At 37.9% G+C, this 72089-nt stretch overlaps 3 protein-coding genes across 5 annotated transcripts in view; 1 reads left to right on the forward strand and 2 right to left on the reverse strand.

The window, feature by feature from the left end:
- LOC107582883 (nuclear receptor subfamily 1 group D member 1-like) overlaps positions 1 to 4720 on the forward strand; it is a 7998-nt gene extending 3278 nt beyond the window's left edge. Inside the window, exons 2-9 of one of the 2 annotated variants that reach the window (XM_016268905.1) lie at positions 47 to 358; positions 444 to 532; positions 724 to 868; positions 1438 to 2007; positions 2433 to 2563; positions 2652 to 2837; positions 2949 to 3159; positions 3728 to 4720. In XM_016268905.1, the coding sequence (XP_016124391.1) occupies positions 47 to 358; positions 444 to 532; positions 724 to 868; positions 1438 to 2007; positions 2433 to 2563; positions 2652 to 2837; positions 2949 to 3159; positions 3728 to 3924 (1841 nt within the window). In that variant the 3' untranslated portion in view covers positions 3925 to 4720. Of the gene's footprint in view, positions 1 to 46; positions 359 to 443; positions 533 to 723; positions 869 to 1437; positions 2008 to 2380; positions 2564 to 2651; positions 2838 to 2948; positions 3160 to 3727 lie in introns of both variants that reach the window. The other variant, XM_016268906.1, reaches the window with a different exon arrangement.
- On the reverse strand, positions 4055 to 7953 carry LOC107582930 (ZW10 interactor-like). The gene is made up of 7 exons (XM_016268954.1): positions 7895 to 7953; positions 6355 to 6451; positions 5972 to 6095; positions 5724 to 5881; positions 5422 to 5478; positions 4201 to 4213; positions 4055 to 4101 (listed from the first exon to the last, which is right to left on the reverse strand). The coding sequence occupies exons 1-7, from the start codon at positions 7915 to 7917 to the stop codon at positions 4055 to 4057; spliced, it is 519 nt and encodes a 172-aa protein (XP_016124440.1). The 5' UTR covers positions 7918 to 7953.
- A 6422-nt stretch (positions 7954 to 14375) lies between these two features.
- LOC107582884 (insulin-like growth factor 2 mRNA-binding protein 1) lies at positions 14376 to 59420 on the reverse strand. Of its 2 annotated transcripts, none has more exons than XM_016268907.1 (15): positions 58795 to 59420; positions 57501 to 57561; positions 26460 to 26508; positions 24989 to 25040; positions 24746 to 24809; positions 23846 to 24136; positions 23542 to 23676; positions 22715 to 22837; positions 22479 to 22614; positions 22225 to 22347; positions 21193 to 21309; positions 19017 to 19091; positions 17083 to 17214; positions 16207 to 16320; positions 14376 to 16043 (listed from the first exon to the last, which is right to left on the reverse strand). In XM_016268907.1, exons 1-15 carry the CDS (start codon positions 58967 to 58969, stop codon positions 15897 to 15899), a joined length of 1794 nt encoding a protein of 597 aa, XP_016124393.1. In that variant the 5' UTR covers positions 58970 to 59420; the 3' UTR covers positions 14376 to 15896. The 2 variants fall into 2 exon arrangements, with proteins under 2 accessions (XP_016124393.1, XP_016124394.1); XM_016268908.1 differs by lacking the exon at positions 58795 to 59420 and adding an exon at positions 58052 to 58174.
- Between the last annotated feature and the right edge of the window lie 12669 nt (positions 59421 to 72089).

Consider the following 72089-nt stretch of genomic DNA (forward strand, 5'->3'; position numbering starts at 1 on the left):
GCAATGAGGACTATCTAGTAAATGTGGCTTTCTTTTCTGTCACTAGGTGGGGTAATATCGTACATCGGCTCGTGTGGAGGCTCTCCCAACCGCACCAGCCCTGTGTTCATGTACAGTGAGAATTCCAACAGCAGCCTACAGTCCCTTACACAACCATGCTTTGGCTCTTCGTTCCCACCATCCCCCAATGGATCCCATGATTTCTCACGTATGTACACCAGTAGCAACAGCAGCAGCAGCTCGAGTTCAGGATCAGGAGAGGACGGAAACTCATCATGCTCTGGTGGATCCCCAAGAGGCCGCGAAGATGGTGGAAGTGCACGCAATTCACCCAACAAATCAGTTGCCACCCTTACTAGTAAGCAATAAAAAACATATTTTACCTGAATAATGTATAGTATGGTATCCAGGAGAAGGATTATAACATCTGGCTTTCCACCCAGAGCTGAATGGAATGGTGTTGCTGTGCAAAGTGTGTGGCGACGTGGCATCCGGTTTTCACTATGGTGTCCATGCCTGTGAGGGATGCAAGGTAAGACAACAGCATTGATTTACATACACATGCACCATTAAAATAGTGTTGATTGCATTAAATTTTTTTTTATCTTTTAAGAAGTTTATTTAATTTAGTAATTGTAAATATTTCATTTTTTTATAAAGAAGCATTAATTGGAAAAAAGAAAAGAAAAGAAATAACATTTACGTTATCTGCTTTGTCTGTAGGGTTTCTTTCGACGCAGCATCCAGCAGAATATCCAGTACAAAAAGTGCCTGAAGAATGAAACCTGTACCGTTATGAGGATCAACCGGAACCGGTGCCAGCAGTGCCGTTTCAAAAAGTGTCTTTCTGTGGGAATGTCCCGTGACGGTAAATATCTATACAGCCAAACTTAGAGAAATACAGAGAAACAGTTACAGAAAAATGTAGGGATGCGCCAATATTAGAATTCTGAATGCTACAGATAAGCCGATATCTTTCAAAATGTTATAACCAATAAATACAGATATTAAAATTAATACAATTTATTTACTTTATTTATACTATTTAAACACATGATTGTACAGTATAACAATTTATATTAACTCTGATATTTGCTAAATATTACACTTAAAAGTAATATTACTAATATTAGTATTAATATTAAACAATATTAAAAGTAAAATATGTTTTTACATTATTAGTGTTTGTTTGTAAGATTAACTTTGAAGCAAAAGATTATGGCTAAAGTAATGTAAAAATGGGATAAAATGAGCACACACACACAACTACATATCCAATATCAGCTGATACCGATAGATTAAAAATAAAAATTTCACCCGATATCTGATATGGAACCATTATATCCTACATCCCTTGAAACTTTTCTAAACAGAGCATTGACATACAACATAAATATGATGAATCTGTGACATTTTCTGTCCTTTCTTAACCCCTAGCTGTTCGTTTCGGCCGTATTCCAAAACGCGAGAAACAGCGTATGCTGGCCGAGATGCAGAACGCCATGAACAACATGGTGAACAACCAGCTTCAGAATGAATTCCAGCTGGCGAGCATCACATCCAACACCCCCTGCTCTTCCTCTTCCTCATCTCCGTGCCCGGGGCTTACCGTGGGACCGCAAGCCCAGCCCCCCGCAGTGCCCATAGCACCGTCCCCTTCCCCTCCGACCCCAACCTCCCCATCGGTGCAGCCTGCTCAGAGTCCCCCATCTCTGACTTCTTCTCCACCACCGTGCTCCAGTCCAGGTGTAGACAAAACCATTGCTGCCATAACCAGAGCACACCGTGAGACCTTCGTCTACGCCCATGATAAGTTAGGTCCAGCACTGCTGCCCCAAAACGATGAGCTGGATAACCGAAGCAGCAACCGCTGCATGGCTGGATACCACCTCAGTGGCCACAACACCATCTACCACCATGATAATAATGTCGCTCATCACTGTAACAACTTCGAGGTGCCACCAGACAGTGGCCTCCATTTTCAAGCCTCCCAAGCAGCTGGGCAACATCACCATCTCCGTGCCCGGGGCTTACCGTGGGACCGCAAGCCCAGCCCCCCGCAGTGCCCATAGCACTGTCCCCTTCCCCTCCGACCCCATCCTCCCCATCGGTGCAGCCTGCTCAGAGTCCCCCATCTCTGACTTCTTCTCCACCACCGTGCTCCAGTCCAGGTGTAGACAAAACCATTGCTGCCATAACCAGAGCACACCGTGAGACCTTCGTCTACGCCCATGATAAGTTAGGTCCAGCACTGCTGCCCCAAAACGATGAGCTGGACAACCGAAGCAGCAACCGCTGCATGGCTGGATACCACCTCAGTGGCCACAACACCATCTACCACCATGATAATAATGTCACTCATCACTGTAACAACTTCGAGGTGCCACCAGACAGTGGCCTCCATTTTCAAGCCTCCCAAGCAGCTGGGCAACATCAGCAGCACAATAACAACAGCCAGCGACCTCCAAACAGTAACCTCTTTGGCGTCCACCACAGTCAGGAGATGAACAGCAGTTCCCAGGGGCAGAACTGTCCGTGGAAAAAACGCAAGGAGATTCTGCTGGTAAGACCTTTGATATTTAAATCAATGACTCTAAAGGTGATTACCAAGTAAATAAGACTTGGAAGTGACGACGATTCCTTTTTTCCAGGCTTGCCCAATGAACATGCATCCCTACTCAGACCCCAACAAAACACCACAGGAAATCTGGGAAGACTTCTCTCTTAGCTTCACCCCAGCAGTGCGAGAGGTGGTGGAGTTCGCCAAACACATCCCAGGGTTTAGCACGCTACCCCAGAACGACCAGGTCACTTTGCTGAAGGCCGGAACGTTTGAGGTAAGCTGATGGTGTTTTATATAAAACATCTGATTTGTGTCAAGACCACGATGCCAGTTTCGCCTTGATGGTTTTACTAAGTGTGTATTTGTTTTTGATTATCTCCTGCAGGTCCTCATGGTGCGCTTCTCCTCTCTGTTTAACGTAAAAGAGAGGACCGTAACGTTCATCTCAGGCACCACTTACAGCCTGGAGGCCCTGAAAAGCATGGGCATGGGCAATCTGCTGGGAACCATGTTCGACTTCAGTGAAAAACTCAACGCATTAGAGCTCTCAGCGGAAGAACTGGGACTCTTCACTGCAGTCGTGCTGGTGTCTGCAGGTAGGTTGCATACTAGTGTTAAAGGGAAAGTTCACTCAAAAATGAAAACTGTGATCATTTACTCGCCCTCATGTTGTTCCAAACCCATAAGACTTTGGTTGATGTTCGAAACACAAATTCAGATATTTTTAATGAAACCTCAGAGGTTTCTCTTCCTCCATTGAAAGTCTATGTAACCAAAACTGGGAAGATCCAAAAAAGTAATTGTAAAACTAATCCATATGAATTGAGCAGTTTAATCCAAGTCTTTTGAAACAATATGATCGCTTTATATGATGATTTATGACCTTTTGGTTACCTGGAACTTCAATGGATGGACAGAAATCTCTCGGGTTTCATAAAAATGTCTTAATTTGTAAAGATCAACCAAAGCCTTATGGGTTTGAAACAACATGAGGGTTGATAAATGACAGAATTTTCATTTTTGAGTGAACTATACCTTTAAAGGGATAAATCAAATCATGTCATTCCAAACCTTCAAAAATATCTTTCTTCTGTGGAACACAAAAGTACCATAGTTTGATCTACAAATGAATTCAATCTGTCATTGTTTGTTTCTGTTGCACAGACCGTTTTGGCATTGAAAACGTGAATTCAGTGGAGATGCTTCAGGAAAGTTTAATCCGGGCTCTCCGAACCCTCGTCAGCAAGAACGCCCCTAATGACGCCTCCCGATTCACCAAGCTGCTGCTCAAACTTCCTGACCTGCGCACGCTGAATAACATGCACTCAGAGAAGCTGCTCTCTTTCCGAATTGACGCCTGAGGTTGCAAGAAGCTGGTGAAAGTGGGTCACTGAAAGACAGAACGGGCACAAACATTAAAACTCTTTTCCAAGAGAACCCTCCAGAAAGCAAACTCATGCCTTTGGCACTTAAAAGCACTTGACGACACATTTAAAGGGACGCTTTGGTGTCTAATGGTCGGTCAGTAGCCTTTATGGCTTGATAACCATATAGGGCAGATTAAAGAGCCAATTTCAGTACTTACCTGAAATGGGTGGTAAGATTAAGCTAATAATAAAGCAGACAAAAACACTCACATTTGGACTGCATCTACATGGGGAACAAGTGCAAAATGCCTCTTGCAAGGAGTCACAGCCAGGCCACTTCCAGAGAGGGGATGACAGCACAAAACCGTCAAGCGTCTCCTCGTACCCAGTCCTGCCTGGGTTCCTGCTATACCCACACTCAGAGAAAATTATGATCATTGTAACTATAATGCAAGCTATGCGTGGTATGAACATTCACATCCCTGTGACTTTGTAAAATATGTGTAAATATGATATACATACTTTAAATGTTTTAAAATGTATAATATATATATTTTTTTGTAATGTTCAAATGATCAACACAGATGATAAATCTATTCAAGCACAGATATATAAGTAGAGTGTATGCATATTATAGAATATCAAGACATGTATTTCAGTTGTTTTCTTCATAAAGGCATTTTATGAAACAAGAATGTAGTGTTTTATCTTTTTCAAGTAGATATCTGGAAAAAATATCTCTATGTAATGTTTTTAACTTGCATCTTGAATAAATGTTGGTTTATCTGTGTACTGAACACGTTTATTACATAAAGTACTATATATAGTATACTAGGTATACTAAGAAGTTGCTCAATGTCAAGAGAGCACTAGGTTAAGGTGGGTCCTCTAGTGGGAGCTGATGTGTGTATGTGTGTAATTATGCCAATTATTTTCCATAAGCTCTGCCATTAAACAGGACTGAGAATTTAACTAGTACTTCATGTTCAAAATTTTGGGATCAGTTCAATTTGAGAATACTTTATTCAGCGCAAAATAAAAGAAATAGAAAAGAATGTTTTTTATATTGCCTAAAACATCCAAAGTAGTTTGACCAATAACATCCAGGTATTGTTCATAATCGACCAATCGTGGTGCATCACACGTGAGAAGGTGAGAACGATCAAAGCGATGCAAATACGTGCACGTTCGTTCGTTCGTTCATTCGACTTGAAGCTGCGCACTGATCATTGTATGACACCAAAGTACCACGAGAGCGATTTGAAAGCATAAGGAGCCATCTGCTCTGCTCTCTATAGCTCGTGAAATAATGCCATACAACAATCGATCTGCACAGAACAAACAGCCAAAACCTGGATATTTTAGGCAATATAGAAATCCTGGCAAGGGTGTGTCCCGTAAAAATGGCCCATATGGTCACCCTATCCCACAGCCATTTTTGGTGAAGAAAAGTGGAAATTATTGGAAGTCTAAAGTGAGTGGATGGCTTACCTCAGCCCTCTGATTTCGTTTAGCTGTGATTCTCTCCTTCTCTTTGCACTCCTCTTTCTGAACAAGAATGAGATTTCATGTACAATACAACAGTAAGAATATGCAAGAGTGAAGCTCCATGTTTAGCTATCATTGTTTCAGTTCATGAGTTTAAAGCCACACAGCAACAACCTGCAATAAAACTGCTTTTTATCAGATTAATCAAATGCATAAATCTTATGTGCTAGACTAATCAGATAAAAAGCCATTCCTGAATTGAATGATAAAAGAAAGGCAGACAGAAAAAAGAAAAGTCTGACTACCTTTAGCTGCAGAATGGACAGTAGAGTCTCCAGTGTCTTCCGTTTACCCTGAAGCTCTTCCATGCGAACCCGGAGAGTGTTGATCAGCCCCTCCACCTCCTGAACTCTCTCTTGATATTCAGCTTTTAATGCCTTCCATGCAGAACGAGCTTCACTACCTGTGTGCCAACACACCCGATACAAAGCACCATTTCACAAATGTAGCAATGAACAGTCATATACAATAATCCATGATGTGTGAGTGTTACCTGGGTTTTGGGGACATGGCTCATTCAGCAGCTGATTCGCTGACTCTAGACCTGCCAGCAGCTGGATCATGTCATCCACCACACACAGCTGTCTGAATATATGCTTCTGTTTTCGCCTGCAGTCCTACGCAAACCATCACAGAACATAAAACTTCAATATTTCATTAATGTATATATATGTTTAATGTAAATAACTTTATACCACAGTACTACAGTTATTGTTACTACAATAAAACCATGGCAATTGGGTATTAGCCAATCCAATTAAAAAATAAATAAAATAATTTGAAGGAAATCCCAATTTATTGTTAAATAATGTTGAATTTTTTAAAAAGTTAGTTATGGCATAAACTACAGTTACACATAGCAGAAAACAAACTTACCATCAGATATGGAGCCATAATTTCTCCCTCTCCTGTTTCCTGCACTTCGGTGGTGTTGCATGATTTCAGGAAGGAAGGGTCAGTCCTTTCCAGAAGCCTGAAATATTATTTAGTGTTTATTAAAACTTATTTGTTCATATTTTATGCCCTTAAAAGCAAGGACCATAGAAAAAACAAACATCAGCCTGAGAATATTTGAGGCTTTCAATCTCTTGGGTAATTTTGTTTAATCCTCTGATTAAAGATTAAGGCCCGGGTTCACAGACAGGGCTTAAACTAAACCAGGATTAAGTCTTAGTTCAACTAGGGAATTTAAGTAGCTTTTATAAACGTGATTTAGAAAAAAACATTACTGGTGTGCATCTTGAGACGAAACAATAACACTGACAAATTGTATGATATGTCAGTGCAACTGGCTTTCAGTTAAAACAGCTCAAACATGCATTTTAGTCCAGGACTAGCTTAAAGGATTAGTTCACCCAAAAATAAAAAAAAATTCTGTCATTAATTACTCACCCTCGTGTCATTCCAAACCCGTAAGACCATCGTTCATCTTCAGAACACAATTTAAGATATTTTTGATGAAATCTGAGGGCTCTCTGACCCTCCCATAGACAGCAAGGTAACTACCACGTTCTTGTAGCTTCGTAACTTTACAGTTGAACCACTGATGTCACACGGACTACTTTATTGATCATCTTGGTAAATTTTCTGGACCTTGAACGTGGTAGTTACCTTGCTGTCTATGGGAGGGTCAGAGAGCCCTCAGATTTCATCAAAAATATCTTAAATTGTATTTCGAAGATGAACGAAGGTCTTACGGGTTTGGAACAACACGAGGGTGAGTAATTAATGACAGAATATTCATTTTTGGGTGAACTAACCCTTTAAGCCTTGTCTTGGAAACCGGGGGTAAATGTCTTAAATTATTTCATTAAAATGTTCTCGTGAAAGTTCATCGGTGCAGTATTTCAAATAGCGTGGGAGCATGTTGAATGTAAGTTACGCGGTCACAAATATAAAGAAGACAGTCATACAGATTTATGAGAACGGGTGTTTGGGTCTAACACCAAACACTAAATGGTTAAAAATGATTTAAAGATGCTTTAGAGGGTTAATGTAATCACTGTGGTGGCTCACACCGAGTGGCTGCCTTTTTATTGTAATAACAATAACTGTATTGATTAGGGATGCACGATATATCGGCCACCATATCGGTATCGGCCGATAAATGCTCATTTTTTCTGTTATCGGTATCGGCCCAATAAATTATCGGTTATCGGCCAAAATTTTCATATCGGTGCATCCCTAGTATTGATGATATTTTAGCGAAAACTACAGTTACAGCGGTGACTTAAGGTAACGTTAGACACACTTTTAGTTTTAGCGTTTAGCTGTCACCATCCAAATAACGACTTGCCAGAGAACTAATTTGATTCTAATAGCGACAGGGCATTTTAAACATATAAAGCACTATAAAATAATTCAAATATTTTATTAATTCCACATATGTCTTTATGGTTTGATAGACAATACTCACGCCTCAGTTCTCTCCGTCGCCATTTGTGTTTTGAAACTTACCGCCGAACGCTGATTGGTCAGAACAGAAGATGTCCACCAATCATTGATCTATAAATGAAACCTTTAGATGTTCATAAATAGGACATATATTTACAGCCAAATAACAACACATAGGTGTATTTAAAATATATTCACAACACTGCATAAATACTTTTTTATTTGTACATAGTAGGCTACTTAACCTAATTCATATTTTCTATTATCAATAGGCTAACAATGAGTTACCTCTTAATATGAGTTACCTCTTTTATATTTGTCTATTTAAACATAGACTTATACAGGAAATACAACTTTTATGCGTACATCAAAAGCGTTCTCATTTAGTATAAAGAATATTTAGTATAAAAAATAAAGTTAAGCAGTTGTATGTCCGCCGTTTAATACGACTAATCAATAAATATAATTAATAAAATACATAGATGCAAAAAAAAATTCAAAGATGAAGCAACAGTCAACTACTAGTTTGCGACAAACAAATAAACATCACATAAATACAATACAAAATGGAGTAATACTTTTTTTTATAATTCCCGGTGATTTCTGTAATAACTCTTTAAATATTTTTTATTAATCCGCTTCCACGATTAAACCGGAGGGGAGCAAAATTTCGTTTCTTCCTGGAAAAGCACTCAGGTCTCACTTAGCCTAATTGCACAACTTTCAGAAGACTTTTTTTTTCCCCTGAAGAAAATCATAATTTTCTAACGTCAACGCTTTCTCGTTTTTTCTAATTATATGAGGAGACCTGCCATAGCTATAATAGGCTTTTCAGCTACATTTATACAGTATAACAATTGACACACAAAACAATTTATACTTCAACTTTAGATATTCCAAATGCAATCAAAATGTATCCTGTTATCAATTAATTACATTTACATGAATTAATGTATTCATTTATAATATCATTTAAAATTATATTACTTTGTGACCTATAAAAATCTCATTATCTTGAGAACATAGGTCTACCCTTTTCTTTTAAATCTGCCTTCGCTGTAATTCTACGGTGTTAAAATCTTTAAGAGGTGTTTGAAACCAAAATACAAAACTATTTTTACAAAGTATAGTTGTGTAACTGCACTTTTGACTCGAAACCTTATATTTACTGAGATACAAATTAGTGACAACAAATCTTGGTCTAATTAGTTTACATGAATCTCGTAATCATATCAAAAACCATGCCAATAATTGCATTAAAATTACATTGAATATCTAATGATTAAATTCACTGAAGAACACAAGCGGTCAAGATTAAAAATGGTGCACTGTAATATAAAGCATTTTAAATTAGGATGAAAATCTAAGCTAAATGTGCCCAAGCAGAGACAAAAACACACAAATACAGTCCAGACACAAGACTTACACCGGTTTACTCATCTTTTATTGTCACATTCATATCTATGCTCTGTATTCTTTACAAGGAGTTCAAAACAATTGTGGATGAGAATCAAAGAAAATCAGGCAGGCAGAGGCTGAAAGTCCTGATAATGTCTGCGGCACCTGCTGTAAGAAGGGTGAAGGGGTAAAGGTGGTCTCCTTCCTCTCTCATCCTCCTAAAATGTGCCCCATTTAATTCAACAGACCTTCACTCTCCTGTTGCATCATTACAGGTGAAATGAAAGCATAAAAACGAAAACGATTTCAGCATCGTGTTGCTCTGTGCGGCCTGAAAAGATACTATTATGTTGCGGTTCACAGAGAAAGAGAGCAGATTCTATTGCAAACATAAGAGATACAATCCTATGTCATATTTAAAAAGCCATCAGAAATATAAATCAAACAGAAAGACGAAGAATTTGTAAGTTCTAAATAAAGTCAGTTTAATAATATTGAAGAAAAAAAAAAGAGATTGGATAGTGAATCTGACATGTTTATTTCCCCTCCCACATTTCCATTTCCAAATTCATCCTGAACAATTTCAAAAACAACTGAAGAAAAATCATCTTTGGAAGTAAAAGACTCCTATGCACTACAGAATATGGAGATGCTGCTACCCAGTTGCTTTATTATTATTGATTCATTAAGCTTAACATTTTCAAAATTAACTTTTTGTGTCCTTTTTAGTATTTATGATCTGTTCTATATCAGTTTGTCTTTATTCTAAGAGGTAGATCAACAAACAAACAAAAAAAAAACAAAAAAAAAAAAAGTAAAACATGGTTACAGGAGTCGATCCTTTTGATTCAGGCCGTGAAGTCATAAAATGGGACTACAGGTGGAGGACAGAATATTAGTAGAAGCTCCGGGCAGAATGTGCCATTTTGTTGCCGATTTAAATCGTTTCACCAAAAAAAAAAAATGGGGAGGGTTGTACTTCGGGTCAAGGCTGCATGGCATGGAGGTAGTGTGGTGCCATCGGACACAGAGGAAATAGCGCAACAGGCACAATTGTGGGTTTCGTCTACAGAGGTATCGTTAGTCACTCTACAAATGCTGGCCTAGTTACGCTTGTGCCATTAGTTTCATAATAGTCAGGTCTTATGGTGCGTCCAAGTCCTCCTGGGAAGTTTTTGCACTCTAAAACAATGCTGGATTTGACCCAAAGTTGAGTTGAAACAACCCAGCATTTTTTTTTTTTAGAGTGTGGGAAGTTATAATTACGATGTCAGGTGTGTTCAAGTCACTGATGGGTGCAACATTTTTTAACTTCTATAAATGATGTATAAAGAATGCACATCAGATGTGTTTTTTCTTTATGTTTTTATTCAATTTAAGAAGGTGCTGTAATCGTAATTGTACAATACTACTATATTTTGTACATGCGATCCATTGCGCCTGCAATATTTTGTCACCGACACGCCCCCAACTTGAAAACTCGGGGCTTAAATGACAATTTGCTGGAAAAAGTACACACCCTCAAGCCATCCAAGATGTAGAAGAGTTTGTTTCTTCATCGGAACAGATTTGGAAAAATTCAGCATTACGTCATTGCTCACCAATGGATACTCTGCAGTGAATGGGTGCCGTCAGAATGAGAAATCACTATAACAAGTAATCCACAAAGTAAAGCAATATTATGGATAGAAGACTTGCATTTCACAACAGTTTGAAGTTAAAAACGTCTTGATGGATTTAATCTTACAGACACACAGCTTCTCACGTCACAAGACTGTAACTGATGGACTGGAGTCGTGTGGATTACTATGATGTTTTTATCAACTATTTGGACTCTCATTCTGACGGCACCCATTCACTGCAGAGGATCCATTGGTGAGCAAGTGATGCTAAACGTCTCCAAATCTGTTCTGATGAAGAAACAACCTCATCTACATCTTGGATGGCCTAAAGGGTGTCTAAATCTTCAGCAAATCTTTGGGTGAACTATTCCAATAAAGAGTTTCCCACAACTTTGCGGTGGCGTTCCGACTTGACTTGAATGCACCATAAGTCACAACGTCGGGCGAATTTTACCTTAATTGTGCACTAACAGAATTTCACAGGTTCTTCGACGTTCCTCCTCCCGTGCAAACAATCACCCCACACATCCGTTTCCTGTCCTGCCACCTTGCCCCGCAAAGAGTCCCAGCTCTAAGCTGGAGTAGTATTCTATCCAGAAACGAAGAGCTAAAAATAAATTAAAACTCAAAAGTGAAATGTAACATGCACTTTCGCTCTCATCTGCTTGATAAAAACAATCTTATGGCTAAGTCTTGAGGTAGCGTTCCTAGTTATGTGAGGTTTGATTCGTCATTTGTAGCACCCAAATGTCTTCCTTAAGGAGAGGCCAGAAACTAGCATGGTGAGATACAACAGTGGCATGCAACGTCAATATGATGATCACACCCAACTAAGCTGCGCTTCAACCTGTGGTCTATGTGTAAATCTATGCACTGCAATGCAACTTTTCCCAGTGGACACTTAACAGTCCGTGAGACAAACGACAGCCATTCGTTTGACTCGTCACAGAATTGCATAAGTTAACAACATACTATCTCTTTTCGAAGCTCAAGTATGCTAAACGGTTCTACGGTTTGTTCAAGCCCTCGCCACCGACAACATGTGGAGGACTTTGAGACAAAAAGGAGAGAAGAAAACACTTCCAAGTGCCAAACAGGAGGCCGACTCGCGGTACACAGGGAACCGTGTATCTATATGAGCACTGCATCCGTTCCTGACTGCGAACAGTCTTAATTAGTTCCTTTTTTCCCTGGAGTACAACAACAAAACACAAAGTGAACCCCAGTTTGGCACAGGTATTACATGAAGAATGAATCATTCGTTAGTATTTCAAATTCATAAGTTAACAACATACTATCTCTTTTCGAAGCTCAAGTATGCTAAACGGTTCTACGGTTTGTTCAAGCCCTCGCCACCGACAACATGTGGAGGACTTTGAGACAAAAAGGAGAGAAGAAAACACTTCCAAGTGCCAAACAGGAGGCCGACTCGCGGTACACAGGGAACCGAGCACTGCATCCGTTCCTGACTGCGAACAGTCTTAATTAGTTCCTTTTTTCCTGGAGTACAACAACAAAACACAAAGTGAACCCCAGTTTGGCACAGGTATTACATGAAGAATGAATCATTCGTTAGTATTTCAAATGAACTAGTAGCAGTGTAAGAGGTGTCTGTGCATAAAGAACTCCGATCGAGGAGAAACCTAGCTAAAATCCAAACCATAAACTTGTGGGGGGGAAAAAACGAACGAGGAAAAATACATCTTAAAGAAATTCTACATCAAACGACTGAACTGAACAGAGAAAACGGTCACAAACGAGGCCAGCGTGAGAGGGCGCTCAACTCCAGAAATGAAACCACACGTCAGTCTCTTTTGAATCGGATAATAACGCAAAACTAAAATGAGCGAATGAAGGCAGCGAGTGGTGTGAAGGGATGAAAGTTAAGAACATGTGGGGGAAAAGAGGAAGGGGACAAATGTGGCTTTTAAAATCTTTAAAAAAAAAATGTCCACCTGTTCAATGAAACGGTCCAGGGCATCTCCCTCTCATCGCTTCCACCTTTCACCCAAAGAATAATAATAAGAGACAAAATAACAAAAAATGCAATTACAATAATATATCTATTTCTGTTTTTCTATGTTAGTTCTTGGAGATCTGCTATGATGTTAATATTTCTCGCTCACATATTTTTTTGTCTTTTATTGATGAAACAGTTCGCAACCAGATGTCATGTCCAAATAAAGCTTGCTGTCAAAAAGAAAAAGAAAAAGGTTAAAAAAAAAATAAATAAAAAAAAAAGGCTGCTGCAGTCTGAACAGAGCAGAAGTGTGTGAGTGTGTCTCGGTGTCTGACAGAAATCTATGGGCTGGAACAGGACAGACACTTCTTTCCGGCCTGAAGAGCAGTATGTATTGTGTCTCCATGGAGAGGAGTCATTGACAAGTTCAGTCCTCAAGCAGAAAACAGAAGACTGCCATCTAGTGTGAAAAAGGGAAGCTTAAAAAAATAAAAAAAACACAAAAAAAATTAAAGACCTTGACCGGTTAAAGCACATGAACATGCTAGCAAACCCTTCGTCTGAATGTGATCTGGCAGTGTCCATCCATCTTTAACGGTTAAAAGTCTTTCCATCCTTTATCCAATTAGTATTTTATTCTAAAAAAATACAAAGTTTTTTTTTATCCGATTGTTCTGTTAAATTATTTACAGGTTTCAATTTGAGAGATGTGAAAGTTTTTATCTGAATTTACTTGGCTTCCGTTTCCCAAAGGTACCTTTTATGTTCTCAGTCAGTTTAAAAAAATGAGTATGACTGAGGCCATAGTGTTTTTCTATGTTCCTGCCTTTTTAAAACACCCAAACCACTTCCCCAACAAAAAGATTTAACACTTCAACTCAATTAGAAAACACATTCGCGCACACTTGCACAGGACAATGGGGAAGGACGAGACTCGATCCAAAAATCAGGAGAGAGATGTTGAATGGCTCACATTCAGTGTCTTGGGGCCGAAGATTGTCATCATGCTTTCGTTTTTCAAGCATGGCGAGTAAGTCAAGCCCTTTCAAGTAAGTCATCCAATGATTTCAAAATCCATCAATGCAGAATGATCAAGATCACACCACAGGTGCACAAATAATGGCACAAGTTAGAAAAAGAAGCCATTTATAGATTTCTACGGTCAGCTTGTATGACAAACAAACGCATATGTATCAAACTTAAAATCCTGTGGTATGGCAATGTTCATTATGCACCAGTAAAAGATGGTATGGCCCGTCCTACGTCCCATTGAATAGTGATTTCAAGTGCGACTCTCCTAGGACCCCCAGGCTGGCCTAAGGCCTACGGGTGAGAGACACCACCTAAACAATTAATAATTTTTCCTGGGAGTCCTTCTGAGCTCAGGTGAGGGGAAAAACCCTCAATTACACTCACGCATACACTCATACCCAAAAAGAAGAAGAAAAAAAAAAGGAACATATTTCTTTCTTAAAAAAATAAAATATTCAAGACTATCAGCTTTTATATAAAAACACCAGCAAGCAAGCAAAAACAAAAAAAGAAGAAAAGAAACAAGAAATTAGGAATACTGAGGTAACAATACCCTGAGGTAGTTTTTTTTTCTTAATTTCATTTGATCTAATCTGTTCTAGGATCAGTGAGAAAGGCCAGGACTCTGGCAACCTCAACGGCAAATGTCGAACATAGTGGGGGAGAGAGAGCACAGAAACCATTTTGCGGTCACCTGCTCTTGACCTTTGACCTAAAGGCAGACTTGTACCCAAACCTGGCCTTCCAGCCAACTGTCCTCACTTGATTCTGTCTCTGCATATTTTTACAGCATATTTATTCTCAGGAAAAACACAGAACAATGTGTCTGAAGGCCAGGTTTTACGATTGCTTTTTTTTAAAATGTGAATATGTTAATCACACATTCCTAAAAGAGAAAACGTTTTTAAAAAGATGCTCTAGGTCTCGTTTTCTGAAATTGCGGTACATTCATTTTCCATTCTCTGCCTGCTCCAATGCAATGAGGGGCCAGGTTAACTCACATATCATATATATATAATATATATAAAATATGCCGTTTGGGTGTGAGCGGCGCTACAGCGATCATCGCCGGCGTGGTTTAGGATGGAATTGATGGGTTTCCGCACATCAAAGCTGAGCCACTGCAATACAACTGCAGAGGTCACCTTTAGCCCACACGCTTACTGAACTCTCGCCGCACGTCCCGCCGGCCAAACGGCACGCAGCCTAAAAGGGAAGCCCCGGAAAAACACTGCAACCCTCTTAAGCCAGGTACTCGATTGTCGATGGTTAAACGTGCAGCATCTCAACACAAAGTCATGAAGATTATATTTACAACCTCATTTTTGTTTTTTTTTCATCTCGTGACCCCCACAGTTTAGCGTGGGGGACTTCAAGAGCAGTGTTAACAACTTTGGCCCCTCCCCTCGTCTCTGATAGGTAGGGAGAAGTCACTTGATTAGTGACACCGCCCTCCAAAAATTGTGATGGATTCTCTGCTCTCTCTTTCCCATCTCTACCTCACTGCATTTCATTAATAATACCTCTGAATAAACATTTCTATACATATATCTCTATCTTAAAAAAAAAAAAAAAAAAAATTTTTTTTTGAAGTGACTGCTGATGGCTGAGGGTCCCATGTAGCTCGAATCCTTTAGGAATACACACTTTTGAGGGACCTTCACTACACCCTATTCCCAATAAGCAGCTATATAAAAAAACCTCTCACCAGAGGGCGCTCCGTTTTGACAGACTTCCTCGCCATCCTCAGTCACTCCACCTGGCCTAGCATCTGGTCTCTGTTTTCTAGTTATCTCTCTTTAAAAAAAAAATTTTTTTTTTTTTAAATCACTTTTTTTTTTCCCTTGTTCATTTTCACTAAACTTGCTTCCTCGCCCTCTCACAGGCAGTTTTTTTTGTCTTTTTTAATACCCTCTCATTTTGCTGCTTATTTCTGTGCGTCACTCTCTCTCTCAGTCAGTCCACTCATTTGTCCTCCCATTTGTCTGTCCGTCCGACTGGGCCCCGGCCTCTCACTTCTTCCTGGGTTCTTGTGCCAGTCCCTGAGGGGTCCCCGGCTCAGACACGGCCTGCGGATGGGGCCCCTGCGAACCTCCTGTACCTCCTTTCTGCTGCTGCTTGACTTGTGTCAAAATTTCCCTGATCTTCCTCTGTGCCAGCTAGAGAGGAGACAAAAAAAATTGTCTAAAATAAGCATTGTTTGCTCTGCCAGTTTATTGTAATGTTTTAGCCAAATGAAATGTCAACCAAACTCTTTAGGTGTCCACTCCTAACTAAGCGAAGGACATTTGTGCAGGGAATACAGAAAGATGAGCAACAGACCTGACTTGCGTAAAAGTGGCCGATGATTTTGACGATGACCTGGTCGTGTTCATCAGGGGTTTGCTCTCGGGGAACCACTACTTCAGCAGCGGTGAGGTTCTGCAGTTCATTCACCTATGATGGGTCGTTTAAGCACACATCAATTAAATCAACACATCAACATAGACTTGATTAGCACATTCCATTAATTTGTTTTATTAATGAAGTTATTATATATATATATATATATATATATATACACACACACAATATATATATACACATATATACACACACACACACACACAGTATATATATATATATATATATAGTGACAGTGAAGACATTTATAATGTTAAAAAATAACTTTCCTATTCCATTCTAAGAGTCTTTTATCAAATGTACATGACTTTTAATTTTACAAATCTTCTACAAACTTTTGAACAATAATAGTACAGTAGTAGATAATTAGATCAAATAAAATACTTTTTAATATTTTATTTTGATGGTTATTTTACGTCAAGTAACAATTTTTTCATGGTTTTAGTTTAGTAATCAGCCATAAAAACATTTTAACAGATGACTAGAAAAGATAACTTAACACTTATAGAGCTTGTTAAATAAAGTGGACTATTTGCAGCTTCCAATATTAGGGAAAAACAAATAACATAATAAAATGTGCATTAATATATCAATTGGACTGGCATAGTATATCAAATAAATAAAAATAATTTATTTGATATACTATGCCAGTCCAATTGATATATTGTGCACACCTAGTAAGTAACTGTCTCTGTAATAATCTCTTCAACATTTGAACATGAAGTAACTTCAAAAACACTCTTCCTCTAAGTCATCGAACATTTTTCAGCCATATGTTAATGATGTACGACTTACGGTTTTCCCGCCTTTTCCGATGACCCTTCCTGCTGCTGCAGCTGCTACTTTGATGTGCGTCTCCAACTTCACTTCTTCTTTGGGGCCAAAGAAGTTCTCCTCCTTCAGCTTACCATATATTCTGCCTTGAGCCTAAAGCACACAGGGCTTCTTAAATGACTTGGGTCTTCCTGACAGCACATTCCGCTCAAATATTTTCTGAAATTAGTTCGCTAAACAACCGCAGTAAAGATAGTTTGCGGTTTGATATTCAGATTTCTTTTGGCTATAAATATGCAGCGCGCTGTCATAGACATGCAAATAATACCGAATATCGTTCTCCATGATTTGTGAATTCAGGTGACGCTGTCCTTCAGGCCGAAATCAGGGTTTTTTTTCATAGTGACTCTTAATTTTATAATGCCTATAGCTCCAAAAGTTGGACTCTTAGAGGAATGAAACCGGTGTCATCTTCACCAGCTTGATCTGTGAATTTTTTCACAGCAAAGCTCTTGTCCGTAAACCCCTTGGTAAATCTGCTAATAAGGAATGTGAAAGAAAGGCATTCTTCATGTTTAACGTCTATTACCAATAAACACGCAGACTGCTGGAATACAAAAACATTGTTTTAGGTCGAGCTCGATTTGTGAAAACTTTCACAATCGCATTTTATCGCGTGGCAGTGTTTATCTTTGCTCTGCGCCCCGTTTTTTCTAGTCAACTTAACTATAACTGAACTATTCTGATCTGAATAATTTCACAGAGCAGTTGGTCAGTTAACTCTTCCCTGATTCATTTACATCACTATTTTGATTTGTGAAAACGTTCACAGTGCAGTTATGGTCAGACAACGGTTCAGTCAGTAACATCACCATTCTGATCTGTGAAAAATTTCACAGTTTTCACAGATCAGAATAGTGATGTACATGACTCAGGGAAGGGTCAGCTGACCCGTAGTGAACCCACAGTTTTCACAGATCAGAATAGTGATGTACATGACTCATGGAAGGGTCATCTGACCCGTAGTGAACCGAAAGTTTTCACAAATCAGAATAGTGATGTACATGACTCATGGAAGGGTCATCTGACCCGTACTGAACTGTGACAGTTTTCACAGATCAGAATATTGATGTACATGACTCAGGGAAGGGTCAGCTGACCCATACTGAACTGTGACAGTGCCTGAACCGATATTTTAGTGAATTTCACAGTTCACTACGGGTCAGCTGACCCTTCCCTGAGTCATGTACATCACTATTCTGATCTGTGAAAACTGTGAAATTTTTCACAGATCAGAATGGTGATGTTACTGACTGAACCGTTGTCTGACCATAACTGCACTGTGAACGTTTTCACAAATCAAAATAGTGATGTAAATGAATCAGGGAAGAGTTAACTGACCAACTGCTCTGTGAAATTATTCAGATCAGAATAGTTCAGTTATAGTTAAGTTGACTAGAAAAAACGGGGCGCAGAGCAAAGATAAACACTGCCACGCGATAAAATGCGATTGTGAAAGTTTTCACAAATCGAGCTCGACCTAAAACAATGTTTTTGTATTCCAGCAGTCTGCGTGTTTATTGGTAATAGACGTTAAACATAAAGAACGCCTTTCTTTCACATTCCTTACTAGCAGATTTACCAAGGGGTTTACGGACAAGAGCTTTGCTGTGAAAAAATTCACAGATCAAGCTGGTGAAGATGACACCGGTTTCATTCCTCTAAGTGTCCAACTTTTGGAGCTATAGGCATTATAAAATTAAGAGTCACTATGAAAAAAACCCTGATTTCGGCCTGAAGGACAGCGTCACCTGAATTCACAAATCATGGAGAACGATATTCGGTATTATTTGCATGTCTATGACAGCGCGCTGCATATTTATAGCCAAAAGAAATCTGAATATCAAACCGCAAACTATCTTTACTGCGGTCGCAAACCATGCATTCAAGCAAACCTTGAACTGGGCCTCAGGTGGTCCTGTAACAATGACCATTCGCATTTTTGAGTCTGGAGCCTCTGCTGGTGCAATCTGAGGAAAAAAAGCATTTGAGAGTTGAAGTCATCTTGACAATGAACTTCAGAAAAAGAGAACATGAACTTCAATATTTTACTAGGGTTGGGTACCGAAACCCGGTACCAATATGGCACCAGTACCTATGTAACCGGTATGTACTAGAACCGAATCAGAATAAAATTCGGAATCTCAATTCGGGGCCATGCCTGAGCGATCAATTGAAATATTTGTCTTCTGGTTCTCCGAAACCGACGTAAGAAGCATCATCACTGGCACCGCACCTGAAAAATAATTTCCCGAATTGCACGTGAACTCAAGTTGGAAAGCTCTAATAATACAAATCCAACACATCTTTGTAGTAATGAGAGTGTCCATGTTGTTTTCACATTCCGACTTAAAAGCACAACTCGGGGAAATGAGAGCATCCGAGGAGCGCGTGAATGCAGCAATTACACTTGCTCTGATGGCAGCAGCTAGCCTTCCGTTAACTAAGCTAAACATGCTTAAATTAAAATGCCTAAAGCTAAACCTCCCTTGTTTTCACATTTCTAAACCTGTTGTCCAACAAAAGAGAAAATTATAACCTTTTTACTCCACAACACCAGTCAAATGCTTCCTTTTGTGATCTGATGAGGCTTCTTGTCACAGAATGAGGCAGAAAATATGCTACTTTAAAAAGAATACATCGATTAGCAATAAATTAGGGTGACCATACGTCCTCTTTTCCCCGGACATGTCCTCTTTTTTTGGACCTACAAAAATGCGTCCGGCTGGGATTTCTTAATTGCCCAAAGTGTCCGGGATTCGGCTGTTTTCTTAATCTCACACCCTGAATCTCTGACTATTGCCGCCTGTTCCCGCGATTTTCGTGTCCACTCCTTTAAACATTCTAATATTGTGTATAATTTTGGCGCATCAGGGAGCCGCTCTCAGGATGCGGTGTATTTAAATATTATTGAATGAGCGTTTGCGCCGTTTACTTTCACTTTCGATTTCGCGATCACACGCACTCTATGTAAAGGGAGCAAGCACATCTTACAAGATCAGATATTTGTCAATGAGCTCAGAATCTGTTGAGCAGCAAATACTCCAGCATGGTCTTGTCAGTCATCTCTCCTTATTCTCCACTTGTGATCAGTCAAATCTGACTCCTGCAGCTCTTGTTGGAATCAGGGTTGCCAAGTCCGCTTTTTTTCCACAGAATTGGGCTACTTTTAAACTGTTGCCATGGGTTGCAGGTTTGAAATATTGCATAAATTACATTTGACTGAAATGCTTGTATTGAAAAATTTTGCATTCTACCTATGATAAAACTTTCATGGTCTTCTACATTAACTGTTCCCTTCTGGTGGAATGACCTGCCCAGCTCAATCCAAGCAGCTGAGTCCTTAATATTTTCAAGAAACGGCTGAAAACACATCTCTTTCATCTTCATTTGATCCTCTAACTCTAGCACTCCCTATTCTAATGCTACTTCTAATTTTATCTTGACCCGCTAACATTTGCACTCTCTATTCTATTTCTATTCTAATGGCCAATCATTTTTTGGGGGAATTTTTATTTATTTTTTTAATAAGTATCAGTTCAGGCACCGGAACCGTTTTAAAAGTATCGATTTGGCACCGGCATCGGAAAAAAACGATACCCAACCCTATATTTTACATGACATATCAACACAATATTTGATTTGAGATTACCTGTGTGATCATTTTAACAATAATACCACACAAAGGTGAAAATGTTCCATGGTTTAACTCACCTTCATGTTGTTCTAAACCTGTAAGATTTAATTTCATCCATGGAACATATAAGGAGAAATTTAACACAATCAATGATTTCTGAAGGATCATGTGACACTGAAGACTGGAGTAATGATGCTGAAAATTCAGCTTTGCATTACAAATAAATTACAATTTTTCGAAGAATAAAAGAAAAGAAAAGAAAAATTTGTTCACAAATCGAAAACATTGCAACAGGTTTGGAAAGACTTGAAGATAAGGAAATAATAAAACAATTTTCATTTTTGGGTGAACTATCCCTTTTAAAAGCAAATACTATTTTTTGAAAGCATAGGAAACCAAAAAGATTACCCACAATGCATTTTTATGAAGATTACCTTAATAGAAGCTCCCGCAAAACGGCTTAGCTGCTTGATATGCTGTCCTTTCTTGCCAATAAGGGCTCCTACTGCTTGAGCTGGGATGTACACGTGGACGGTCTCCTGTTCAGAGGCCTGGGTTACGGACAAAAAAAAATGAATAACTGCTTAGACCGTCACACCCCAACATATGGTGAACGCCACTGTAAGGTCAAAAATTATCAAAGATTTCTGCTTTCCTGTCCCAAACCTATCTTCAGTAACAAAAGGGCCATTTGGAATTCCTGAAGGCACAGAGGTGCTGATAGTGATCAATGCCTGTAGGCCAACATGTGTATACACCGGGGGTCTGCTAATTGTCACACCTTTTGCCCAGTGGGTGAAGTTATAATCTGCTGATTGGTCAGTTTGAATGTCTCACATTTGGTTTTTAGTCACATGGTCAAGGAAGGGATAAAAGAGGACTGTAACTGTTGCTCTGTCTCTTTCCTTGGCTGGCTCTCTTCTTGGGTCTCTGCCCTCTCTCCCTCTTTTTCTTCCTCTCTCTATCTCTTTCGCTCAGGTAATATTTTACATGTTGGGTACAATTAACTATGCTTTACCATCCTTCATCTATTTTGTAACCAATTCAAGTGTAACCATAACAAAATATTGTTATTAAACCATTTCAATTATTAATTATGTGCTAACTAGTCTTGATTCAAGGTTCATCTTAAAGTGTTACCTATTGCAATACAATAGTCACACAATAGCAACGCTCTCCCACATATGTAGCTATTCTAACTGCGCTTATTTCCGTCGTTGGTATAAGTGGCAGTGGGTGGTAATAGACTAGAAATGTACAGTTTTATACCATCGTGCTGATAACGTTTCTTTAGTCATTCGGCAATCCTACAGCCTGAACCACCGTAGGAAAACCATCCTTACACCACAAAAGAGAATTGCGTTAACCGACCATAATAAGGTAATGATGCCACAGAGGCCTAGTTTATGTGACATCAATATCTATGATTTTTTTCAAATAATGAATAGTGACAAAATTGGTCGTACCCCAATAGGGCCATAGGGGGACCCAGGCACAGAGTTTCCGAGGGAAGGAGGTGGCATGGCAGAGGATGGCGGGAAGAGGCCGATTGCTCCCAGGTTTAGTCCAGGGATCAGGTGGGTCTGTTGCTGGATGAAGGCGGAATAGATTTTCAGATTAGGATTCAAATTCATGTTTATTGGCCAAATAAGCTACACTTACAATAAAGTCTTCTCTATTTTTGTGTTCCTACACATTTTTCTCTCTTATACAAACTCACATTCATGGCAGCGATGTCATTGTCATATGCCTCCCGCACTTTCTTCATGATTTCCTGTTCTGCCAGGCAGCACGCTTCGATCGAGCCCTTCACCGTAATTGTCCTCTCTGGGTTATAAAGGGTCAGATCCTGCAGTCTGCGTGAAGAGACATTCAGAAAAAAAATTATGTTAAGAGCACTCAGTAGAAAATTAGGCCACTGGTTTAGTTTTGTGTTTGTGTCCTTTCTTTGCTTACGGTGAAATTGTGATCTTGGTATCAGTGTCTTGCTCCACTTTCTTCAGGTTGCGTCCCTCTTTGCCAATCAAACGGCCAACAAAGTTGTTGTGAGCAAGAACCTTCAGAGGCACCTCATCAGCACTACCAGAAATGAACAGTATCTGTTAATACTGATCTGAGAACAGACATGACCCAACAATGACCTTTCAATGAACTGTAGGTTCAGAAACAAAATCGAAAGTTTGGGGTTTAACACTTTAAAAGTTTAACACTGTAAAGCTGCTTCGACACAATCTGTATTGTATGAAGCGCTACATAAATAAAGGTGACTTGACATTGTGATATAATATTACAAATAAAAATAACTGTCTTCTACTTTAATGTATTTTAAAATGTACTTTATTCCTGTGATGTCAACGCTGAATTTTCAGCATCATTACTCCAGTCTTCAGTGTCACATGATCCTTCAGAAATCATTCTAATATGCTGATTTGCTGCTCAAGAACAATTTCTTATTACTATCAATGCTGAAAACAGCTCTGATGCTTAATATTTCTGTGGAAATTGGATTTGTTTTAAACAAATATAAAGTTCAAAATAAGAGCACTCATTTGAAATAGAAATCTTTTGTAACAATGTAAAAAGTATTTTTGATTATTAATGAATAAAAGTACTAATTTATTTATTTATTTAAAAAAAACGTACTGACCCCACACTTATGAATAGTATTCTAAATATGCATTTATATACAGTGGACATTATTACTTTACTACTTATATATTTAAAGAAAAAAAGTAATGGTGTAAGGGATGACTGTTCTTGTTGTGATTGTCCTAGATACTAACGTTTTGGTGTCCTTGGCCTCCTGGATCATGATTTCCAAGATCATGCGGCAGGCAGCTGAACAGCCCTCTGGGGTAGAATGGATACTTATGGGCTTTTCAGCGGCACCTGCATTCTCTTTACGATGCACATCGATCCTGAGAGATGAGAGGGCAGTATCGTAAAGGTTATGCAATGAACAGTGTAAAATATAAAAAGGCACAAGAAAAAAAAAATCATACAGGTTTGATGTGACATGAGGGTGAACTATTCTATTCTAACTATTTTAAATTAAATTCGTTTCTTTTCAATTCCTCAATCACTCACTTGCTCTGAGTTTGCTTGGTGATGTTACGGATGGTGGCGCCCTCCTTGCCGATAATGGCACCCACGTATTGCGTGGGCACCAGCAGCCTGAGAGGGACGTCGGGATGGTGATGTTTGTTGGGGATTCGAGAACCAGGCGACGTCTGGCGGGAGTTTCCTCGCGGACCATATCCGGGACGACGGCCGTTGTCTGGGCCTCGTTGAGAGTCGACATCAGAGTTTTCGTCAGGGATGTATGAAACACGCAGGGCGTTGTTCTCAAACTGGTAACCGTTGAGCTTCTGGATTGCCCTGGAAAAACCATGAATGATATGCATGAATAAGGGTTTATGACAGTATCTTGGGAGAAAATGTCACTGTGGTGTGGATGAATGCTGACTGCTGTACAAAATGTACTAAATGGTTATTAAATAACATTACAAATGAATCCGATGAAGAATCCAGACTCACAGATCTCATTTTTAGCCAACCTGAATAAAGCTTGCAAAGCAGCTGAATCACCAGTAGGTGTCAGCCGCAAACAAGGAAAAACCATAATGAGAACACACATGCTTTGTGGTGACTGTTTAATCTGATTATGATATTACAGAAAGACAAGTGATTTTAAAGTTGAAATATGTCATTCTTATGTTACCATTTTTATCGCATCTTAATATGCACAGACAGCCTTTTGTAGTTTTTTTTTTTAAACTAAAAATTGTATACACAGTGGTTACACCGTTAAAAACATTCAGAATAAAGACCAACCCAGCACAGCGGCATGTGTGAGTTCGAGGAGAGGATCTGTTTGGCCGAACAACGGCAGACAAGGGAAATCTATTTGACAAAAGTCAGTATTTTTGCAATTCCATTTGGACACTTCAGCTTTTAAATGAAGGTTTCAGGGGAAAGTTCACTTACTGTCTAGCCTGCTCCCGTGTCTCATATGTGACGTTCACAACTGCAGTCTCACTCTCTGTATTCACTAGGGAAAAAATAAGAACAGAGAAAGAGAGTGTAAATAACTATAATTTTTGCATCTCTATTGATGCTGTAAAAGCACTTGCATTTCCAGGTATTCCGTATGATTTTTTAAAATATATTTTAGACACAAGTAATACAAATTGTTGTATTATTCCATTAGTATTACTCAAAACTATTTACCTTGTTCACAGTTCTCAACAGTTCCATACTGGACAAGCAGACCATCAAGAACCTACAATGGATAAAAGACAATGAAATGAATTTACTTAAAATTGTAGCAACCAACAATGCACCTGCTGACTGAATCGGTTTCACACAAGAGTTATAGAATTAAAGGTCATGAGCGTATAGTTCATTTAATGAAGTTACCCAGGTTGCTCTCTTCAAAAATGACAAGTTTAAACAATTTTTAAAAAATTCATTTTATTCTGTATTACAGAAATATCCTAACTCAGAATCCTATCTTATCTGTTTAGTAACCATGCTAATTTCACTTAAGAATTCTGAACTTTCAAATCTCGTGTCAAGAATTAAGATAGGAAGTTTCTGTAATGTTAAAAAAAATGTCACAAACTCAGATTAAAACTTGTCCCAAACCAGGTGTGTATTTTGTGTATGATAGTAGGCTTAATTTCTCCATACAAAACTTAACATCTGTCAAACTGAACTACATTAAAACCTGGTTGGCATCAGACTGGTTTTTGCCACCAAGGGGTCACCTCCTAGTGGCTGACGCTGGCGCAAGTGGCTGGCAGAAGTGGGGCCTGCTGGAGAAGTGCCAAGAGAGACCCCGCCCCGCAAGAACAACAGTCAGCCAGTACAACAACCGTCGGAGAAAACATGTACTGTGCCACGCCCGCGCACACACACACACACACACACATACACACACACACACACACAGACGCTGTATGGTGATGGTGTAATCTCATAATCACACACAGATCACCTAACCTGAATGACATGGATAAAACTTGGAGTTTACATCAGCACAGGGCACTGCCCTTGCCAGAACATGTAGGGAAAGCTCAAACTTTGTTATTCTGAGTCAGATTAAACAGACGCATTGCTGAAAAATATTTAAAATAAAATAAAAATATATATTTTACTTTTTTTTTTGTGTGGCTTTTTAAAAAAAAATTTTTACATTTTAAAATAGCCTTTTAATGAATACTTAATTCGTTTTTAATGAATAAATACTGATTTTCAAAAGTAATTTTGTTGATGTTAAAATACTTGTATAAATATTTAAAGAGATCTATTACATGTAGCTTAATTTTCTAGAAGAAGAGCAAAACTGTAGTACCTTAGTGGCACTATTAAAACATGCATTTTTGTTTTTCGTTGGGATTATCTGTTTGTCCAACCAATGTAACATTTTTGCAATTTCCCTTTGGTGACTAACATTAACAACATAAACATTTACATCCGGAATGTTTTCTACGTCATACTTAAAATAATGTCTATGAATCGAGAAGAATCATCAAGTACACAATAATTTATTCTAGGATTATGCTTTAATCTGTCTGAAAAAAACGGAAAACATCCTTAAGAGCAACCCTGGCACTTTGGCAGAATTCTTGGGTGATGAGCATCGTGTTGATTGAGAAAAACTGAAGTTTGAAGTCGAAGAAGTCACACCCAGACTCACCTCCCACTGTAGGTGTGGCGGAATGTTTCTGATCTGGAGTTTTCTGGTCCTGTAGAGCGAGAAAGAAAAAAACAGAAAAATTAGATTTAGAGAAGGCTTCCTCACCAACTTTGCTTCATGAAACAAGAGCAGTCAATATATCCCAATACAAAACTAATGAGAGTAGCGGTTACAGCCGCAGACATCTTCAACAAAAACTGCTCTCAAGTTTACACCCACAATCACATAAAACCTAAGTATACTAACGACACCTAACATCATCCAAATGCTGATTTACACTGACAGCTAGCGTTCAGAAAGGTCCTGGTCTTGTCTATATCTAAATGATGTGGAAAGAGATGCATGGAAAGGTGAAAGTCAAAGTCAGAACAGGGATAAATCCACCTGAATGGTAACTTCCATCATAAATGATACTTAATTTTAGCTCTGATATGAAAATGTTCATCCTTTCACATGCCATAAGAATGAACAGATATAAATTAAGTTCTTGAGGAAAATTTTAACACTGTAATTATGAGCTGAATTTTTTTTTTTAAACAACTACTTTTGTCTGCTGATCAACAGCTTTATGGACAGCATGCAAAAATATTTTTAAGTCTTGTTTAAAACATGTTTTAATTAATGTAATATTTGCATTCATCTTGTTTTCATATGAATTTGGAAAAAACCTTTAATGCAATTTTCAAGAAAAGTTTCAGTTTGGTGTAAAAAAAATTACATTTTCCATAACCTTGAATGTGAGTGTAAAACAGGAATCTCAGCACACACTGAAACATCTTAATCATCATTTCCAAAATGTTTTGCAAGTCGTCCCCCCCCCCCCAAAGTAAATTTTTCTTTCCTTTTTTTTGGAGAGTTGCACCGCATACCTCGTAACAAAAACCAATTATTAAACTAAACTAAAAACTACAAAAATATTACAAAAAAATAAATTAGGTGAACTGTAATTGAGAAATTAAAATGTGCTCATTACAAAAGAATGGTATTCAAGTCACTGCATTTAACACATTCATGATTTATTTTTAATGACACTTAAAAAACCTGATAAAATATATATCTTGAATGCGATGCAAGTCACTCAAGATAAAAGTATAATTGTACATGCATATAAATGCAAACATAAACAGTAGATCTGGATCAGTCCAGAACTTTGACATGGTGTAACACTACGTGGATAAACCTTAACAAGAATGTGTTGATTGTAGAATATAATTCTAATATGACGAATTTATGTTCATAAATTAACACCATGTATTATTTCAAAATCGAAGACAGGACCTGTGAGGTTAGACAAAACATCTCAAAATGATCTAGAAGAAGGTATTATTTAAAGGTAGATTAAACACTATATTATCACTACTATTATTATTATTATTATATATTAAACAAGATGCCTGGGCGCTCATGGAAGCGAGGCGGGAGAGAGAGAGAGAGAAGAGACTGAATGGGCATATTGAAACTAGACACTGATGTAGTTTAATGCCAGCTGCCCCGGAAGCATCCAAACTCATCGCCCGAGAAAGAGAGAGCGAGAAAAACAAAGAAATGCAAGTAACTACAGCAATGTCCAAGCAATGCAAGGCTTGGAGAAAAAAAAAAAAGAAGGAAAATGAGTGAATCAACTATAAAGTCCAATAGAGAACTGCAGCATGGCATTGCTCCATCACCATAACAATGACACAATTATAAGGAGACCTGATAACCTACACAAAGCTGTAGCACTCTGGAACCTCTAGAGAGCGTAGTAGCAAACGTTTGAAGCAATGCATGTGTTTAGGATCAAGGAGGAAAATGGATGCCAAAGGTCATGTGGGAGGGGCAACTCTTTTCTGGCAACTGAGAGTAGAAACCCTAAAGAACTCTGAACTCCGGAAGGTTGACGCCCACTGGTTGACAAGCAGAGAAAATGGCGCCGTTTGCCCGCTTTCAACTTCCCTTCATGCAAATGGCGGGCAAAACAGCCAATCAGGGAACAAAGAATCCTGCAAGGGTGTTTCACACCACAGAGACCAGCAATGCGAGCATGTCTAAGCCAAATGAAACCAATTGAAATCATGCATTGTCCAATCTTGAAAATGGCCGTGCAGATTTGGAGGCCTTAAAGCACTTATTATGTACTTTCTTTTTCATTTGCTTCCAAGATCAGGAGAAATGCAACACGACTTCATGCGTGTTTTAAGTAAATTAAGACCAGGAAAGCACCAAAAGGTACTTCAAATGTTAACAAAAGGCAAAGGCCACACAAACACGATGGGTGAGACCACCAATCTGTTCGATCAATCACCTCGTTCCCAATCCCATCCCCCAACCTGACGCTTCCACATCCCACCCACATTCACCCTCAACAGAGTTTTTCAGCCCCACCCCCACTGATAAAAAACAACCCTTCTTGTTTGCCACCTTTGAACCCGTTTAAACCCATCGTGTCAAGTCCCACCAAGTCTCTGACCACTTTGATTGGTCAACAACGGCGTGGAAATGAAAGATTCAGATGAAAGAGGTGAGGAGGACTGACTCCGTTTTTTGGTCTCATTTTTCATTGTTTAGAGATGAAAACAGGCTTAAAATTTAGCATTACTCAATTTACCTGTTGTGCAGCAGGCCTTAAATCCAGCCATGCAGCAGTGGATGATGGGACACCAACCACAGAACCAAATCTGTTAACATGCTCACATTCTCCAGAAAGAATTGCATGGGATTTCTCTGTGTTTTATGGCGTGGCAAATAAAATCTATATTTAGATTTGGCTTTAGTTAAAATGGGAATCTCAACACACGCTGAAACATAGCAAGTTCAATCACACAGCACTAAAAGACAATAAAAATGCTCATAAAAAGACCAAATAACAAGAACAGAAAAAAGGAGATTCACCCCTTACAAGGGTTAAAGGTGAGGACTCTATAGGCAAGCGAATAGCATAAGGGGGAGGGTGTGTGTATGTTAGGGTGAGGGTTGGTATGTGGTATTGTCCTATAGGAGCTGTATGGGTCAGCCACGCATTATTGAAGTTTACTCCTATCTTGAACTTGTGAATGTAAAAAATAAATAAATAAAAAAAATATGACTATATGCCCTGAGATAGGATGTACCAAAGACTATAGCAAGAGTTTGCGATGTGCTTTTAATAAAATAATAATATAATCATAAAATAATCCATAAAGCTCACTCTTTTAGTAAAGAGAAACATACTAGCTTGAACATCAGCAAAACCCTGTTCTGCACACACAGCATCACATGAGCCCCCCCAAAAAAACCTTGAAGGGAAAGAGCTATATGTCTTGACACAGTTAAGCACATTCAGTTCCTCCACGCACCACGCAGACGTACTTAAACACAAACACGTTTACTTTGCTATCTAAATGAGGGCATGCCATAAACTACCAATCAAACCATTGGGGTCAGTAAGAATTTTTTTGTAAATTAGTACTTTTATTCTGCAAGGATGCACTAAATCACAGTTTCCACAAAAATAAGAAAGAGCATAAATGTTACCAACATTGATAATAATAAGAAATGTTTCTTGAGCAGCCAATTAGCACATTAGAATGGTTTCTGAAGGATCATGCACTGTAATTTTAACTGTAAAATATTGTAAAAATGCTACAGAAAAAAAAAACTTGTTAATAGGTTATACTACATATACAGGGAAAAAACTGTAAAAGATCTAACTGGACATTTCATGTTTACAGTAAAATACTGTTAAATGTACAGCTTTTAGAAGTAAAAAAGGCTAATCAAATTATAATTTACAGTGAAAGAATGTAAACTGATATTCCCAGAATTCCCTGTGTGACACTTCACATTTGAAAGTATTTTGTTTAAATAATTTTGTTTCTTAATAGTTTTTTTGATCAGTTATGCACATTTGGGTTTTATGTTACAGCTTCTGATTAATGTACGTTTATTGTAAATTACAGTTTTATACTGTAAATGTTTATTTTTTTTACAGAATTATTCTGGCAACCACAGCTGATTTTTTTTACAGTGTGTGACACTGAAGACTTGAGTAATGACTTCTGAAAACTCAGCTTTGCTAACAAAGAAACTACATTTTAAAATAATATTTTAAAAGAAAAGTTATTTCAAATTGTAATAATGTTTCACAATATTAATGTTATACTGTGCTTTTAGAAAATAAATGCAGCACAAGAGACTTTTTCCCCCAAAAACATACACACTTTTGAATGATTATATGCAAATCAGCATTTATTTTAATATTTATTATATTTTAATGTATTTTAGATATTTTAATTTGTTAATATTATAGCTATGTAATGTTTAAAATGTTTTATATACACACTATAATTTCTATTTAATAAATATTATTCAATACTATGAATTAAAATGAGTTATGCTGTCTTTTTTTTAAACTAGTTATAGAGACAGCTATAGCCAAGTAAATCCACACACACACACACACACACACACACACACACACACAAAGCAGGTGCACCACCAGTACCTTTGCTAAATATCAGCAAGACCTCCAGCATAACCAGATGCATGGCTTGGAGAATCAGCAGAGCTCTTTTAATCAGATATAGACATATTCCATATCTTAAATTCACAAACATACTCTAAAACACTGGCATATCAAAAACACAAACTCTCACACACATGTACATTGTCTGCTGCCTATATCCCTTACATGCTAGTTTTCTAGTTTGTCTTATATGATCAATCATAAAAATATAAGTATTAATAAAAACTAAAGCATAACAGAATTGACAGTGCGGTATCTAAAACTTCTTTAAAAGGATTATGAAAATGATCAAGCAATAAGCAAAACTGCTACTCCCATGCTCATACAAGACACACTCGCAATCTAAACATTTAAACAAACAACCCCACAGTGCAGAGAACAAATGTGTCACACACACACACACACACACAGACAGACTCCTACACCATCAGCATACACAGGTGCATGCCAGTGTAAGACTGTATGAAACGCGCTAAAACCCACCAAACCACTTCTGATGAGCACAGGCCTGTCAAAATAGAAGAAAAGACACAAAACTGGAAGACAAATGCGTGTTGTCGAGGATAATAAACGTGCTTCCCAAAACATTGCTCTCCATTTAGTCTCAACGGATACATTGTATTAAAAAAGTGAACTGTGTCTATTCTACAAGCTTTTCCATGCAATCATCTTAAAAGCTTTAGACAATGGGAATCCTTTTCTGTCAACTGTGTATTATGTGGGATTTTTATTTTATTTTAATACATTGTATTAAAAAAGTGAACTGTGTCTATTCTACAAGCTTTACCATGCAATCATCTTAAAAGCTTTAGACAATGGGAATCCTTTTCTGTCAACTGTGTATTATGTGGGATTTTTATTTTATTTTTTTACAGAGTAACACTTGTTGGAGAAAAGAGCCAGGAGAAATACAGGGAGCTACAATATTTTGACCAACAGTTGTCAATGGAGATAAAATCAAAAGGTTAATGTGATTTGTAGTTTACATTACCGTACATTTAGGTCAGTGTCTCCATTTCAAAGGGCAAGCAGTGGCATTTAATTATGGGACTTAAAACTACAGAACGTAGTGATTTAACACTAATTAACCATTCGAGGTCCACCGTGCGACAGGTCCAACAGGAAACAGAGTACACAGGAAGTCAAAAATCACCCTTTAGAAGTCACAACCCTCATCGAGCAACTTCCTGTCTTGCTTTCAGCCGTTTCCACCTCAGCCAATGAGAGGTGAAGCTGATTTAAAAACGGCGGAAGGGCAGATAAACAGAAAGAGAGAGAATATGCCAGCAAGAAAAGAGCATTCACTTGTATTCCTTAACCCCTCCTCCATAACTTACACATTCATGCATCTCACACTCATATATTCACTGCTTTACGTTTTTATTTCTAGTATGGGCTGGAATGTAACTCTTTGCAAAGCAGCTGATTATGGATACCTAAATTACAAGACTACAAAATATAAATTTAAATCTAAGTCGCCAATGTTTTTGGAGCTACATAACGAGTTTAGGGTAAGATGTACACATAATATACAGTGCTAATCAATAAATCAACCTAATTTTCTTCATAATTTTTCCACATATTCAAGTAGCAAATATTCAACTTGTACTTGCCCATAATTCAATTGCATTTGGGCTTTAGAGGGATCTGAAATTAAATTGCATCCCGGATTCTTTCTAAAACATTTAGGAGAGGCTACAAATCCTTCAAATGAAGCACGCGGAACTCATCATGCAGGTAATGGAGTCAGTTCAACCAGTGTTGCAATTTTTTCAAGAATTTATTTCAAAAATTCTCCAAAAAGACCTTTGTTAAATAAAAAGCAAAAATCAAAAGGACTTGTGAAACCTACAATTTGGGCTAAAAAGACTATTGGTTTGAACACTACTACTACGAAGTAAAAAAGAAGAAAAAAAAGTGTTTTTTAAAAAATACATATATGAAGAGTTTGGTTCCAAAACACTATAAATCCATTTTGATTAATTTGAGTAAAAATGTGTTTTCTTTACCAAGAAAGTGGCAAGATGAGAACCCCTATTTTCTGTTTCAAACTTTCACATAGCATCTTTAGGTTATAATAACATTAACAATTCAAATCCAGATTTAGATTTTCAAAGATTTATTATAAAATTATATGATTTTTCCCCCAAAATGCAATAAATCCATTGAATCAATATGAAAGTTATTTTTCATAAAGGGACGCTTTAAGGAAAATGTATAGCCTATGTAAGCAATAAGCCTAAATAAAAATAACAATTTGTTTTCATAAAAAAAAAAAAAAAAGCGAAATATATCTGGCTTAAATAATTAAGCTAACAGATTTAAAACAGAAGTGTGGTGCAGCGCACCATAAACAAGTTTTTTTATGTTTCAGCTGTTCGATCGCACCGGCGCCTCGCCTCGCGTGCATACACCCCACATATTCTAGCAATTCAAACTTACATCGCAGTCTGTTCATTATCAAAATAAAATACAGTCAACCAAACATATGAAAGGTTACACTGGTCAGTTTAAATAGACCGTAGTATACCGGTCCACTCTGCTGTTATGCCAAGGACGTTTTTGCTCATGTGAAGAGGATGATCTTTTCCGTCTATATCGCATATGCGTGTAAAGTACAAGCCTAGTTTACATTATAAATAATAGTTTAACATTCAAATACATTACGAATATGGAAACATTTCGATTTGTGCCGAATGAGACATGAGCAATAAGCTCCAAATACATCTAGTCAAAGATAGACTAGCTCCGCCTCGTCATGATCTAATGCACTGTAAATGCCAAATTTTTAAAAACAAATAGGCCTACCGCAATGCAAAAACTCAAAATCTGACATTTTCCGGAACAGGATCCAGCAGGATCAAATTAAGTACTGGTCATAATACTCACATGATAATGTTTGATGTGAGCAACAGTGTGTTTTGCTGCAGCAGCGCCGATGGAAGCAGTTCACTGACTGCGCAACACAGCCACACGCGCCACAGTTACGTTTGGGATCATTTTATTTTTAATGCCATAATGTCTGTTGAAAACATTGCAATTGTGTTTTAAAACACAACAACGAGCACCACGAAACCATTTAAAGAGGCGTGTTCAGCGGTCTCCGTGACGGGATAGGAAACAGTCAACAAAGTAAAATGCTCTCAAACGGGCTCTCTTCATTTTATCAAATGATCATAATCACATCTATTCATTTTACAATCCTGCTACTAGCATTTTATTCAGACTAAATCCCCTTTAAATCAGGTGAGAAAGTTTTTTTGAGTAACTTTTGCACATCCTGTCATCCGGCATAGACGCATTTTGCAGTATTAAGGTTAACGATTAATCGATTAATTGATCGTCAATTTAAGCGACGATCGATCATGGAAATGATTGAAAATTGACATCCCTAATTACAACAACAAAAGAAAATTTCATCATGAACATACATGAACAACAATATCACATTAAACCACAGAAATTCCAAAAGTGCATTCATCTCTGCCATGTTACATTCATTTAGTTGACTAGTGCTATATGCTTTATTAACAAAAACATAAATGGCATTAATAAAAACACTAACACTGACAAGCTACGCAATATCGCGTTCATAATCGAATGTGATTCATCTAATGAACGTGATATAGCAGTGATCTACGGCTCTGTGTATCAAATGGAGATTTACTATTAATCACAGAATCGGCTTTACTGACGAGATGCGCATGAATCACATGCGATTTATCGTGCAACCCTTGTTTGTTGTTTGTTTGTTGTAGATGAGGAAAACTAGGATGCCGGGTGTATTCAAAGTGCCGCCATTACTGTCTAGAGTACGTGGAATGGTGCGCTGTGATTGGTTGAGTGGATATATCGCATTCTGCAGAGAAGGGAGACTGGCGTTTGTTGCGGTTTGGAAAAAAAGGGAGAAAACATGACCAAATAACTCGGCGAATATCGCATTTTGCCAACAAATTAAAAAATGACTTTTCAATACCGACCAGGTACAATACTGATTTTGGCGGAAACTAATTTTTTTTTTAAATGTCGTTTATCGCGTTTTGGAACCAAACTCTTCATTTTCAAATACAAATGCATGATAAAGGAACATACAAAAATATAATATTTCTTTAATATAAATCAACTAGCAAAAGGGGAAGCTGACTGTGATTACTCCGCACCGCAAAGTTTACATTTATAACTTTGTAGAAATATTTCCCTCCAAGAACAGTTTGCTACACACAGCACCTGAAGAAAAAAAAGAAAACGGAAGTGTAATTTTTACTAGGCTAATTAAAATAATGTAAATTAGAGTAACATATGATTAAGTAAAATATAATAATTCTAAGCAAACTGAGATGAATAAATAATGTTTCTTCAGTTTCTTTCAATAATCAGCTCTCTTTTATAATAATATATTATTATTGTATTAATAAATCACATTTAAAAGTCCAAATCTAATCAGTCTCCCAAAAACACAAAATACTATTCAACACCACTAAAGTCAGTCATGAAATGTATAAATGTATATATACAGCCCAAACTGAAATTACGCAAAGCTAAACCACCTTTTTAGCATGATGCACTGACGCAGTGGTACGCAGACGAGAGACATGAAACAGAACTTCAGTCAGTAAACTGCCAGCGGAGCTTCATACAGCAAGGCCTCTGCAGCCAACACTGAAAATGGCGGGTAAGTGTGGGAGGGGAAGGGGCGGATCCTAAGTTCCACACACCTCCCTTTCCCGCTCTCTGCGAAACTACGAGTCCACGGAGGGACGTTGTAAACGGTTTAAGGTCTAGATGGACGTGGAGGTTCCTCAAGTCAATGAAAACATCCTCGTGATGAAGTCAAGGAGCTCAACTTGGTGGCCGTGCAGAAAGCTATAGGTGCGAGGCATCACTGGAGATACCCGGGGGACTAGACGTGGTGGTTCCAGGCGCTGAATGGAACAGCAAGGGTTAAGCCATAAATCAAAGTGGTATAGAGAGAAGCAGCGATGGTGAGACAACTTCACCAGAAATAACAGACGTCCCATCCCCCCTTTTTCCTGCCTTCTTCTCACTCTGTTTCTCGTTTCCCTCTTTCTACACTCCTCCCTGTGGAGTTTTCTGCTCTGTATTACCTGATAGGCCTTCCCTCCCCCTCGCCGCTCCACTTTCTTCCCCTTGCCCTATTCCTCTGAGAGGTGAAAGGTCACTCCCCAAGCTTAGCAATCATCACATGCTGATGCAACCCGTAACATACCAGAAGAATAGAGCGAGGGGGCAATATATTGCTTACTGCCGGCCCCAGCAATACAGTCGTATAACAACGGAACCAATAAAAATAAATCTCCCGCCTCTAAGAGGTGCCTCTTGCCATTGAACACTGGTACTGGCCAATAGCATGGCAGTAGTGGACAAAGTCTGTATTAAACCATCAAATCTGGGACTTGAGCCTCAGGCACTTTTGAGTCAAGTTACAGATCGTTTTTGTATTTTCATTTCAAATGTTCAAGTCCTGAATTAAATAACTGCTTAAAAAGAAAAATAATGTGCTCAGAAACGTTTTTAGTCTTTAAAATCATGAAATTGTGAGCAGGAAAAAGTGCAATAATGCATTCAACTACAAATGCAACATTATAAACAGATTAATTCATAAACACACACACACACACACATATATATATATATATATATATATGTGTGTGTGTGTGTGTGTGTGTCCAAGTAGAAATATATCTCTTGCCATTCAAGCATTCAAATGTAACAGAAGAGACAAATTGTAGCTTCTCATAGACCGCTATAGAGCAGTGACAGTAAATTTTTTATGCTACTGGCAGAAAAATCTGAGTAAATATTTCATAGTCCATGCAAAAGTGACCAGTGACTGAAAGTGTCTTTCTAAAATGGATTCGACAAACACAAAGGTTTGAGGAGCAAGTTTTGTTAAAGGGGTCCTATTATGCTTTTTCACTTTTTAAATTTTAGTCAGTGTGTAGTGTGTATGTTTGGGCATAAAAAAGATCTAGAAAGTTACAATTCTCAAAGTCCACTCCAAAGGGAGATATTTAGTGTTTTAAAAATCCCTTTTCAAGAACTACAGCAAACGGCTCGTTTGGACTACAGCGTTTGTTTTCCGGGCTTTGTGATATCACAAAGCGGCTCATTAGAAAATCATTAAAAATAATTCCCGCCTACAGAAATTCGAATGGTTGGGGGGTGGGGAGGTGCGAGGTTGTGGTTAGAACGCTTGGTTGAGTGAGTGCATCAGACGAGACGATGAAGAAGAAGTGCTGCTGCAGAGTTAGTGCATCAGAGAAAACGAAGAAGAAGAGCTGCTGTGCTGTAGCGTCAAATTTTCGGCATGTCTAGAACAATTCTTACAAGTATAACATGATGTAGCTGGGCGCCGCCGGTGTGCCTACACTCATAGAAAATAATGTATTTGAATTTTAAAGATGTGGCGCGACGTGACGCAGTGCTTCTCGTCCGGTGCGCAACCGCCTGAAATGCTGTTTTTTCACCTTGTTTGGGCTTCCGAAAGTGGATGATGTCAAGAAACAGTGGTTGCAATTTATTTTTTTACTCTGTTCCTGAGCATTATAACCCCAATTTGCTATTGTGTGCTGCGCATTTTACTGAGGACAGCTTCCACAACACGAGGGAGTACAGTGCCGGATTCGCCCAAAAGTTTTTGTTGAAAGATGTAGCAAGGGGCAGTAATGAAACATTGTCTAAGCTGTTTGCCAATCACAACGCACTGGGACAGCTAACCAATCATAACACATTTTGTTTTTCGGAAGGTGGACCTTCATAAAAGCCGGACCTAATTGAGCCATTTGTGCCAGGCTGGGGAGAAAGGTATTTTAAGAATGTAAATTATGTGAAAAATAATGGGTTTTTCGAACCACCAAGCATGAGAGCATGTTCTAGTACACCCCCAAAACAAAATCAAGACTTTGTAAAAGAGCATAATAGGACCCCTTTAAGGGCAAATCTTCTAAACACCTGCAAGGATGTAAGCCAGATGTTTAACAATTAGATATATTCAAATAAATCAAAATTATACGACTATTATTGAACCAATAAACTCCAAAAGAAGGATGACGCGAGAAAGACAACAATAAGGAACTGCTTTCATTACAAGCTACATCACAAAATGATGTCATTCTCTACATAAAGTAACAACACACACTGATTTGAGAGAGAGAGAGAGAGAGAGAGAGAGAGAGAGAGAGAGAGAGAGAGAGAGAGAGAGAGAGAGTTATACAGAGAAAAATAGTAGAGAGAGAGAGAGAGAGATTGATGAACAGATAAACAGTTTAATACTTTTGTATTCACAACTTATGTGGCATGTTTTACAAAGTTCTTGCATATATATATTTTTTTGCCTGCATGGTGCCTATTGGAGTATTATGATTTTTGCCTAAATTCTGTTCTATCACAAAGCAGCATAGAATTGCAATAAAAAGTGTTTAATTAGGAAAGAATGTCCTCATTGTCATATGCACAAAGCATTTGAATGCTAGTTGAAAACAATTAAAATCTGCTAAAAATACATCAATTACAAGACCAACAATTCATCTTCACATTCTCGTTCTGCAAATGATCTTGATGTAAACTATGAAAATAAAAAAATTGAGTAACTTACAGATGAATAATGAATTTAACTGATCTGAATTTAATTGAATATTATTACATAAAACAAAAACTTAAAGGGGTCCTATTATGCTTTTTCACTTTTTAAATTTTAGTCAGTGTGTAGTGTGTATGTTTGGGCATAAAAAAGATCTAGAAAGTTACAATTCTCAAAGTCCACTCCAAAGGGAGATATTTAGTGTTTTAAAAATCCCTTTTCAAGAACTACAGCAAACGGCTCGTTTGGACTACAGCGTTTGTTTTCCGGGCTTTGTGATATCACAAAGCGGCTCATTAGAAAATCATTAAAAATAATTCCCGCCTACAGAAATTCGAATGGTTGGGGGGTGGGGAGGTGCGAGGTTGTGGTTAGAACGCTTGGTTGAGTGAGTGCATCAGACGAGACGATGAAGAAGAAGTGCTGCTGCAGAGTTAGTGCATCAGAGAAAACGAAGAAGAAGAGCTGCTGTGCTGTAGCGTCAAATTTTCGGCATGTCTAGAACAATTCTTACAAGTATAACATGATGTAGCTGGGCGCCGCCGGTGTGCCTACACTCATAGAAAATAATGTATTTGAATTTTAAAGATGTGGCGCGACGTGACGCAGTGCTTCTCGTCCGGTGCGCAACCGCCTGAAATGCTGTTTTTTCACCTTGTTTGGGCTTCCGAAAGTGGATGATGTCAAGAAACAGTGGTTGCAATTTATTTTTTTACTCTGTTCCTGAGCATTATAACCCCAATTTGCTATTGTGTGCTGCGCATTTTACTGAGGACAGCTTCCACAACACGAGGGAGTACAGTGCCGGATTCGCCCAAAAGTTTTTGTTGAAAGATGTAGCAAGGGGCAGTAATGAAACATTGTCTAAGCTGTTTGCCAATCACAACGCACTGGGACAGCTAACCAATCATAACACATTTTGTTTTTCGGAAGGTGGACCTTCATAAAAGCCGGACCTAATTGAGCCATTTGTGCCAGGCTGGGGAGAAAGGTATTTTAAGAATGTAAATTATGTGAAAAATAATGGGTTTTTCGAACCACCAAGCATGAGAGCATGTTCTAGTACACCCCCAAAACAAAATCAAGACTTTGTAAAAGAGCATAATAGGACCCCTTTAAGGGCAAATCTTCTAAACACCTGCAAGGATGTAAGCCAGATGTTTAACAATTAGATATATTCAAATAAATCAAAATTATACGACTATTATTGAACCAATAAACTCCAAAAGAAGGATGACGCGAGAAAGACAACAATAAGGAACTGCTTTCATTACAAGCTACATCACAAAATGATGTCATTCTCTACATAAAGTAACAACACACACTGATTAGAGAGAGAGAGAGAGAGAGAGAGAGAGAGAGAGAGAGATTGATGAACAGATAAACAGTTTAATACTTTTGTATTCACAACTTATGTGGCATGTTTTACAAAGTTCTTGCATATATATATTTTTTTGCCTGCATGGTGCCTATTGGAGTATTATGATTTTTGCCTAAATTCTGTTCTATCACAAAGCAGCATAGAATTGCAATAAAAAGTGTTTAATTAGGAAAGAATGTCCTCATTGTCATATGCACAAAGCATTTGAATGCTAGTTGAAAACAATTAAAATCTGCTAAAAATACATCAATTACAAGACCAACAATTCATCTTCACATTCTCGTTCTGCAAATGATCTTGATGTACCAAACTCTTTAGCAATGATTTTAAATCTATACAATCCAAATTTAGAATCATTAGGCAAATAAATCACTGAAAGCAATTCCAAATTCCAAATGTTTTTAGAGTTTAGAACTAAAATGATCTTCGACTTGCATGGGCCCAACAGCATGGGGAAACCACTCTGCTTTTGGCTGCAAATGTTTAAGCATGTCAAAGTGTGCAGGGAGCGACATGCTCAGCTGAGAAATGCAAACGGCCTCCGAAACGGCAGCCGGTGGGGGTGAAGCGAAGAGAACCTGAGGTCCTTTCCTGCACATTATCATGTGAAACACCCCTCCCTCTCATCCGTCATCTTCTCTTTCTCTCTTGGCCATTTGACTGAGACCAAGAGCCATGGGGAATGGAGAGAGAGAGCGAGAGAGATATTTCATGTTATCGACAAAGAGTTTTGTCTGCAAGTAGTTCTCAACCTTGCATCTCAACCTTTGACCCCAATGTGGATGGGGAACGCTTTGGCCTGGACTTTAAAAAGAGCCTAGGGCAGGGGACTGGGGTTACTAGCAAACAATTGAACTTTTCAAAGAGGCTGCAGATTATGTTGAGGTATGGTGGTATAAAAAGGGGGAAGGGATTGCAGGACATAAAACAGCAAATATTAAAATCTTTATTAAATTTGTGGAGAGCTGCAAAAAACTCAAAATACTCACACACACAAAAAAAAAATCACTCTCAGCTGAACAGGCTGCCAGGCTTGTTGAAAAAGGGGCGTTGTCTGAATCATAACTCATCAGCAATAACAGAAGGAATTGTCTAAATGTTTTATTAGTAGCGCACACTAACATAATAGTAGCAACTCATCTCTTCTCGGCTTGTACGATATTTACGGAAACAGTGCGAAGCCCATCTAGTCTACTCGGAGAAAAGCAGCTCAAGCACGAGCGTGTTTGCGTCTTTCTAAAAATTCCATACGTATAGGCATTTCCCCCGCGGGTGGGGTTGGTTTGGTGGGTGGTATGTGAGAAACAACTGTAGAGACTAACAACTTAAGGATCCATTTAGTTTGCAAAGGCGATATGCCCTTAGTTTGGGTCAAAGTTCATGCTTCGCTCTGCTGTGCCCTACTCAGCGTGGAGAAGATGGAAGCGCTCGTGCGCCTCCATTTTGTGACTCGGGAGCAGAACACGGGACAGCATGACTTACTACAGAGTGAACAGACATAAAGTGAGCTCAATATGCCCAAATACATGTGCACTGTGATTCATTCACACACACACAGTTGTTTTACAAAGAACACGTACACGATTTAAGAATGACGCTAACTAACGAGACGCAATCTGACAAGCATCCTAACAGGCTGTAATAAATGAGGACTTTGCACGCCAATCAAGTTTCTAAGCTAATTATAAATTACCCTGACATTACAGAGTTGAATAACATTCGATGAGATTTTAATAAATCCGTGTAAAATTATTCCGCCCCCCCCGTCTCGTATGCTCGCCATTTCATGAAAGCCAAGTGTACAGTAAGAAATGAAATGGCAGATTGCATTTCAAAACACACTTGGTTCAGCTTCAAAAGTCACGAATCACCTTTGGGCTGCTTTTGGATAATACACAAGCTCACGATTTAATCAGATAAGCACAGGTGTTAATTGTTTTTTTTATTTTTTATTAAGTTTCTCTGTCTCGCGCGGTTTCATTTAGTGGCGAAAAAAAACGTACGTTTTAGTCTATATTTCAATTGCTCATATTTAGTTTACATTTTTAAAGTAGCCTACTAAAAATCTCAAATAAAAATTGTTCATATATATATATATATATATAGCCCTCTCATAATTCTTAATGTTTTACATAGCCTATGACAAATAAGACTTTACAAAGACTATCAAAGTTAAACTGATTTATTTTAGTTGATATCACGTATTTTGCATGAGAAGCGCGTTAAAAGAGGAAAAGATCATACGCAATTTAACAGTTAGCTTTACCAGAGCGCTTAAATATATATATATATATATATATAAGAAAACAAATAAAAGATGCTGTGACAAAATAACCTTATCTGTAAAAGTTACCAAATAAAATATACAGTGAATCATGAAGCACACAATATAAATATGGGCACTAAAATTCACATACCCGCCATTTATTTTGGCAGCGTCTTTTGTTGTATGGTTAAGCATTTATCTATTTTATTTTTTCTAACCCCACTTTATCCAATGCGAACAGGTACGCGCGGATGTTTAGGTTCAGCAAACTTGTACAATTTGATTATCTCCTTCACAGCGCCGGAAAATCTGGTTCAGAGTGATGACATACACAGGCCTGCATACATCTCAGCCATGTGGGCCAGTGTCCCTTCAGCCATCTTCCACTGACAACGCCCAATTACCACAATGAATCTCAGTCACATGAGCAGGCGCAGAATGTGCTAGAAAACTATAGGTAACCGATAGGAGCCGAATAAGCATCCACGTCAGCACAGGGCGAAATGTGGTATGTCGAAAGGCTGCTATTGCAAAACAAAGGACGTGCATATGTGAAAAGTGCGTTAGCCTACCTATGATAGAGCTATGTGACCTTAAAACAATCATGAAATGGCTAGCTCTAAGGTTGCTATTTTATTTGATGGTTTATTCAAACTCTAATATCACCCTCCTCTTTTAAACCACAGTAGCCTATTATGTACTATTGTTGCACTGTATAGTGTCCGCTCGCTGGAATCAACGTGCATAATTACAGTACTGTATTCCGCATTAAACTCCAGTTACCAGCGCCTTTATTTGAGCCACATCGAACTAATGATGTCGAATGTGAGGATTTGCCTTTAGATCACTGCGCAAACGCTGGCGAGCTTCTCTGGATCACTCCCCTTTACGCACGCCGCGCTCCGGCTTCAGCTTCCCGCAGGCAGTGAGGGGGAGACCTGCCTTCATTCATAAAGTCAGCGGGCTACTCGAGAGTACTACAGCGCCGTGAAAGAGGCGGTGCGCGCAGTCACTGTACCGCCCACCGCCGAGGAACGGAGGGGGTTGGTAGAGAAGAGGAGATCTGCGCTGTGACGAGGAAACCGGGGGTGTGGAACGGAACGGAACAGAAACGGTCTCGTACTGAACCGAGCATCCACGCCGCAAGTGACACAACGCAGTGCACCTGACTCAGCACGGTTTAATAACGATTTTGGCACGATTCGCACTGCTTCCAGTGCTGTCCTCGTTAAGAGCACTGCTTGCAGCCAATGGATTTGCCGAGTTCTACCATAAAGATTAGCAAACGAATAGTTTCCCCATCATGTCCTGGTAATAAAACGCGCAATAAAAAGCCTGGGAATCATTTCGAATACATTATTTCGTTCCAGTCTGAACGGATCTTGAATATTAGATTCATCTATGACTGTAAATGATTTATTCTTTCATACTCAAAGTAGCATATCTAGTTAGAGTTGCAATCTATACAGGGTTTCTGCAGACTTGAACAAGTTAAATTTAAGACCTTTTTAATACCACTTTATATGAAATTTAAGACCTAAACCGGTAATGGAAATACACATTTTATTACATACATATATGTAATATTTAATGTGTATAAATTAAAAAGAAAACAAAATATCAGTGCTGTAATAAATGGTATTTATTACTACAATATACAGTGAACTTTTCATGTTAGCAGACAATATTCCATACAAAATATCCCCACAAAATAACTGCATCACTGAGATTTTTGGTGGAGTAAACTATTTATTCTGAAGCAATATTTTCATCAGCTTTTACATACTTAAATCTGCATATTTACCTTTACAAAGGCCTATTTTAACCTTTTTAGATGTATGCATCATCTTACATGTCAAATTATTACAATTTATCAATAAATTCGATATACACTATAGGGCTGCTACCAGTCAGATTAAATCATTTACACTGCAAATAATAATTACAACTGCAATAAATAATGTTATGAGATTAATGTTTTAAATGCATTTATGAGTATACAAATAAGAAATGTTGAAAATGCATACTTTTCAACATACTTCTATCACGTGATGAACGAACGACTTGAAAAACCCGAAGACTCGAGAGATGAACAAATCAATTCTCTTTCCGGCTCAGACTGCATTGGTTAAAGCTTATGGGGCTGTCACGTGATGAACGAACGACTTGAAAAACCCGAAGACTCGAGAGATGAACAAATCAATTCTCTTTCCGGCTCAGACTGCATTGGTTAAAGCTTATGGGGCTGTCACGTGATGAACGAACGACTCAAACCCGAAGACTCGAGAGATGAACTAATCAATTCTCTTTCCGACTCATGAGACCAAAAATATTTAAGACCCATCGAATCCGAACTTAAGACATTTTAAGACTTTTTAAGGACCCGCGGACACCCTGCTATAACATAAGACAGTTGGGGAAAGTCACATTTTAAACACAATGACTCACTGAAGTACATGGTCTACATGTCTAAAACACTGCAACTGTGAATGAACATGCCCCGTGTATGGAAGTCTGATATGATCTTGTGCATTTATTTGAGTCTATATTTCGCAAGGCCTGCTCATTTTCGACCCACATAAAACAGTTTACATTTTGTTTTCACTCAAATAATCTATTTCGTAAAAGGATAGTTTAAGCCAAATAAGCATCAACATAGCAGCCGCATTTAGAAGTTTGCCTTGTTCCCAACATTTGACGTGTATTATATAAATGAATGAAAAATGTGCACGTTTTTGAGGCCATCATAAATCTCCTTATTTGGCTAAAACTGACTCTTTGCATGCACAGACTAAAAAAAATAAATAAATACAATTTTTCCCACTTTCTATCTTAATAAACTGAAGAAACAAATTATTCTATCCATTACTATACATAGGCCTACCTACTGTTTGCAAAGTTAAAGAAACTTGATTCAAAGTCTCTTAATTTAAACTAAAAAAAAAGAAAGAGAAAAATAATCTCATATTAAGACAAACAGGGTGTTTCTTTTAAGGCAGTTATTTGACTATTAAATTCAAATTGCTATACTTTTTCATCTAATACATGTTTTATCAAACAAAATGTTCTAATTTACATAATGGCTTACATAGTCCAACAAATTAAACCTTTTCATTCACAAAATATTGTTCATAATTAATTGCATTGTTAGAAACAAAACTTTAAAACGGAGCAAGTACACTTCAACCTTCACAAGATTAGCTTTTCATTTAAGTACATTTCACAGATTTGTTAAATTAAAACCAACAAATAATTCGAGATTAAACTTGAGCAAAATCGAATTTATTAAATTAATAAATTACAGTAAAAAAATGAAGGACTCTGAAATATTGTCTTAAAATTATACAGTCCAAACTCCAAACAAAAAGCTTTCATAAGAAACCAAGTTCAAACAAAAAGCTACACCAAGTAACGAATTCAAAACATGAACAATTTATTCCCTGATTACTTAATACTGTATTAAAACAGTATTAGATAGTTAAAAAAAAGAGAGAAATACAAAAACAGCATTTCTGTGGAGCAAACTTCGCTTACCAACTCTGTTAATTTTTTTTAATCAACTCTCCTGCCTGTATAACAGCATAGCATACCATTAAATCTTCCACAAACGAGACAAAGCAGGAGACATCTTTAAAATATGAAATCAATTCCTGGTCAGCTCTATTTCACAACAACCTCTGTACTAAGTTATAACAATATCTGAATGAACTGTTTGATTGCACAGAAATGATCAGGAGCATAAAGTTCACTGAAATGTTTCTCTGAATACCATCACATTAAATTGCATGCAATCTAAAAATATAATGGGTGGTCATATATATATATATATGTGTGTGTGTGTGTGTGTGTGTGTATACACATGGCAGCTCTCCTCTGCCTGAGAAGGCCTACGCTCTCTACCCTGCAAGAGGAAGGTATGACTCCATGTATGTCTGAGGGGGGTGTTGCCAGCCCCTCCCCCCTTTCTATGCTTTTAAAATGCATGTGTGTGTGTGTGTGTAAAGGGAGGATAGCATGACCATACCAGCACATGCCTGCTATGAGGCCATGTGATCTAGAGGCTCCATTTTAAGTGATTTGGACTCGTAAGGAGGGAATTGCAATGTGGAAGAAGAGAGGGAGGGGGAGGAAGAGGGATACAGAGAGAAAATAGCATAAAAAGAGAAGAACAGTGTTGACTGATCTCTATGGCCTCATGAAGGGGAATGGTGTAAAGACGTGAATATGTAGGTTCTCGGTCACTTTCATGCTTCCACACCTATGATGAATTTTCATGGTGAACAGCAAAATCGAGCAATTAAACAACTGCAAACTTCTGTTTTTGTTCATTTATATATTGACAACTGAATGCTAGCTCTCATACTGCTAAAATAACTTAAACAAACAAAAAATGTGGACTTTGCCAATGAATGTTTTGACAGAAAGTAACTCTTCCTCAGCTAATGAAGGAACACAGATTGAACATTATGGACTGTGCAAAGGACAAATCAAAATAAAAATGACTAAACTAATCGTAATGCAAACAAACATTCAAATACTGATCAATCTTTTTTCCCTACTATGTCGTACATACAAGTGTAATGATTTATCAGAAAATTAGTAAAAAATTCTATCCATCGTTGTTGTTAGCCGAATTTTGAAATGAGCATTGAATGCAACTGCAGGGTTTAAGTGGACTAAACGACTGGAAAAGTTCAGCATGCCTCACCAGAGAGAAGTCTGACGTTTCACTGGAAAACCCAGTTATGATATTTTAATTTAAAATTGCAGGTAATTTTTTTTTTTTATGAAACGTATGCATGGATGAATCATTCACAATAAGATTAATAACATACACATTAAAATAAATGGTAAATTTGCATTTAATGCTGACTTCAAGAGTTCGAATTTACAAAATGTTCTGTCTATTCGGTGTGAACAGCTAGCAATGGCAGGTCAGCATCCAATTAATAATTTGCTGGCACACAGCTCTCTAAAACACACATTACATACATGGATACATTATATAAATGCATACATTATTTACAGATACTGTACAAAGACAGAGGGGAGATGGTCACTAAAGAGAAAATACATTACATCTTCCCTGTTGTGGTGTAACGTTCTTGTGATGATTAATACAGCAGTAATGTGATTCTGTAGGACTTGACTCATATCTTCATTTTTTAATTTTCCGGGATTTAATTTTTTCTCCTTTTTGAATTATTAATGTAACAGAGAGAAAGAGCTTTCAAATAATTCTCCATTTGTTGCAATGTACGAAAACAAATGGAACCTAATTGGATATTAATTTAGTTTCTAATTATTTGTAGGTGCAAGGAACAATTATATGCTCAATCAATTCACTAAAAGAGTAAAGCTATTAATAGGAGCATGTATGAATTGTTTTTTTGTTTTTGTTTTTGGAAGATGACACCAAAACTGTCTGAGGCATCACAAGAAATCATAAGGAGCCATATAACAATGTCCCAAGCCTAGTTTTCGCCATGATGGTGGCCAGCTTTCTTCTATTATAACCCAATTCCACAAATGCTACAGTAAATGTTTGGCCATGTGTGAATCAGGAAATACTCAGGAAAACAGGATTGCTTTGAGTGACCTGTATACCTTAATATAATCGCAAAAGCAAAGTAGTTATGAACGAGTCAATAAAAAGAGATGGCAATCAAATGACAAAGTGTGTGATTTGAAGACATTTCTTGAGCACACTGTTAAACTAGAACTAACACTTAGAAATAAAAAAGCTCACAAAGTAAGGTCAAAACCAACAACTTGCTAGCCAGTATCTTTTAGAAACTTCATCTCAGTTTTAACACTATTCATTCAAATATATAAGAGGATAAATATAAAATATTGTCCAAATAAGTAGAATAATCAACATTTTAATTGCTTTGTTTGTTGTGCATGAGTTTGCTTCACCCAAGCAGGATCAGGAGCACAAATAGTGCAGGGATTTAAGCCAGCAGCATTTTAACACACACATCCTGCAGAAGAACAATGTGCAAAATAGCGTCATTATTTAAAGTGCAACAAAACCAATTTGGAATACACTCATTTATTTCACTCCTAAACAAGAAGAAAATACATTTAAATATGCAATGAGAACTTGAATGAATAGTAATCAGTTCAAGTCGCTTGTGTCAACATTCTGTCAACATCATATGTACTATGACCCAGGCATTCAATACATGTGCATTGGCCCATTTGGGGGAAAAAGGATAAAGAAAAATGTAAAGAATTTTCGGTTCAATAGGGCCCCCCCCCCAGTTCACTAGTGTTTATGATGGCGACGCCTTCAGAACGGCCTGTTCACCAGAGAAATAAAGAGTCATTGGGGGGATGGGGCAAGCAGGGGGCCCATACTTCAGAGGGGTAAACCACCATGAACTATTTTTCCTCTTGGGAAACACCCCTAGTCTCACATCTCCCCCCCCCACACACACACACACACTAAAAAACAAAAACACACGCAGACCTAGACTAACACACTGCACTGCATTTTGAGGAAATACCCACAATGCTATCTGAACATTCAAAAGAAAACAAAAGGTTAGGTTAAAAAAATTACGCTTGAGAATTCGCAAGTAATTCTTATTAATTCTGTCCAAGAAGCCCAAACAGCAGCATTTTTGGAGAAAAGTCAACCGTTTAAACACAACGTGAACTTATTTTATTTGCTACTACAGAAGTCAAATTTATTCGATGTTTACAATTTAAATAAACATGTAAATGTTCTAAATCCGTTCCAAAATTGAATCATTTTACATATGCTGCAAAAAAATGAACAAATCTGAATCAGGCAAGACCCTGAAACCCATCCCACAGCAACTTGGGCAGCCATGCTGCAAAAGGGCGCCAACCAATGATTTGAACTTCAAGCCAAGTCCCATCCACCTGTTCACGCTGCCTTGTGACAGCAAGACTCTGCGGTTAATATATTCATCTTTGAGAGAGGGTTTCTGACACCTTATGTCACAAATGTTATCAATGGACAAGGAGAGAAAGAATGTTCTTATTCTCCATTACTAGTTCCTTGACCACAGAAGTGAACAACAATCAGCTCTTACCAACTCTGTTCATCCAAACCCTCTCTCAACACACATCAAAAAAGCTTATTAGGAGACATAACTCAAACATACAAACACTCACTTTTATCATGTATTGTAGCTTATTTACACATATATATATATATATGTGTGTGTGTGTGTGTGTGTGTGTATACACATGGCAGCTCTCCTCTGCCTGAGAAGGCCTACGCTCTCTACCCTGCAAGAGGAAGGTATGACTCCATGTATGTCTGAGGGGGGTGTTGCCAGCCCCTCCCCCCTTTCTATGCTTTTAAAATGCATGTGTGTGTGTGTGTGTAAAGGGAGGATAGCATGACCATACCAGCACATGCCTGCTATGAGGCCATGTGATCTAGAGGCTCCATTTTAAGTGATTTGGACTCGTAAGGAGGGAATTGCAATGTGGAAGAAGAGAGGGAGGGGGAGGAAGAGGGATACAGAGAGAAAATAGCATAAAAAGAGAAGAACAGTGTTGACTGATCTCTATGGCCTCATGAAGGGGAATGGTGTAAAGACGTGAATATGTAGGTTCTCGGTCACTTTCATGCTTCCACACCTATGATGAATTTTCATGGTGAACAGCAAAATCGAGCAATTAAACAACTGCAAACTTCTGTTTTTGTTCATTTATATATTGACAACTGAATGCTAGCTCTCATACTGCTAAAATAACTTAAACAAACAAAAAATGTGGACTTTGCCAATGAATGTTTTGACAGAAAGTAACTCTTCCTCAGCTAATGAAGGAACACAGATTGAACATTATGGACTGTGCAAAGGACAAATCAAAATAAAAATGACTAAACTAATCGTAATGCAAACAAACATTCAAATACTGATCAATCTTTTTTCCCTACTATGTCGTACATACAAGTGTAATGATTTATCAGAAAATTTGTAAAAAATTCTATCCATCGTTGTTGTTAGCCGAATTTTGAAATGAGCATTGAATGCAACTGCAGGGTTTAAGTGGACTAAACGACTGGAAAAGTTCAGCATGCCTCACCAGAGAGAAGTCTGACGTTTCACTGGAAAACCCAGTTATGATATTTTAATTTAAAATTGCAGGTAATTTTTTTTTTTTATGAAACAGTAAAAAATTCTATCCATCGTTGTTGTTAGCCGAATTTTGAAATGAGCATTGAATGCAACTGCAGGGTTTAAGTGGACTAAACGACTGGAAAAGTTCAGCATGCCTCACCAGAGAGAAGTCTGACGTTTCACTGGAAAACCCAGTTATGATATTTTAATTTAAAATTGCAGGTAATTTTTTTTTTTTATGAAACGTATGCATGGATGAATCATTCACAATAAGATTAATAACATACACATTAAAATAAATGGTAAATTTGCATTTAATGCTGACTTCAAGAGTTCGAATTTACAAAATGTTCTGTCTATTCGGTGTGAACAGCTAGCAATGGCAGGTCAGCATCCAATTAATAATTTGCTGGCACACAGCTCTCTAAAACACACATTACATACATGGATACATTATATAAATGCATACATTATTTACAGATACTGTACAAAGACAGAGGGGAGATGGTCACTAAAGAGAAAATACATTACATCTTCCCTGTTGTGGTGTAACGTTCTTGTGATGATTAATACAGCAGTAATGTGATTCTGTAGGACTTGACTCATATCTTCATTTTTTAATTTTCCGGGATTTAATTTTTTCTCCTTTTTGAATTATTAATGTAACAGAGAGAAAGAGCTTTCAAATAATTCTCCATTTGTTGCAATGTACGAAAACAAATGGAACCTAATTGGATATTAATTTAGTTTCTAATTATTTGTAGGTGCAAGGAACAATTATATGCTCAATCAATTCACTAAAAGAGTAAAGCTATTAATAGGAGCATGTATGAATTGTTTTTTTGTTTTTGTTTTTGGAAGATGACACCAAAACTGTCTGAGGCATCACAAGAAATCATAAGGAGCCATATAACAATGTCCCAAGCCTAGTTTTCGCCATGATGGTGGCCAGCTTTCTTCTATTATAACCCAATTCCACAAATGCTACAGTAAATGTTTGGCCATGTGTGAATCAGGAAATACTCAGGAAAACAGGATTGCTTTGAGTGACCTGTATACCTTAATATAATCGCAAAAGCAAAGTAGTTATGAACGAGTCAATAAAAAGAGATGGCAATCAAATGACAAAGTGTGTGATTTGAAGACATTTCTTGAGCACACTGTTAAACTAGAACTAACACTTAGAAATAAAAAAGCTCACAAAGTAAGGTCAAAACCAACAACTTGCTAGCCAGTATCTTTTAGAAACTTCATCTCAGTTTTAACACTATTCATTCAAATATATAAGAGGATAAATATAAAATATTGTCCAAATAAGTAGAATAATCAACATTTTAATTGCTTTGTTTGTTGTGCATGAGTTTGCTTCACCCAAGCAGGATCAGGAGCACAAATAGTGCAGGGATTTAAGCCAGCAGCATTTTAACACACACATCCTGCAGAAGAACAATGTGCAAAATAGCGTCATTATTTAAAGTGCAACAAAACCAATTTGGAATACACTCATTTATTTCACTCCTAAACAAGAAGAAAATACATTTAAATATGCAATGAGAACTTGAATGAATAGTAATCAGTTCAAGTCGCTTGTGTCAACATTCTGTCAACATCATATGTACTATGACCCAGGCATTCAATACATGTGCATTGGCCCATTTGGGGGAAAAAGGATAAAGAAAAATGTAAAGAATTTTCGGTTCAATAGGGCCCCCCCCCAGTTCACTAGTGTTTATGATGGCGACGCCTTCAGAACGGCCTGTTCACCAGAGAAATAAAGAGTCATTGGGGGGATGGGGCAAGCAGGGGGCCCATACTTCAGAGGGGTAAACCACCATGAACTATTTTTCCTCTTGGGAAACACCCCTAGTCTCACATCTCCCCCCCCCACACACACACACACACTAAAAAACAAAAACACACGCAGACCTAGACTAACACACTGCACTGCATTTTGAGGAAATACCCACAATGCTATCTGAACATTCAAAAGAAAACAAAAGGTTAGGTTAAAAAAATTACGCTTGAGAATTCGCAAGTAATTCTTATTAATTCTGTCCAAGAAGCCCAAACAGCAGCATTTTTGGAGAAAAGTCAACCGTTTAAACACAACGTGAACTTATTTTATTTGCTACTACAGAAGTCAAATTTATTCGATGTTTACAATTTAAATAAACATGTAAATGTTCTAAATCCGTTCCCAAATTGAATCATTTTACATATGCTGCAAAAAAATGAACAAATCTGAATCAGGCAAGACCCTGAAACCCATCCCACAGCAACTTGGGCAGCCATGCTGCAAAAGGGCGCCAACCAATGATTTGAACTTCAAGCCAAGTCCCATCCACCTGTTCACGCTGCCTTGTGACAGCAAGACTCTGCGGTTAATATATTCATCTTTGAGAGAGGGTTTCTGACACCTTATGTCACAAATGTTATCAATGGACAAGGAGAGAAAGAATGTTCTTATTCTCCATTACTAGTTCCTTGACCACAGAAGTGAACAACAATCAGCTCTTACCAACTCTGTTCATCCAAACCCTCTCTCAACACACATCAAAAAAGCTTATTAGGAGACATAACTCAAACATACAAACACTCACTTTTATCATGTATTGTAGCTTATTTACACAAAATCAGCTACTTTTTGTGTAAAAGCCTTTGGGGGTATGAACGTGCATGTGGTACTGAATGCTAGTGCAAAGCTGAGGTAAAGGGACTTCGATCCATTTTTAAATATAATAAAAAACAGCACAGATGGTTCAAAATAGGGAAAGGGGGAGAGAAGAGGACAACATTGGTGAGGGGTTAAAATGGGAGGGGTGCTCTTAAAGGCACAACGCACACTTAACTTTCACATTTTCAGCATGTCTATGTGCTATGAGCATTTTTCCCTTTGTCCCTCATTCTCCAGCTCTCTTTTTTCCCCTGTTCAAAACAACGGTCGTTTCGAGAGAATCGCTCTCCGTAACAGCAGAAAAAGGGAAGCCCACAAGGAAGTGCTGCTGTGCATTCCCTCCTCAATCCCCACCCCCTCTTCTCCTCTTCTCCTCTTATCTCCTGTCTTCTTTCCTCCTCTCCTCCCTCTTCCTGCTCAGGCAAGCCCTGCGAGTAGGACGTCATATGACAGAACTGACAAGACTGCCTGCCTGCATGTTCTGTAACCCTGCAAATGTGGGAATCAATAAAAATGCATGTCTCGCAGCAGAAGGAAAGACAGCCTATGCAATACAGAGGGACAAAGAGAGGAAAAGAGTAAGAGAAAGAGACAGGCAGAGCAAAAGTGCAAGCCAGGAAGAGTAAAGGGAAAAAACTGCACTCAAGCAAGCATGCTGCTGGGAGAGAGAGAGCGAGCGAGAGAGAGAGGAAGAATGAGAACGAGGTTGCCTCGCATGCAGCACCATCAACGGCTTCTTGAGTAACTCTACACAGGTGTTCCTGGCCCCCGATTGGTCGCACCTCCTTCTTCGTAAAACCCCTCCCCCTGCCTTCTGTAGTACTACAATCACTAGCGGAGATGGAGAGAAAAGGACAGAGAGAAAAGGAGGGAGGGAGCCAGCGAGAGAACGAGAGAGGACAGAGCAGGCAAGTGTGGCTTAAGACGGCCTGAGCATGCAATCTCAACACGCTCGTTTATTTACCCGGCGAAACGTTGTGATTCGATTCAAAGCTGAAGCGTCCCCCCCGCCTCCCCCCCCGAATCCACTTTGCAAAGGTCTGGTGAGACAGTTTCTTTAAATTCACAAATCCTTCCTTAAGGGTTACTTATACAAAACTGCTGTTATTTCAACCTTGCTGTAAGCCTGTAGGTTTTTCCTTCAGTCAAAGCAACCAAAGCATTTGTTAGATATTGGGTGTATTACTTTGTATATAAAATGTACAAAAAAACACACACATAAAACAGGCTATTTACAGCACTCACTAATTGCAAGACAGCAGACAATGTATTTATTGCGGTTCTTTAAAAAAAAAAAATTCTCTCTAATTTAATCACAATGGATTTGACAGGAAACATGGGCCATGGTAAATGAGGGTCTCTAGCTTACTCCAAAATTGAGCACTTGAAAGAAAAATCAAGGCTGAACGGTCAAAATACGGAATATCATGAGGGGGAAAAACCCAACAGGGAGAAACTACAAACACTACACACACACACACACCGCAACAGGTCTTCCCCTTCACTATTTATCAATAAACTTGAACACAGTTAGTGTTTACACTTTTCACTTTTTTTCCACGTACTACTCACGAATACACACATACAATCAGAAGAGCTGCTACATTATTTTAAACTCCCTTTTTGGAAATAATAATTCATTTTTTCAGTCATTCTAGTTCACGTTTGCCAAAGTATTCCTTCATTGCAATTCTTACTAGTGTATTTAAAATATATATTTCTATTGCAGCTCTACACCAGTGACTTGCACCATACTGGCCTCTTGCACTACTTCTCTACGACATTGTTCAGTTCACAAAGAATTTGCCAGCACTGCCACAATTTGTCAATATACATCCCTGTTGTGTTACAATGAGAATTTTTTTAAGATCCTGCTGCTTGCTGGATCTTGATAGGTGCTTACAAGGGGAAGGGAGCACGCAGAGTAGCATCTGGAAAAAGGGGGAAGGGCCATTGTTACACTTTTAACACCCGGTATTGTCATAAAGGTGTGGCTCTTCCCCTTGTCTCTATATCGCTCCTGCCGAAGAACTTCAAAAGTGGCCCATCAAGCCATTGCAAATGGCCCCGTCACACCAATGCAACATTACATAAAGCAGGGAGAAACTCAAGGCGTGAGACACGGAGCCGCCCACACAGCTCTATGCACAAACCATTATGGCTTACTCTCACTACACCCTCTATGGTCTTCACTCTATTCTTTGCACACATTTAATTTCAGTTTTACCAACAACTACCTTACATGCATATTACTTTAAACAACTGAATAAAAATGCTCTTGATATCAGCTATTGGTGGCCTTTATGTTTCGACAAGTTTATTTATTTTCAACAACGGCGTCAACAAAACACATTTCTTATTTCACTTACGAGCGTTACATAAGACAGACCCCATGTTACCAAACGCAAGGAGTGCGCACAATAGGAAATGAGCTGCTCTGACCATCCACCCCACCCCAAATCTTGTAACTCATCCTGCATTCACACTTCTCCAAACCAACAAATGAACCTTGAAGCAATTGAAGTCACATTTCAAGCAGCACATAAGCATACAACATAACAAAGGGTCAAATCAACATATATGCTGACCTGGGGGGGGGGTGTACGCTGCTGCACCTCAGAGGCCAGCCCCACAAAGATGTTTATCAAAATGGCGACGAGTAACAGTTCCACTCTAATTAACATTTCTAATGCATTTTCCACAACTCTGGTTGTGTTTTGTGTGTGCGCACGTGCGTTCTGGTTACTTGGAATTTTCAAATCAAAAGAACCACACAGCGTCTCACCAGAGCAGACTAGCCTATATGAATTCTAAAATTATCATACGCACACAGGGAGAAAAAAAAAGTCCCTTAAGTTATAAACATAAATGGCAAAATATGTGAGTTTAAGAGCAAAAGGTATTTTTAGCTAATATACCTCACCTAGCAATTATATTGAGGATTCGTTCGTGGATCAGTAAACTGTTTACATGAAGCTATCAAATGAATTTGTAAATATGTATCTGCAACCATTCACGTTAATGCCCCAGTGCTTTCGAATGGAGCCTTCTACAGAGGGCTACATTGTACGCCATTTTCTCAATTGCTGAGGTTAGATACTCTTCCCACTGATGGCGACCACGTGTCATACTACCAGTGTAACGCTGGCCTCCCAACACTAATCACAACGTGTGCCATTAAGATCCATTTAAAACGTGTATCTGTTACAAAATAATTAAGGATAATTTTAAGAAAAGTCCGCGTTATCAGTATATACATTTGGAGACGCGTAATGCTCATCCATAACAAATATGCAAAAATCCAAAAACGGGTATATCATAGGTAGAGTGTAATATCAAATATGCAAAGCATACGTTTTCTCACAACATCCCTGTCAACAGATTTATGTCTAAAGCGCGTAAAGCAGAGGAACCCGAATAAAGAACTGGTTCAACTGGTTAGAAAGCCGTCCATCAAAACAATGTATCCACCACAGAATTATCCAAACATATATGAGAAGCAGAATCTCACATATTAACTGCAAATTATTTATTTATATTCTTTAGCACATATCGTTTCACCACAGGATGTAACGTTTCAAAACACAATACCATCGAGTTATACGCCAGGTTAACAGGTGTAGCTCGAATGGTTGCGGGGGGGAAATGCATTTAGGGTGTAAAGAGGTAAGAAGCAGCGTTGAGTTGGGTGGGGACGAAGGGGGAGACTTTTTGTTCCACATAAACAGTCTTCTGCGCGCCATGCAAACTCCCCAGAACACAAATAAATCGATTTCTGAAGATCATTTTCAATTTTAAACAGCAAAAGTTGCTCTGATATTCACATTTACTCATAACAAACGGCAAAAATACGGGGAAATGATCATTTAGACAACAAATCTTTCAAACTGTACCGTTTATGGAACACAGCCATACATATAGGCTACGCTTTGTTTCTCCTGCGCTGACCTGACGCGGCGTTCCCTACAAAGTCTACCCTTTAAATATCCGTAACAAAAGAACGAACAACGATGGTGTTGCAAAGTAATAGCAGCTTTTAAAACCATAGCGGGCAAGAAAACTAAATCTGTGTTGCATGAATTGTTTAAACGAATCAAGCACCGAGGCCTAGGCCTTGCAGTAGGCCAAGGCCTAATCAACAGGGAACACGTGATTGAAATGGCACGGAGACCAGCATTGTTATATGTTTGACAAAAACGCATGCATATGCCTAACGTAGGAGATGAGTGCTATACAGCGCCGTAGTAACTATGAATGTAACAGCACGTGGTGTAATGCTAGAGCATATGCCACTTGAATATCCAAGCACTATAAGATCCGTCACGTGAAGAGAAACAAAGAATATTCGTATACAGAGAGCTAGACTCTTAAAAAGTAACAACAACTTGAGTGTTACAACCAAACAGGTCCACAATTTAAGCACACAGCGAAGTACTGGTTACATTGTACACATATTTGTACCACCGCCATGACATATAGGCTATACAGTAAGCTAGCAATTGTTGAACGATTCAAGAGAAAGCAAATACCTCTGCTTCTTAGGGACAGAATGTTCGACCTCAATTCGTTTGCCGTGAAGTTCCACTTTACCTGGAAAAAGGAAAGAAATTATTATTTTTTCCTTCTTTTTTTTTTTAAATCCCACTCACAAAAGAGACCACCATCTTACTTAAATGGCCCCAAGTCGACTTTAAAAACTAAAACATAATAAATATGTGCCTCAAAGATTTCCATGTATGTTTCGTTATACCTCCCTGTGTGAAGATTTTTTTTTTTTTTACTGTATAACTTGCATTGCGAATGGCCTAAACGAGCTTTTGAGGTGTTGTGGTCGCTAGGGTAGGTGTTAATAAAAAGTAATGCAACTAAAAAAAATTTGAAATAAAAAAATTAGTTGGCACAGGTCAAATGACAGAATTCTTAGGACGCTTTCAAGGTTCACTGGTCAGGGCTACACAAGCTATTGGCGTCAACTGTTTGACAGAATCCATATGTGTAGGGTATTATTTGTTGTTCGTGTCTACTTGAGACCTAAGAGGCATATAGCGATAAAAAGAACAGCTGAAGATGAAATCTTGACCGTGCATGACTTCATGTGGTGGATAGTTTTAGCTGGATCCTTATCGGCATGGCGACCTTCGTGCTATATAGAGCACACATCACATGCTACATAGCCTATGTGGAGAACCGAGAAGAGACTCTGTGGTCAGTGGGACAGATGCAGTGAAATGGCATTGTTTAAGTCTGCATGTAAGAATGCTACATGGCCGGATATATTAAAGGCAAGAAGGTTTCCCTCAGTAGTGTGCCTGTTAACTCAATAGGGCTTCACGAAACACGTTTCATTTTAGCTCCACTGGCCTATTAGCCAAAAGGGGGAGGGGTGGGACCCGATTCTATAGCTGTGCCGGGTAGGTTGGACTAAACCTAAAGATTGAGATTAGGAGAACTCCGTCCTACAGTTCACAATCAGAATCGCTAAATATATAGCTATTTGTAACAGGAGAATACACGGCACGGTTTAAACCTGTCAGAGCAAAGAAAGTCAAGTCGTGGTTGATGTGTGTATGAATGCTTTTAGTGTCTGCAAACCCTCTGCTCTTAAAAGTTCAGTGTCTCAGGCACTTTTGCACTATAAGTGTCTTACATTGCCCTGACTTCAATGGCACTAGAAACTGATTCTCTTTCACAATAAAACCCCGAGGTCTTTAGTAAAACAGTGGAATTGAATTATAAACAACCAAAACACTTATGGGAGCTTAACCAGGGTAAGTTTCGAAAGAAAACCGGCAACGAAAGGCCCATTAAAATCAATTTACTCACCAGAAAATGTTTCAATCGCTTTCATTGCCCATTGGTCGTCCGGGCAATCAACAAACGCATAGCCAGTTTTCATGAGAAACTGTCCAGAGTATGGGATCTTGTTATCTTCAAAGGTTTTAACCAAGTCCTCTGCGGTCACGTTTTCATGGAGATTTCCAATATATAGCTTGTTCATCGTGGAAAAACTAACGCTCCCCCCCCCAGAAAAAATAGAAATGAAAATAAAACTTTTCGGCAGAACGCTATTAATTTTGAAAAAGGACTAAGGCACGCGCAGATCACAAAATCATGTAGCTGTCAGCCGGTTGGAATTAAAAACGGGGAGGAAAAAAAAAAAATCAAACTGCAAGACAGTCCAAAATAAAAAAGGGGAAAGTTCGACTAACAGTAGCGCTGTAGTCTGATTAAGTCCTGCAGGCGAGTGGCATATATTCTTCACTGTAGCAAGCTTCGCGAATTCCCAGCACGGTGTAGAAATGATATCAGTTTGAATTAAGCTGATGTTTTGTTACGATGGAATAGTGGCGAGTATTTAGCGGGATCGGGAGAAATTCTTTCCTCTCGCTGCCCCTCAACCTAAAGCTGTACCCTGCACTGTCACACAGATCCTACCGCTCGGCGATGGCACCGCCTCTAAAACCGAGTCGAATTTACTAATTTTTTTTGTTTGCAAAGAAGAAACCACGTGGTCTCAGAGTAGCTAGAGAAGGGGCCGGTCCTCCGCGCTCTCTCTCTCTCTCTCTCTCAAGCTGTGCTTGGAAATACAAGAACATTTTCTGTACATTGCACCGTATATGCTCTGCATGCACAGACATACAGATTCACACTAGCCCACACATGCTCCAGTTTTACTTGCGTGCTCAACGTCACGTTTCCCGGTTTTCTTTTAACGTTTTGTTTCTTCATGCACAAAAACATCTCGGATTTCAACAAGACCATTTACAGGCCATTTGGTGTCATTATAGTCTACGTGTAAATAAAAGCCCTCGGCTGCTTCTCTTATCCTTGCCCTTTTCATAGTCGCGTGCTCGTCTGTAGCCTTACGCAAGCAGCTAAAGTTGATCATGAAACGCGCATATCGAATCCTAAAACGAATGGCCTTTATGTAGCCCACGCGACATTGTTAGCCGTGGGTCACGACCAGGGCGAAGTAAAATATTTAATTCGAGTAGTTTTACAACCAAAGTTTATGGCAAACATTTTTGAGGTGGGAGTAAATACTAAGCAGTAAGACATATTCAATGCATGGTTTTTATTGAAACACTCTCCTTTTTAATTCGGCTCTTGGGAGCTTGGCAGTGCGGGTAACGCAGAATCCAGTTTTACTGTAACGGGTCAGCTCCAGCAGCGAGCTCCCCGAAGCTTGAGGGACACGCTTCCACAGAGATCTCGAAAGTTCTCGTGCTCACCTCCATGTCGCGTCAAAGCGAGTCATGAGAAGACAGCAGGCCAGGGCCTAGCGCCGGGGATACCGCCTGCCAACAGGAAGTGAGCAACTGTTGCATTGCCTAGTGTGTGCACACGCGGTGTATGATGTTTCATTGCGAGGATTTTTCAGCGTTATACTCATGTCTGAAAAATCTGACCACAAATCCCCATTCAAATGAGTTAAACGCAAATCAAATGGGATTTTCAAGCGGTTACTTTTGTTACGTGGCTCTCAAATTGTACACGTGGCGGCAGTACCGACTCTCTGTGAGAAAATGGCTCCCCGTCCATTACAGCAAGAGTGAGAAGCGAGGCGCGTCTCGCAAGAACACTACGATGGCCCAGAACTGCTGCTCAATGAAATGTATTTCGACCAACATTCAGACTGAAACATGCGCGCAGATCCTCACGAAACCCATTCCATTAGTTCCTTGAGCTTCGCGCATGTTTAAATCACACATGACGGGCTCGAAGCACAACTCAAGCGCAAGGATGTCTAATTCAAGGATGAGTTGATTAAAGATATCTGAATTGTGTAACACGTCTGTAGTGATTAATCGCCGTCTTTTTAATGTCTGGGTAAGTATGAAGCATGCCCTGATGCACTTCGGCCTAGGCATCTCGAGGTTCTCTCGCGCAAGGTTTACTACAATGTAAATAAAGACTGATTTGATGATTACTCTCCTGATTTTCATGTTCATTCGCCACCATTCATAAGCGTATGCTCTTTGTCGTGTCTCCAGGCCATTCGTAGGTAATTCACTATTAGACGTATATGCATTGAGCATTCAGTTGCACATCATAGCTTGATATCTCTGCTGCAACACCAGCTGACATGCAGGGTAGATCTGCTAAGAACTAAAGGAGTCACTGATCTGATGGCCTCTGTCTAAACACTGAGTTAGCTTTAAAGTTATTGGGTCTAATGCGCGTGTAGACTATAATGGCAACAATAATCATGCAAAACTGCATTGCAAGAGATATGAATTTCTTTTCATAGTCCTGTTACACTCAGTAACTTGCAAGGGGGTGCACTTTGTGGTCCTGTGAAGGAATTGGCATGTCAATACAACCCCCTGTGAGTTTAAGAGGTACTCTGAGATTGTGACCTGACCACACACTGTGAGGGGGATGAGGAATAGCTGGTGTGGGGGTAGGGCATCTCTGTTCTGGGTGAGGAGGACCACAGTCATGGAGCTCATCCAGGACAACAAGGAATTTAAGAGTCTGATGGTGCATAAGTGAAAACTGTTGCGATGTTTATTACACTAAATAATTATTTTATTGATAACAGTGGTTTTAAATGCTGTAAAATATGAGTTTAGCAGTAAGGCTCTGGATCTTACTCAGAGGAACAAAGCATGGTGGGAAGGAAGTTCTGAAAAGAAGCAAGACCGACTCTAAGAATAGTGTGAAAGTGTTTATTTACAGTTTACATGCTATTCAGTTGATTTCAGTAACTTAAGGTTACTTTTTGGAGAAAATAGCCTAATGAACGGTGTAAAAAAAAATCAGAAAGACACAAAGTAACACAATTAAACCTGATAAACAAAGCTTAAGTTAGTTTTGGTCCGACCCCATGCATATGGTCCAGTGTTGTCTCATTGGCTTACATGCCTATGTATGTAATTGTAAGGCAAGTTTCTGATGTAATTCTTAGAATATTTTCGAACAGTTAATATTTGGAAAGCAACATTTGCATACTAGAGACTAGAGGCAAGGTCAGGCTTAAACTTGGAAAGGGAAGACTGAAGCTGAAAAAAAATCATAGACGGTTAAGCATTTTTTATGTAATCGGTGATGCATTTTTAATCAGCCTCTTTTCATAGAAAAAAAGTGAGAAATGTTACATAAGAAAAAATAATAACCACAATAAGACATTGTGTCATTGTGGAAATGCAGTCTAGGTTTAGGAATACAACACTATTGTGTGTAAATTACTTTTTATTGTATGATTTTTTATAGAACAAAATTAGAGCTAAAGTTTTTTATATGACCCAAAATAGATTTTCATTTTTTTTCTATCACAAGAAAGGCAGATTAGTGTGCATATTTGTGCAACCCACATGATCACCTCAAGGATTTTTTTCAGAAGAAGGTCTAAGAGTGCAAGAAGTAAAGACATTATTTCTGGTTTGCTTGAATGTTTCCATATGTGTTTTCTTGCTTCTTTTGTATATTCATGCTTGCATATACAATTCTCATCATGGAAGGAAATACTGATAGATCTTTACAACCTTTATTAACTTTTCAGACTTTATCAATTATAAATTAAATGTAGTAATAACCGAATCTGAAAATAAATAATTTTGATCATTAATCATTAATTAAATCTGACTAAGAACAATTGTAAATTAAATAATTACCTTTTAAAAAATACAAGTGTCTGATCATTTTTTGATATTGGATTGGAAGTAGCACTTTAAACAATTCTTTAAATTAAACCGTTAAAAAGAGAATTGAATCCCTTTTAAATATGAGAAATTTTGTTATATTTTATGCATGAACAAATATGAGAACACAAATGTTACAAAAAGTAATCAAAACACGTTGATTTCAGTCTTCGCTTGAGCAGTTATCTGCATACTTTGGCCAGAACAAACAAAACAAAAACAAAACAGCAGATTCAAATCTGATTTAAAGTTTTCAAAAATAGAAGTTTTTGTTATCCCTCTCTTGGAATAAGGAATAATACAATTTCAACGTAAAGACCATGCAAATAGTTTAATGCATTATATATATATATATAATTTAACAACCTGTTACATTTGTCTTAAACAGCATTGGGTATACGGTTTGAAAGCAGATGTTTGGGATTAAACTAAATACTGGCTAAGAGTGATGCCATTTATGCCCTCTTGGAGGAAGTTGAGAATGATTGGCAGTTCCCTGTGATTTCCCACGATGCCACTCAAATGATGTGAGACCCTCTCTGCTGTTTTAGCAATAACACATCATAATCTGGGTTTGTAAAATCCTGCAAATCCAGCTTTATTAATCTAAGCAGTAAGTATTAGAATTACTTCCAACTCCTGAAACCATTTAGTTGCACATATATATAATAGCAATTTTTGAACAAACTGTCTTTCCTTTCATTTAATATACATTAATATACCTAAAAATCTTTCCAGCTTATCTCATCTAAACTAGATGTCTTTTTTGAAAATAGATGTCTCTTTAAAAAAAATAAAACCTGTTGATCAAACCCACAAAAAGACATGTGGGTTTATAGAAATGTTTGATTTAAAGGTTTATTTACATTATATTACAAGCAGCGTTTTATTTTACATACAATTCCAATGGTAAATAATGAGTACATCTGATATAATCAAGCCCCTCACAATAAAATACGTTTCTCAAATCTAATACAAGTTTAAGTATGATCTAATGTCCTATAAAAGAAGTCACTAAAGTTGAATTGATTGAAATTGAATAAATACATAGTGTACAAGTTAAGAGTACAACATATTTGAAGCCTTTAGAAAGACTTCCAACAAAAACAATGTATTTAATAGCAACACACAAGCAAATTTAATTATGCAATTTAAACGCATAATAAAGCACTTTTAAAATAAACAATTAGCTCAATTAAAATACCACTGCCATATTTAATCATACAAGCTTTTTTGAAAAGTTAAGTTTGTTAACAGACTAAAGAAAAGTGGCTTTGACTTACAATTGTTTGGCGTAGGCTACAATCATACAATAAGATAAAACAAGACAAGACGAGATAAATTAAGAAAGAAAAATAAGTAGCCCAAGTAAAGGAATGGTCATCATTCAATGCACACGCTGTTGTTGAACTACCTGACTGATTCATATCCTCACTTCCTCTATTGTATTAAACCTCTCGATGATAATACATTGAATATTCGATATCCGCTTTTCGAACGACAAAGAAACAGTTTTTATGACCAGCAACTTGAAGCTAATATGCGTTCTCACACAAAATGGAGAGGGGGAGGGTGTGTCCAATCAGAGAAGTGTTTCGCCTCTAAACTGGTGACGTACATGACACACCCAAAACAAAAACAAAACAGCAGATTCAAATCTGATTTAAAGTTTTCAAAAATAGAAGTTTTTGTTATCCCTCTCTTGGAATAAGGAATAATACAATTTCAACGTAAAGACCATGCAAATAGTTTAATGCATTATATATATATATATAATTTAACAACCTGTTACATTTGTCTTAAACAGCATTGGGTATACGGTTTGAAAGCAGATGTTTGGGATTAAACTAAATACTGGCTAAGAGTGATGCCATTTATGCCCTCTTGGAGGAAGTTGAGAACGATTGGCAGTTCCCTGTGATTTCCCACGATGCCACTCAAATGATGTGAGACCCTCTCTGCTGTTTTAGCAATAACACATCATAATCTGGGTTTGTAAAATCCTGCAAATCCAGCTTTATTAATCTAAGCAGTAAGACACAATGAAGACCCGGCAGTATGTTTAATGTGTTGTTTCCAACTCCTGAAACCATTTAGTTGCACATATATATAATAGCAATTTTTGAACAAACTGTCTTTCCTTTCATTTAATATACATTAACATACCTAAAAATCTTTCCAGCTTATCTCATCTAAACTAGATGTCTTTTTTGAAAATAGATGTCTCTTTAAAAAAAATAAAACCTGTTGATCAAACCCACAAAAAGACATGTGGGTTTATAGAAATGTTTGATTTAAAGGTTTATTTACATTATATTACAAGCAGCGTTTTATTTTACATACAATTCCAATGGTAAATAATGAGTACATCTGATATAATCAAGCCCCTCACAATAAAATACGTTTCTCAAATCTAATACAAGTTTAAGTATGATCTAATGTCCTATAAAAGAAGTCACTAAAGTTGAATTGATTGAAATTGAATAAATACATAGTGTACAAGTTACGAGTACAACATATTTGAAGCCTTTAGAAAGACTTCCAACAAAAACAATGTATTTAATAGCAACACACAAGCAAATTTAATTATGCAATTTAAACGCATAATAAAGCACTTTTTAAATAAACAATTAGCTCAATTAAAATACCACTGCCATATTTAATCATACAAGCTTTTTTGAAAAGTTAAGTTTGTTAACAGACTAAAGAAAAGTGGCTTTGACTTACAATTGTTTGGCGTAGGCTACAATCATACAATAAGATAAAACAAGACAAGACGAGATAAATTAAGAAAGAAAAATAAGTAGCCCAAGTAAAGGAATGGTCATCATTCAATGCACACGCTGTTGTTGAACTACCTGACTGATTCATATCCTCACTTCCTCTATTGTATTAAACCTCTCGATGATAATACATTGAATATTCGATATCCGCTTTTCGAACGACAAAGAAACAGTTTTTATGACCAGCAACTTGAAGCTAATATGCGTTCTCACACAAAATGGAGAGGGGGAGGGTGTGTCCAATCAGAGAAGTGTTTCGCCTCTAAACTGGTGACGTACATGACACACCCCCGCACGTACAATCTGAACAATTATACTCACCCGTTGTTGTATTTCCCATTTATGTTTCAGTTCACGTATATCGAAGTATATGGGTTTCTTCACAAATCTGAAGTAAGTTCTACCGTACTGAGCACCTGAACACAATAAGCAATTTATTATCCGTGTTAAATGCGCTTGATTTACCCGTAGAGAGAGAGAGAGAGAGAGAGAGAGAAATCATTTTAATTATTAGTGTACCCACTAAGAATTAAAATAAATTAAAAAAGCCATTAAATTCCACGCGCACCTCAAAAGCAGTCCTACTGAGACCCTCCACAATATAAAGCCTTAAACTACCAAGAACTGAACCCAGAGAAAAGCCCCTTCAGCCAGCTGGTCTCAGAACTGACTTTACAATCCAGAACCCCAGCTAGACTAAATCAAATCATTAAAACACAGAAAGAGAAATATCGGAAACATTGGACAGAAGCAACAGCTCAACAAAGTAAATCAGAATGCTATCTGTCTCTAAACAGAGAATATAAATTGGCAGAATTATTATTATTATTTTGAAACAGCTCTCGTGTCCTCATTTTAATACAGACAACATGTCTCTAAGTCAACCTTTTTTATTTTTCACAATCCTTAGTGTTTTAAAGTAGCTTTACAGAAATTGTGCCCTAATTTGAGCAGTGAGCAATCCAAAGGTAATCAATTTGTTGGTTGTTTAACACAAAAACAACTTTGGTTATCATTGTTTTCCATTATATAGAAAACATAAATAGCTAAAAAATGCAATGGCAATCAAATGCAACCAAAACTGTTTGATGACCAACATTGTTCAAAATATATTCTTTTGTGTTCAACTGAAGAAAGAAACTCAAACTCATCTGCTTAAAGTAAACTTAAAAGTATACATTTATAAACTAAAAAGTGGGCCAATCTAGCTCCAAGTAGTATTGAAATAATACGCTTACAAGCATACAGTATAGTACATGATGATGATGATGATGATGAATGCTTTATTGATCCCAGAGGGAAATTTATACATCCAGTAGCTATACAATACAATTCAATTGATGTATATTTATTTTTTGCAAAGGTATTATGTTGTTTCACTTCTGAATGTTTTTGAAAATCAGGACTGGTCGTATTTAGAAAAAAGAATACAATGGAGGTTGAAGGGAACCAAAGCTGTTTGATTACCAACATTCTTCAAAACTTAAGAATTGTTCATTTTATTTATTATTATCATTTTTTTTATATAAAGAAGTATTTTATTTATTTATTTATTGAGATTAGCACCCAGTAAATCTATTATAAAGTGAATTATTTCCACACAAAATATGTTTAATCATGCATTTTCTCCATTCAATTCCACACAAACACGTTTCCTTGTTGATTGCTTCAAAATTCCGGCATATTTTTTTTAGATTAGATTCAACTTTATTGTCACTGTGCAGAGTACAAGTACAGAGCCAATGAAATGCAGTTAGCATCTAACCAGAAGTGCAAATAACAGAGTATATAAATAAATATAGATTATGTGTATATACATTAAGCTTTATGACATATAGTGCAAGTTATGAGGTAGGAGGGCAGAGACCAGCTTAATGCAAATGACTGTACATACAACATAGGGTGCAAGGAAAGTATAAACAGAAGGTGTATTATACAGTGAGTATAAACAGAAGGTGCATTATACAGTGAGGAACATAAATAGCATATGTTTATATATGGCCAATGACCATAACAGTGCAAATGGCATCCGGAGGTAGAAATGTGCAAGGGAATGTGCAAAATATCAGAGAAATGTGCAAAATAGCAGAGGGAATAATAAGCACATTGATAGTGAGGAGTGCAGACAGTTTTTTTTGTTGTTGTTTTTTTTTGTTTGTTTTTTTTAAGTTAAGCATTAGGTGGTCCATCTAGGATGTAGTGTTCAGCGCCTGAGATTGGAGTTCAGTAGGCTGACCGCTGAGGGAAAGAAACTGTTCCTGAGTCTGCTGGTGCGACAGCGAAGACTCCTATAACGTCTCCCCGATGGGAGAGGAATGAAGTCTATTCTTATGCATATTTGTGTTAAATGTCTATTTAAATGTTTCTATGCTTTGGCGATGTAAAGATACTTTTTTACCATGCCAATAAAGCTCAGCGCCTGAGATTGGAGTTCAGTAGGCTGACCGCTGAGGGAAAGAAACTGTTCCTGAGTCTGCTGGTGCGACAGCGAAGACTCCTATAACGTCTCCCCGATGGGAGAGGAATGAACAGTCTATTCTTATGCATATTTGTGTTAAATGTCTATTTAAATGTTTCTATGCTTTGGCGATGTAAAGATACTTTTTTACCATGCCAATAAAGCTACTTGAATCTGAATCTGCGAGAGAGAGAGCGCTTTGGAAAACAAGCTGCGGTTGACTCTCATATCAGAGATCTAACTTATCTGCAGTTGTATCGACAGCTCTCCGTATCAATTCTGCAAAAAACAAATGATATTTAACGCCCAAAAACGAGATCAGGAGACAGATAGCTGTCAGATGTTGGTGTTTTAAAGGGGTCCTATTATGCTCTTTTACAAAGTCTTGATTTTGTTTTGGGGGTGTACTAGAACAGGCTCTCATACTAGATTGTTCGAAAAACACATTATTTTTCACATATTTTACATTATTACAACACCTCTCTCCCCAGTCTGGCATGAACGGCTGGAATAGTTCCTGTATCAAATGAAGGCCCGCCTTCTGAAATACGAAATGTGCTGTGATTGGTTAGCTGGGCCAGTGTGTGTTGTGATTGGCAGCACTCGGCGCCTGGTCGGGAAATGTCACGCCTCTTACCATAGCCGCCTGCCAGCTTCAGTGTAAATATTGCGTCAAAATCAAATCAATTTGAGCGCGATTTAAACCCGGATGATTGTCAACACTCTAAGTTCGTCTGCCTTGGGAAAGCTAACGGGTCTCCGACATAGTGATAACACTCGTTGCCTTCTCTAATGCAGCTCAGCCAGGTCTCGTCCCATTGGTCGATATTTGTGACATCACAAATCCCGGAAAATATGCGTTGTAGTCCAAACGAGTCGTTCGTTGTAGTTTTTGAAAAATGATTTCTGTTCAAATAAAATATCTCCTTTTGAAGTGGACTTTGAGCGTTGTAACTCTGCAGATCTTTTTTTATGCTCAAACAGCAACATTACAGACTAACTAAAGTTGAAAAAGTGAAAAAGCATAATAGGACCCCTTTAAGTGTATTATGCCCACTAGGGCAATGATTTGCACGTGGCTGCTTCCACCAAGCGGGCATTTTGAGATGATGCATGTTCAGAAGAACTGAGACGCGCAGAGAATTGTTTACTAGAAGTTCATTTTAAGTGGATATTATCATTTATTGCTTGCAGTTGTTTACATGCACCATATGAAGCTCGATTAACTGAATTAATCCATGAGACAAATAATGTCTAATATCATATTTCAAGCGAACACGGTGACATTTTCATTATATTCTGGGAGCAAATCCCAAACGGCTGGTAAAGACTGCATTCGTCTTCGGTTTCAAATCAGAATGAATTTCGTTTACTTGAGGCTTCTGCCAGATTGATATAAAAACGGTGTTGTTTACCAGACATTTCAGTCATTATATGTCACTTGGATGTGACAGATCTGTTTGCAATATTACACATAATTGACACTCAAAGTCCGTGTAGGCTGTATTGGTTTTTATTTATTTGGTCAAGTGCACAAATGCTAACTGACAAAGACACGAACACACAGCTTTAGCCTAAAGATGTTTTATAGGCTACATTTAGAGAGATTTTCAACGCGACAAAACTGAAAAATAACTCAAAGTAAACGAAATATTGTGTTGTGCTTAATTCGTACATAATTTTCCAGCATAGCTGCACATTAGATTCTGAATCCCCCCCCCACTGCTAAGATTGTTATTCACTTTCAGCACGTGTAAAGAAAACAATGAACAAAGACTACAAAAGCTTAAAATGGCACACACAATTATATGCGTTTCAAGTTCAATAAAAAAAGTGACATTAGATTATCCTAACCTAGACCGCAAACAAGACCAGTCAAAACGGGTTAATTGTGTCCTGTGTATTTAACGAGTTATTAAAACGTTTAAAGGTGCAAAGTCAAACCAAGATGCTTAGCTCTTTGTAATAATTGTATGAATTAAATAAGCAGTTTGCTGTAACGAAAGACCAGTCAAATCGAATCTGAGGCAATCTAATGAGTGTTCTAAAGGGAATAATTCATCTGAGAAAATAAATAGTTTTGATGAATGAATTAAGGGAAACTCAAACTGCTCAGAATGGGCCGTTTTCAGAGCAATATCAATTTTGTAGTTTAGAAATCGCCTTCATATCGCACATGCCCAATTCTTAGGTGCGAAGCATAAAAAGCCCATGAAGACACGACTTTCCTCTGTTCAACATCTAAGCTTTCCTCATGTCTTCCTCTGATAACTTCCTTCTAAACGGAACCTAAGCTGTTGACGACTTAAATGAGTCATAAAGTCGTGGTTTCTTCGGCTCCTTTCCCATTGCGATGACTTTCGTTGTCATGTTCAACTTTAGTTTCACGCTGCACCGTCTCGCCGTTTGTCAGTGTAGCCAACACTCATTTTCAGGGGAAGTTGCTAAAGGAAGGTCGAGCTGTTGCTAAAAGTTGCTAAATGACGTCGTGATGTCATTGCCCGGTGACGTCATTGCGTAATCGCGACGCAAAACGGCCACGTCATCAAATCTCAGCAAAAAAAATATATTTTATGTGTGTTCATTTAGATTTGTTTGTAGAATACTATGCATGCTATAATATTAAAATACAAATAACTGTATTTTTAAATGCGCTGAATGATTGAAAACGACGCAAAACTGTCCCGTCATCAAATCTCAGCAAAAAAATATATTTTATGTGTGTTCATTTAGATTTGTTTGTAGAATACTACGCATGCTATAATATTAAAATACAAATAACTGTATTTTTAAATACGCTGAATGATTGAAAACGTACACATTTTTGAATGGTTACAATTTACGTTTTTTTTAGTAGCTAGTAAACTAGTAATTCTACACATTCTCAACAATTATGCTTTAAGCAGTGTATTAGTAGTTAGTTAGTATGCTACACTCTAAGAAAAGTCTGTAAAACCAAGGCACAATCTACTATGTTAATATGAAATCATTTTCTGTAATGTTTTTTTTACCTGTATTTTAAATGACGCATTGTGTTTTCGGGTTACAGGGTTACAGTGGATAATGGATAATGTCCTGAAAGATTTTCCATTTTTCTTACAGTGTACTAACTGATCAACAATTGCAGGTATAAGCTACTAACAAAGTGTATCATAAATGAACAAATATTCAATTATCAAATTATTCAATTATTATTATTAAATTGAACAATTGCAAATAGCAGCTAACTCAATTCTCGTGATGTGTGTGCTGCTAGGCATCTGTGGTTTCCTCTTTTTGTGTCATTTGGATGGAAAATGTGTGCCTTTTTATTGTCCGAGTCCTCATCAAAAGTTGCTAAAAGTTGCCAAATACATTTTTAAAATGGCTCAATTTGTTGCTAGGTGCTTTTGGAAGAAAAAAGTTGCTAGGGTAGTCTGAAAAGTTGCCAAGTTGGCAACACTGCCGTCTGTAGCCTGTTGGTGAGTTTGGTTAGATTTACGCAGGGCGGATATAGTGCCGTCACGAAACGTCAACTCTCAGCGCCCCGCCCCTGAAACTCAAATGTTGTTGTAGTTGTGCTGTAGTCGTGAAAGAAATCCTGCACAAGCGAGTCACTGTTCATAAGGCAGTCATGTGACAAAATCAAAGACATGCATTTATGATGTATGTAGACGGAAGCTATCATACAGAATAAATGTTGTGACGGCATAATGAAAGCATATGTGGCTATCCTTTTGAAGAGAAACGCATTTAAAACTGAATTCGAACGGCTGAAGCTCCATGCTTTCTGATGACCGAATCTTGTAAAGACAATGCGTTTCTGTTTTCAAAGATCATTTTAGAGCTAATATTCCTTTAGCATTTACCAGGTGATCTCTAGCCTTTAATACAAATGTTTTAAAGTAGGCTACAATGGCAGTTACTTCAAAGAAGAGCTACAATTCTTCACGGATTTGCTCTATCACCATTACTACAAAAACCTTTCCTGTGTTCAGTTATGTGTTGGGGGTAACGCATTACAAGTAACGCGAGTTACGTAATCAGATTACTTTTTATCCAGTAACTAGTAAAGTAACGCATTACTTTTACTAATGTAGTAACGAGTTACTTTTTCAAATAAGTAAGGCAAGTTACTTCTTTTTCCAATTGATTGACTGACAGCTCTCCTGTCCCCATGTTGAGAGAAATCAGAAGATGTTACTGTAGTTCTAAAATAAATAGGAATATGCATTAATTCATCTCACTCACAAA

Source organism: Sinocyclocheilus grahami, unplaced genomic scaffold (assembly GCF_001515645.1).
Source record: "Sinocyclocheilus grahami isolate Dianchi unplaced genomic scaffold, SAMN03320097.WGS_v1.1 scaffold48.1, whole genome shotgun sequence".
Lineage (NCBI taxonomy): Eukaryota > Metazoa > Chordata > Actinopteri > Cypriniformes > Cyprinidae > Sinocyclocheilus > Sinocyclocheilus grahami.

Bases quoted from the DNA above. Each gene is read 5' to 3' on its own strand.
- LOC107582930 (XM_016268954.1), bottom strand. From the start codon at position 7,917: ATGGCGACGGAGAGAACTGAGGC. The intron at 5,882-5,971 runs GTAACACTCACA...GTTGGCACACAG, and splicing joins GCCATGTCCCCAAAACCCAG to GTAGTGAAGCTCGTTCTGCA. The intron at 5,479-5,723 runs GTAGTCAGACTT...ATTCTTGTTCAG, and splicing joins TGTCCATTCTGCAGCTAAAG to AAAGAGGAGTGCAAAGAGAA.
- LOC107582884 (XM_016268907.1), bottom strand. From the start codon at position 58,969: ATGAACAAGCTATATATTGGAAATCTCCATGAAAACGTGACCGCAGAG. The intron at 22,615-22,714 runs GTAAGCAAAGAA...CTCTTCACGCAG, and splicing joins ACCAAGATCACAATTTCACC to ACTGCAGGATCTGACCCTTT. The intron at 17,215-19,016 runs GTTTGCTTGAAT...TGTGTGCTTTAG, and splicing joins CACCTGAGGCCCAGTTCAAG to GCTCAAGGCAGAATATATGG.